The 72,089-nt window shown below is 50.7% G+C and overlaps 3 long non-coding RNA genes across 3 annotated transcripts; 1 reads left to right on the forward strand and 2 right to left on the reverse strand.

Annotated features, from left to right (window-relative positions):
- Positions 1-14,989: 14,989 nt before the first annotated feature.
- Positions 14,990-19,144, reverse strand: LOC142249456 (uncharacterized). The gene is made up of 4 exons (XR_012725055.1): positions 19,042-19,144; positions 16,581-16,656; positions 15,481-15,528; positions 14,990-15,071 (listed from the first exon to the last, which is right to left on the reverse strand). It is a non-coding gene; the product is annotated as an uncharacterized LOC142249456 (long non-coding RNA).
- A 977-nt stretch (positions 19,145-20,121) lies between these two features.
- On the reverse strand, positions 20,122-29,491 carry LOC142249457 (uncharacterized). The gene is made up of 4 exons (XR_012725056.1): positions 29,381-29,491; positions 26,921-26,996; positions 20,613-20,660; positions 20,122-20,203 (listed from the first exon to the last, which is right to left on the reverse strand). It is a non-coding gene; the product is annotated as an uncharacterized LOC142249457 (long non-coding RNA).
- Positions 29,492-33,966: 4,475 nt separating this feature from the next.
- Positions 33,967-44,376, forward strand: LOC142249458 (uncharacterized). The gene is made up of 4 exons (XR_012725057.1): positions 33,967-34,069; positions 36,454-36,529; positions 37,581-37,628; positions 44,337-44,376. It is a non-coding gene; the product is annotated as an uncharacterized LOC142249458 (long non-coding RNA).
- The last annotated feature ends 27,713 nt before the right edge of the window (positions 44,377-72,089 follow it).

The following is a 72,089-nucleotide window of genomic DNA, read 5'->3' on the forward strand; positions in this document are numbered from 1 at the left end:
GTCGTTAGTGACGTACATCCGGCGCCGTTACCGACATCGCAGCGTGTAGACTCTAGAAGCGACGATCACCGATAGCAAAAACGTCAAAAATCGTTGATCGGTGACATGTCGCTCCTTTCCATAATGTCGCTCCTGCTGCCGGTACGATGTTGTTTGTGGTTCCTGCAGCAGCATACATCGCTGTGTGTGACACCGCAGGAACGACAAACATCTCCTTACCTGCGTCCACTGGCAATGCGGAAGGAAGGAGGTGGGCGGGATGTTATGTCCCGCTCATCTCTGCCCCTCCGCTTCTATTGGCCGGCTGCTTAGGGACGTCGCGGTTACGCCGAACGCACCTCCCCCTTGAAGGAGTGATTGTTCGGCGGTCACAGCGACGTCGCTGCACAGGTATGTGCGTGTGAAGCTGCCGTAGCGATAATGTTCGCTACGGTGGCGATCACCAGATATCGCATGTACGACGGGGGCGGGTGCTATCGCGCTCGACATTGCTAGCAATTGCTAGCGATGTCGCAGCGTGTAAAACCCGCTTTAGACTTTTGGTACTTGTTGCCATTTTTTGGGAAAATTGTTTTTAAAAAAGTTGCATTTAATGAATCAAGCTAAAGGATCTGAAAAAGTCACATTAGCGTAAAAATCAGAACACTAACTAAACAGCAAAAAAAGTGAAATAAATGTGCAAATCTTTTGATAAAGTTGTTGCAAATTTAAAAGTCGTTGATAGGAATTTACACCCGGCAGATGTGCAACAATCCATGGGGCCGGAGTCTGCAGCGTCCCACGCTCTGTGCCAGAAGTTGGGGGACACTTTCTGTCCGTTCTTTGGTTCCCCGCTCTGTGCCAGGAGTTGGGGTACACTTTCTGTCAGTTCTTTGGTTCCCCGCTCTGTGCCAAGAGTTGGGGTACACTTTCTGTCCATTCTTTGGTTCTGTGCTCCATACCAGGAGTTGGGGGACACTCTATGTCCATTCTTTGGTTCCGTGCTCTGTGCCAGGAGTTGGGGGACACTATCTGGCCAGTCTTTGGTTCTGCGCTCTGTGCCAGGAGTTGGGGGACACTTTCTGTCCAGTCTTTGGTTCTGCGCTCCGTGCCAGGAGTTGGGGGACACTTTTTATCCATTCTTTGGTTCTGCGCTCCGTGCCAGGAGTTGGGGTACACTTTCTGTCCAGTCTTTGGTTCTGCGCTCCGTGCCAGGAGTTGGGGGACACTTTCTCTCCATTCTTTGGTTCCGCGCTCCGTGCCAGGAGTTGGGGGACACTTTCTGTCCAGTCTTTGGTTCTGCGCTCTGTGCCAGGAGTTGGGGGACACTTTCTGTCCAGTCTTTGGTTCTCGCACCGTGCCAGGAGTTGGGGGACACTTTCTGTCCAGTCTTTGGTTCCGCGCTCCGTGCCAGGAGTTGGGGGACACTTTTTATTCATTCTTTGGTTCTGCGCTCCGTGCCAGGAGTTGGGGGACACTTTCTCTCCATTCTTTGGTTCCGCGCTCCGTGCCAGGAGTTGGGGGACACTTTCTGGCCAGTCTTTGGTTCTGCGCTCTGTGCCAGGAGTTGGGGGACACTTTCTGTCCAGTCCTCGGTTCTGCGCACCGTGCCAGGAGTTGGGGGACACTTTCTGTCCAGTCTTTGGTTCCGCGCTCCGTGCCAGGAGTTGGGGGACACTTTTTAACCATTCTTTGGTTCTGCGCTCCGTGCCAGGAGTTGGGCGACACTTTCTCTCCATTCTTTGGTTCCGCGCTCCATGCCAGGAGTTGGGCGACACTTTCTCTCCATTCTTTGGTTCTGCACTCCGTGCCAGGAGTTGGGGGACACTTTCTGTCCATTGTTTGGTTCCGCGCTCCGTGCCAGGAGTTGGGCGACACTTTCTCTCCATTCTTTGGTTCTGCACTCCGTGCCAGGAGTTGGGGGACACTTTCTGTCCATTCTTTGGTTCTGCGCTCCTTGCCAGGAGTTGGGGAACACTTTCTGTCCATTCTTTGGTTCTGCGCCCAGTGCCATGAGTTGGAGGACACTTTCTGTCCAGTTTTTAATTCTGCGCTCCGTGCCAGGAGTTGGGGGACACTTTCTGTCCAGTCTTTGGTTCCGCGCTCCGTGCCAGGAGTTGGGGGACACTTTCTGTCCAGTGTTTGGTTCTGTGCCCAGTGCTATGAATTGGGGGACACTTTCTGTCCAGTCTTTGGTTCTGCGCCCAGTGCCATGAGTTGGGGGAGACTTTCTGTCCAGTGTTTGGTTCTGTGCCCAGTGCCATGAATTGGGGGACACTTTCTGTCCAGTCTTTGGTTCTGCGCCCAGTGCCATGAGTTGGGGGACACTTTCTGTCCAGTCTTTGGTTCTGCGCCCAGTGCCATGAGTTGGGGGACACTTTCTGTCCAGTCTTTAATTCTGCGCTCCGTGCCAGGAGTTGGGGGACACTTTCTGTCCAGTGTTTGGTTCTGTGCCCAGTGCCATGAATTGGGGGACACTTTCTGTCCAGTCTTTGGTTCCGCGCTCCGTGCCAGGAGTTGGGCGACACTTTCTCTCCATTCTTTGGTTCTGCACTCCGTGCCAGGAGTTGGGGGACACTTTCTGTCCATTCTTTGGTTCTGCGCCCAGTGCCATGAATTGGGGGACACTTTCTGTCCAGTCTTTGGTTCTGCGCCCAGTGCCATGAGTTGAGGGACACTTTTCCATCCATTCTTTGCATCTGAGTTCAGGATCTGACACAACAAAGATATAGTAAGAAATTAATCTTTGAAACTTTCTGCTTTTACTTTCTTTGCTGATTGATCGCTCCCTGGCGATGCGGCTATGGCTATTTTTAACATTCGTTCTTTACAACATCATCATTTTAAAGTGTCAGTCGGACATCTGGGAAAGACACTAAAGACGTGTCAGGTAATGAGATCCACACTCACAAGAGTCGGCGGCCGCGGCCAGATACCAGGCGACTTTGGCAATAGTTGAGTAAATGTCTACAACTATAGAAGGGATGATCCGATTAGTAAAACATGGCGCCTTTCTTCCCAAAAATTGCGCCTCTCCTGTCTGCAGGTTGTGCTTGGTGTGGACGGGTGCGGCGCTGATTCTGCAGGTAGCGCCCGGGTGTCATTACCCGTACAACCTATCTCCTGCCCCAAAAATGTCCCCAAGGATTAATTGCCAGAGCTTTGTGTGATGTTGGAGCATTGCAGCATCGCGTACAAAAAAGTGCAAGTGCTGGTTCCACCAGGTTTCCAAAAAATATTTGCCACCTTTTCTGGTCTCTTTTGGGTTTTATTTTTACATCATTTATTATACGGTAAAAATAACCCGTCTTCATGAGTCTCCCGGTCACAACGATTACACCGATACCAAACTTGTGGTGTGAGCGCTGGTTATGGCGGCTGCAGATGGAGGTGTGAGCGCTGGTTATGGCGGCTGCAGATGGAGGTGTGAGCGCTGGTTATGGCGGCTGGAGATGGAGGTGTGAGCGCTGGTTATGGCGGCTGGAGATGGAGGTGTGAGCGCTGGTTATGGCGGCTGCAGATGGAGGTGTGAGCGCTGGTTATGGCGGCTGGAGATGGAGGTGTGAGCGCTGGTTATGGCGGCTGCAGATGGAGGTGTGAGCGCTGGTTATGGCGGCTGGAGATGGAGGTGTGAGCGCTGGTTATGGCGGCTGCAGATGGAGGTGTGAGCGCTGGTTATGGCGGCTGCAGATGGAGGTGTGAGCGCTGGTTATGGCGGCTGGAGATGGAGGTGTGAGCGCTGGTTATGGCGGCTGCAGATGGAGGTGTGAGCGCTGGTTATGGCGGCTGCAGATGGAGGTGTGAGCGCTGGTTATGGCGGCTGCAGATGGAGGTGTGAGCGCTGGTTATGGCGGCTGGAGATGGAGGTGTGAGCGCTGGTTATGGCGGCTGGAGATGGAGGTGTGAGCGCTGGTTATGGCGGCTGGAGATGGAGGTGTGAGCGCTGGTTATGGCGGCTGGAGATGGAGGTGTGAGCGCTGGTTATGGAGGGTGGAGATGGAGGTGTGAGCGCTGGTTATGGCGGCTGGAGATGGAGGTGTGAGCGCTGGTTATGGAGGGTGGAGATGGAGGTGTGAGCGCTGGTTATGGCGGCTGCAGATGGAGGTGTGAGCGCTGGTTATGGAGGGTGGAAACGGAACTTTATGCCACTTTTTTGGCTTATGATGTTTTCAGCGCTTTTTATTGCATTTTTCAGGGAGATGAGGCGACTGAATAATTCTGCTGTTTACATGTTATTTCTGTTTCTCGTCTTCACCGTTCTTTTGTTAATTAATTTTAGATTTTCGTAAATAAATCTTTTATGGACCTGACTATGAGAAATATATGTATTTGAGGGGAAGGAGTATGATTAAAACTTTTTCTTTTTTTTTTGCATTTTTTTTACTTTTCTTTTTTTCTTTTTTTAGTTCTCCATAGGACAGGGGTTAAGTATCTTGCACTTTTTGTTACACTGGTCTCCTTATATACGGCAGAGAATTTTTTCGGCTCCTTGAAATGTTAGGGTTTGATTGCAACACAACCCCGAACTTTCTATAGTTCTATAGTGGTGTCCCTTATTGAAGCCTTTCACTGGTGCCCTTCATTACTGACTCGGATGCCGCTCATTGCTGCCACTCACTGGTTCCCCTCATTAGTGCCCCACAGTGGCGCTCCTCATTGCTGCCCCTCCATAACTCTGCGTCCATGCCTCTCCTCCTTCTGTAGTGACGCGCTGTCACTCACTGCCGCAGCCGACCCCCTCTATGCTGTATAGCGTCCCTGCTCGCTCTTTCGCATGGGCTTCCTCCTCCTCCTGCCTCCTGGAGTCTGTGCGCATGTCACAGAACCTATGGGAGCACTCTTAGGGAGTGCGCGCGCTGCTGCTCCATCCTAAAGGGCCAGCGCTCCACACCTAGGAAGTGCCTCTTAGCCTATTGCTGAGAGGCACTGGGTATTTAAGGCATACTCCCACTAGGGGAGTTGCCTGTTCAACGCCTTAGCTTAGCTAGACAGTGTCCATAACGCTAGCTAGTCGTCAGGTCCCCGTCTGTCCAGTATGTTCAGTCCTGTTGGTTCCCTGCCTGTCGGTCCTGTCTTGTCAGTGTCAGTGTCCCTGCCCCTGGCTGTTGGTACGTGGTTCCAGTCCTTTCTGTACCTGGCTACCAGCCCGTTCTGCCTGTTGTGGCACCTGGATCCAATCATGTCCTGCCTGTACTCACTACCAGTCCATCCGGCCTTGTCGGTACCAGAGACTATGCCTGTCTGCCCTGTCTGTACCTCCAGCTTCACCTATACCGGAAGCCTTCACTACACAAGAGTCTGTGCCCTTCCGCCGGCTGTACCTCCAGCTTCAGTTACCCCATTGGCTCTCACCACCACCAGAGATTGCACTCGTCCAGCCTGGTTGTGCCCGCCCTGACCGTGCCTTCTGACTCCGCTACCCTCGTGGTCCCTGTTTACACTTGAGACTCAGTCCTGTCTGCTAATGTGTCCACCCCTGCCCTAGGGGTCAGCTGCCATAGTCCTGGCCCTTACCCGACTAAAGGGAAGATCCAGGATTTTCCCTTTGGTCCAGAGAGTCCACTTCAGCTTGCTGCAGCACCATCTCTGGAGGCGAGCGTGACACCCTCATTGCTGTCCCTCAGTGGTGCCCATCATTGCTGCCCCTCATTGCTGCTTCTCATTGCTGCCCCTCAGTGATACCCCTCATTGCTGCTCCTTATTGCTGCCTCTCAGTGGTACCCCTCATTGATGTCCCTCATTGCTGCTCCCTCATTGCTGCTCCCTCATTGCTGTCCCATTCATTGCTGCCCCCTCATTGCTGCCCCTCATTGCTGTCCCATTCATTGCTGCCCCCTCATTGCTGCTCCCTCATTGCTGCCCCTCATTGCTGCCCCCTCATTGCTGCCCCTCATTGCTGCTCCCTCATTGCTGCCCCCTCATTGCTGCCCCTCATTGCTGCTCCCTCATTGCTGCCCACTCATTGCTGCCCACTCATTGCTGCCCCCTCATTGCTGCCCCCTGATTGCTGCTCCCTCATTGCTGCCCCCTCATTGCTGCCCCTCATTGATGTCCCTCATTGCTGCCCCCTTATTACTGCGCCTCATTGGTGTCCCTCATTGCTGCCCCCTCATTGCTGCTCCCTCATTGCTGCTCCCTCATTACTGCCCCCTCATTGCTGCCCCCTCATTGCTGCCCCTCATTGCTGCTCCCTCATTGCTGCCCACTCATTGCTGCCCACTCATTGCTGCCCCCTCATTGCTGCCCCCTCATTGCTGCCCCTCATTGATGTCCCTCATTGCTGCCCCCTTATTACTGCGCCTCATTGGTGTCCCTCATTGCTGCCCCCTCATTGCTGCTCCCTCATTGCTGCTCCCTCATTACTGCCCCCTCATTGCTGCCCCCTCATTGCTGCCCACTCATTGCTGCCCACTCATTGCTGCCCCCTCATTGATGTCCCTCATTGCTGCCCCCTTATTACTGCGCCTCATTGGTGTCCCTCATTGCTGCCCCCTCATTGCTGCTCCCTCATTGCTGCGCCCTCATTACTGCCCCCTCATTGCTGCCCCTGCATTGCTGCCCCTCATTGCTGTGCCTCATTGTTGCTCCCTCATTGTTGCTCCCTCATTGCTGCCCCTCATTGCTGCCCTCTCATTGCTGTTCCTCATTGGTGTCCCTCATTGCTGCCCCCTCATTGCTGCTCTCTCATTGCTGCTCTCTCATTGCTGCCCCCTCATTGCTGCCCCTCATTGCTGCCCCCTCATTGCTGCTCCCTCATTGCTGCCCCCTCATTGCTGCCCCCCATTGCTGCACCTCATTGGTGTCCCTCATTGCTGCCCCCTCATTGCTGCACCTCATTGGTGTCCCTCATTGCTGCCCCCTCATTGCTGCCCCCTTATTGTTGCCCCCTCATTGCTGCTCCCTCATTGCTGCCCCCTCATTGCTGCCCCTCATTGCTGCTCCCTCATTGCTGCCCCCTCATTGCTGCCCCCTCATTGCTGCACCTCATTGGTGTCCCTCATTGCTGCCCCCTCATTGCTGCCCCCTCATTGCTGCCCCCTCATTGCTGCGCCTCATTGCTGCCCCCTCATTGTTGCCCCCTCATTGCTGCCCCCTCATTGCTGCCCCTCATTGCTGCCCCCTCATTGCTGCCCCTCATTGCTGCTCCCTCATTGCTGCCCCCTCATTGCTGCCCCTCATTGCTGCTCCCTCATTGCTGCCCACTCATTGCTGCCCACTCATTGCTGCCCCCTCATTGCTGCCCCCTCATTGCTGCTCCCTCATTGCTGCCCCCTCATTGCTGCCCCTCATTGATGTCCCTCATTGCTGCCCCCTTATTACTGCGCCTCATTGGTATCCCTCATTGCTGCCCCCTCATTGCTGCTCCCTCATTGCTGCTCCCTCATTACTGCCCCCTCATTGCTGCCCCCTCATTGCTGCCCCTCATTGCTGCTCCCTCATTGCTGCCCACTCATTGCTGCCCACTCATTGCTGCCCCCTCATTGCTGCCCCCTCATTGCTGCTCCCTCATTGCTGCCCCCTCATTGCTGCCCCTCATTGATGTCCCTCATTGCTGCCCCCTTATTACTGCGCCTCATTGGTGTCCCTCATTGCTGCCCCCTCATTGCTGCTCCCTCATTGCTGCTCCCTCATTACTGCCCCCTCATTGCTGCCCCCTCATTGCTGCCCACTCATTGCTGCCCACTCATTGCTGCCCCCTCATTGATGTCCCTCATTGCTGCCCCCTTATTACTGCGCCTCATTGGTGTCCCTCATTGCTGCCCCCTCATTGCTGCTCCCTCATTGCTGCGCCCTCATTACTGCCCCCTCATTGCTGCCCCTGCATTGCTGCCCCTCATTGCTGTGCCTCATTGTTGCTCCCTCATTGTTGCTCCCTCATTGCTGCCCCTCATTGCTGCCCTCTCATTGCTGTTCCTCATTGGTGTCCCTCATTGCTGCCCCCTCATTGCTGCTCTCTCATTGCTGCTCTCTCATTGCTGCCCCCTCATTGCTGCCCCTCATTGCTGCCCCCTCATTGCTGCTCCCTCATTGCTGCCCCCTCATTGCTGCCCCCCATTGCTGCGCCTCATTGGTGTCCCTCATTGCTGCCCCCTCATTGCTGCACCTCATTGGTGTCCCTCATTGCTGCCCCCTCATTGCTGCCCCCTTATTGTTGCCCCCTCATTGCTGCTCCCTCATTGCTGCCCCCTCATTGCTGCCCCTCATTGCTGCTCCCTCATTGCTGCCCCCTCATTGCTGCCCCCTCATTGCTGCACCTCATTGGTGTCCCTCATTGCTGCCCCCTCATTGCTGCCCCCTCATTGCTGCCCCCTCATTGCTGCGCCTCATTGCTGCCCCCTCATTGTTGCCCCCTCATTGCTGCCCCCTCATTGCTGCCCCTCATTGCTGCCCCCTCATTGCTGCCCCTCATTGCTGCTCCCTCATTGCTGCCCCCTCATTGCTGCCCCTCATTGCTGCTCCCTCATTGCTGCCCACTCATTGCTGCCCACTCATTGCTGCCCCCTCATTGCTGCCCCCTCATTGCTGCTCCCTCATTGCTGCCCCCTCATTGCTGCCCCTCATTGATGTCCCTCATTGCTGCCCCCTTATTACTGCGCCTCATTGGTGTCCCTCATTGCTGCCCCCTCATTGCTGCTCCCTCATTGCTGCCCCCTCATTGCTGCCCCCTCATTGCTGCCCCCTCATTGCTGCCCCCTCATTGCTGCTCCCTCATTGCTGCCCACTCATTGCTGCCCACTCATTGCTGCCCCCTCATTGCTGCCCCCTCATTGCTGCTCCCTCATTGCTGCCCCCTCATTGCTGCCCCTCATTGATGTCCCTCATTGCTGCCCCCTTATTACTGCGCCTCATTGGTGTCCCTCATTGCTGCCCCCTCATTGCTGCTCCCTCATTGCTGCTCCCTCATTACTGCCCCCTCATTGCTGCCCCCTCATTGCTGCCCACTCATTGCTGCCCACTCATTGCTGCCCACTCATTGCTGCTCCCTCATTACTGCCCCCTCATTGCTGCCCCCTCATTGCTGCCCACTCATTGCTTCCCCCTCATTGCTGCCCCCTCATTGCTGCCCCCTCATTGCTGCCCCTCATTGATGTCCCTCATTGCTGCCCCCTTATTACTGCGCCTCATTGGTGTCCCTCATTGCTGCCCCCTCATTGCTGCTCCCTCATTGCTGCGCCCTCATTACTGCCCCCTCATTGCTGCCCCTGCATTGCTGCCCCTCATTGCTGTGCCTCATTGTTGCTCCCTCATTGTTGCTCCCTCATTGCTGCCCCTCATTGCTGCCCTCTCATTGCTGTTCCTCATTGGTGTCCCTAATTGCTGCCCCCTCATTGCTGCTCTCTCATTGCTGCTCTCTCATTGCTGCCCCCTCATTGCTGCCCCTCATTGCTGCCCCCTCATTGCTGCTCCCTCATTGCTGCCCCCCATTGCTGTGCCTCATTGGTGTCCCTCATTGCTGCCCCCTCATTGCTGCTCTCTCATTGCTGCTCTCTCATTGCTGCCCCCTCATTGCTGCCCCCTCATTGCTGCCCCCTCATTGCTGTCCCCTCATTGCTGCCCCCTCATTGCTGCTCCCTCATTGCTGCTCCCTCATTGCTGCTCCCTCATTGCTGCCCCCTCATTGCTGCACCTCATTGGTGTCCCTCATTGCTGCCCCCTCATTGCTGCCCCCTCATTGCTGCGCCTCATTGCTGCCCCCTCATTGTTGCCCCCTCATTGCTGCTCCCTCATTGCTGCCCCCTCATTGCTGCCCCTCATTGCTGCCCCTCATTGCTGCTCCCTCATTGCTGCCCCCTCATTGCTGCCCCCTCATTGCTGCACCTCATTGGTGTCCCTCATTGCTGCCCCCTCATTGGTGTCCCTCATTGCTGCCCCCTCATTGCTGCGCCTCATTGCTGCCCCCTCATTGCTGCCCCTCATTGCTGCTCCCTCATTGCTGCCCCCTCATTGCTGCCCCTCATTGCTGCTCCCTCATTGCTGCCCCCTCATTGCTGCTCCCTCATTGCTGCCCACTCATTGCTGCCCACTCATTGCTGCCCCCTCATTGCTGCCCCCTCATTGCTGCCCCCTCATTGCTGCCCCCTCATTGCTGACCCTCATTGATGTCCCTCATTGCTGCCCCCTTATTACTGCGCCTCATTGGTGTCCCTCATTGCTGCCCCCTCATTGCTGCTCCCTCATTGCTGCGCCCTCATTGCTGCCCCCTCATTGCTGCTCCCTCATTGCTGCGCCCTCATTACTGCCCCCTCATTGCTGCCCCTGCATTGCTGCCCCTCATTGCTGTGCCTCATTGTTGCTCCCTCATTGTTGCTCCCTCATTGCTGCCCCTCATTGCTGCCCTCTCATTGCTGTTCCTCATTGGTGTCCCTAATTGCTGCCCCCTCATTGCTGCTCTCTCATTGCTGCTCTCTCATTGCTGCCCCCTCATTGCTGCCCCTCATTGCTGCCCCCTCATTGCTGCTCCCTCATTGCTGCCCCCCATTGCTGTGCCTCATTGGTGTCCCTCATTGCTGCCCCCTCATTGCTGCTCTCTCATTGCTGCTCTCTCATTGCTGCCCCCTCATTGCTGCCCCCTCATTGCTGCCCCCTCATTGCTGCCCCCTCATTGCTGTCCCCTCATTGCTGCCCCCTCATTGCTGCTCCCTCATTGCTGCTCCCTCATTGCTGCTCCCTCATTGCTGCCCCCTCATTGCTGCACCTCATTGGTGTCCCTCATTGCTGCCCCCTCATTGCTGCCCCCTCATTGCTGCGCCTCATTGCTGCCCCCTCATTGTTGCCCCCTCATTGCTGCTCCCTCATTGCTGCCCCCTCATTGCTGCCCCTCATTGCTGCCCCTCATTGCTGCTCCCTCATTGCTGCCCCCTCATTGCTGCCCCCTCATTGCTGCACCTCATTGGTGTCCCTCATTGCTGCCCCCTCATTGCTGCGCCTCATTGCTGCCCCCTCATTGCTGCCCCTCATTGCTGCTCCCTCATTGCTGCCCCCTCATTGCTGCCCCTCATTGCTGCTCCCTCATTGCTGCCCCCTCATTGCTGCCCACTCATTGCTGCCCACTCATTGCTGCCCACTCATTGCTGCCCCCTCATTGCTGCCCCCTCATTGCTGCCCCCTCATTGCTGCCCCTCATTGATGTCCCTCATTGCTGCCCCCTTATTACTGCGCCTCATTGGTGTCCCTCATTGCTGCCCCCTCATTGCTGCTCCCTCATTGCTGCGCCCTCATTACTGCCCCCTCATTGCTGCCCCTGCATTGCTGCCCCTCATTGTTGTGCCTCATTGTTGCTCCCTCATTGTTGCTCCCTCATTGCTGCCCCTCATTGCTGCCCTCTCATTGCTGTTCCTCATTGGTGTCCCTAATTGCTGCCCCCTCATTGCTGCTCTCTCATTGCTGCTCTCTCATTGCTGCCCCCTCATTGCTGCCCCTCATTGCTGCCCCCTCATTGCTGCTCCCTCATTGCTGCCCCCCATTGCTGTGCCTCATTGGTGTCCCTCATTGCTGCCCCCTCATTGCTGCTCTCTCATTGCTGCTCTCTCATTGCTGCCCCCTCATTGCTGCCCCCTCATTGCTGCCCCCTCATTGCTGTCCCCTCATTGCTGTCCCCTCATTGCTGCCCCCTCATTGCTGCTCCCTCATTGCTGCTCCCTCATTGCTGCTCCCTCATTGCTGCCCCCTCATTGCTGCACCTCATTGGTGTCCCTCATTGCTGCCCCCTCATTGCTGCCCCCTCATTGCTGCGCCTCATTGCTGCCCCCTCATTGTTGCCCCCTCATTGCTGCTCCCTCATTGCTGCCCCCTCATTGCTGCCCCTCATTGCTGCCCCTCATTGCTGCTCCCTCATTGCTGCCCCCTCATTGCTGCCCCCTCATTGCTGCACCTCATTGGTGTCCCTCATTGCTGCCCCCTCATTGGTGTCCCTCATTGCTGCCCCCTCATTGCTGCGCCTCATTGCTGCCCCCTCATTGCTGCCCCCTCATTGCTGCCCCTAATTGCTGCCCCCTCATTGCTGCCCCTAATTGCTGCTCCCTCATTGCTGCCCCCTCATTGCTGCTCCCTCATTGCTGCCCACTCATTGCTGCCCACTCATTGCTGCCCCCTCATTGCTGCCCCCTCATTGCTGCTCCCTCATTGCTGCCCCCTCATTGCTGCCCCTCATTGATATCCCTCATTGCTGCCCCCTCATTGCTGCTCCTTCATTGCTGCCCCTCATTGCTGCTCCCTCATTGCTGCCCCCTCATTGCTGCCCCCTCATTGCTGCCCCCTCATTGCTGCCCCTCATTGATTGTGCAGATTTTTTTCATTTTACTTTTCGCAGCTTGATGTATCATTTTAGCATTTTAAGGTGAGCACTTCACATACCCAATGACTGTATCATGTTGTGCTAAATATTTTGCACATTAAGTCAACAAAACACTTAAAGTGAATGACAATCCGACTGGTAGAAAGTGACGGCGCTCGCAGGTTTGTGTGCATATAACACATGGAAACCATCTGTAGATTGCAACATTTTTTCCTGGAATTTTAGAAAATGGGGATTGTTTCCTATGTGGGATTCTGGAGAAATAGCTTTGAGATGAGAAAAAAAAAATTCCTGCTTGTCGGTGTCTAAAAGTATCTGTTACCGCCTGTCCGTGCCAGCGGCTGGCCCAGGGCTGAGCGGAGACCGCGTCCCGCGTCCGTATGTATTCCGCGTATTCGTGCATTCTGCGCTGTGGACTGGTCAGTACACGTGACGCGTTTCTCCATGGGATGTAGTTTGCACTATGGCGGTAGAATACACAGTTATTGGCGTGTGACGAGACATGAGCACTGCCATGTTATAAGATATAAGAGGGGCAACAAGGAAATGGAGAAGATTGAGCTCAACGGACATCGAGGAAATTTAGAGTTTAGACCACAAACACCTTCCCTCACTAGGAAACACACAGCCAACCATTAAACCCTAGTCACCCCCCCTTAGGGACAGACAGACACCCCAGTGGGCGTGAACAGGTAGTTGGGACACGCCCACCCAGGGGTCCAGACAGCCCGGGGGAGGGAAAGTAAGACAGTTGGCCTTAGAGTTCAGTTTGGAGAGGAGTGTGGGATAGGGGTAGCTCAAGCAATCAAGTCCAAGTTGAGCGGTGCCAGGGTAGGAGCCCTGGTGCCTTTTGCTAGGAGGCAGACGGTTGTCTCCGTCAGCAGGAGTCGGGAAGACGGCTCGGTGGAACCGAGGTGGATCGGGCCAGGGTTGTAGCCCGCTGGTACCGACACGGGGAACCGACCCGGAAACCGTAGCACAAACTAAGGTACTTGGACCCTGAAGCCAGGAACCAGAAACAAGTGGAACTGGTTAATTAACCATCTGAGGCCAGGACTAGAGGTCCTGTCCCACCCAAAGTCCCTCATAGAAGACAACAGCCCACCAATTAGGAATAAGAGGTCACCGCCAGGGCCCATAGATCCCACAGGCCAGCATCTGCGGGCACGGCTCCTTAGGCCACATCCAGCCGGGAGCGGACTCCTGAGTTTTATACTGGGAAAGTCCACCTTACACAACGGTGAAGGAAAAGGATAGAGACCACCAACCGGGTGGGGGATCCCGAACGCAACCGGCCGTGGCACTGGCCACCACCACCTTGGTTTACCAGAGACTTGTTTGTTTTACTAACAGTGAGTACACCAGCACCCTCTGCGGTCATCATTCCCCCTGCACCAGAGCCATCGGGTCCCGGGGCCACCATCCCTGCCCACGGAGGGGTTAACATCTTGCTGCACAACATCTTCCACTGGTGCCCTGTAACAGCAGCGGTGGTGTCCCAATTCACCATGCACGGTGGGTGGCGTCACAAATCTATTACGGCCTAGCCCGTACATCTACAGTACGTCCCCCATTTTATTCGGCGTGTCCGCGAGACCCCTGGGTCCGGAGACCCTTGAGCCACCACCCCTGAAGGTCCGGATCCGAGCAGCGGCGGCTGCTGGCACGGGGGCGGCACATATACAACCTCATATTTAATTGCTATACAGCAGGTCATCATTTGTTCTATATCTTGTAACTAGAGGTGAGCATACCGGAACTGTAAAGGTAGAAGTCTGTGTTTGGGCGCGGGACCTAAACAACCGATGTTCGGTACAAACCCCAAACTTTACAGTTTGAGTTCGCTCATCTAATTGTGACTTTCACTGTATAGCAGCATCCACACCACACAGGTTTCTCCACAATCAAACATCTCTGTGCTCAGCCACTCACTTTGAACTATTTTATCACTTGTATCCTGCATTTTCCTCCAGGTATTCCCACAGCAGGCTCTACTTCTAACTTTGACTTGTCTCTTAGCTGGTGGACATAGACTAAATGCAATATAGCGGTGAATCCAGACTAGAGTGAGACAAAACAATTACTAGAAAGTAGCAGCATAGATAATATTATATAGCACTAAGGAGCAGTGCAGCTGTGAATCCAGACTAGAGTGAGACAAAACACTTACTAGAAAGCTGCAGCATAGATTATAATATATAGCACTAAGGAGCAGTGTAGCTGTGAATCCAGACTAGAGTTAGACAAAACACTTACTAAAAAGCAGCAGCATAGATAATATTATATAGCACTAAGGAGCAGTGTATCTCTGAATCCAGACTATAGTGAGACAAAACACTTACTAAAAAGCAGCAGCATAGATGGTATTATATAGCACTAAGGAGCAGTTTAGCTGTGAATCCAGAGTAGAGCTGGGCTCAACTGCGGGTATGAGGGAGGTGCTTAAAGGGAAAATAGTTACAATAGTTAAATTAATCCCAAGCACACAATCAATTGCAACAGGGTAATGCAAAAAGTGATTTTTATTATAAGCAGAAAGAGAATGCCACTACCGAAAAAAGCAAAGACAGAGTCAAGGCAACGTTTCGGCCTTCACAAGGCCTTTATCAAGGACTTGCCTGTAAAGAAATAATAAAGATTATATACACACCAATGAGTGAACATAATGTACATATTTACATATTTACAAAGAGTATATATACAGACATACGTGTATCAAGAAGTGACGGGTATAGACGGATTAGACGTCAAATGGGTAAACCACAGGTAGGGCGTTCTGCTCTCAAAGCACAACTTGCTGGATGGAGAGAGGGATACAACAACAATAAGCACCATGAGAAGAATGGCAAGCAGAACGTACAGTAACGGCAAGTACGCGCTGGTACATAGCTCGATCAAATGGTGATGCCAGCAGGCAGTGAAATCATAAGATGAATACAATCCGTTCAGAACCATCGGAGATGGGTGACATAGTAGACAATGCAGGACATACTGTATTAGCAATACAGATATACGTGTAGCACTTATTACTGGACGGGCAGAACCAGGAGGAGGCTGTGGATTAAACAGTACACTTGCTATGTTAGTGGTCAGGCGCCTAAGAGTAACGCTAAATGTAGCATGTATAAACAATGCTAGCCATTGTCTGTAGATAAGCAGTATACAGTATAACAGCGCAGTAGACAGTATGAGGTTAAAAAACCTACCCAGAGTCAAGGAGGCATGAAAGGTGAGTGGGTGGATGGAGGAAGTGCCTATGGAAAGACAGGATACATTAGTATACATAGCCATACATGTGGAAACCAGGCAGGTAGAGGTGCGCATTATAGATAGTGTATTTACCTTACAGGGCACAAGGGCAGGGGGACAGGGTCCCAGGGGTGCAAGCAGCAGGCGTGTGGCAGTGGGGGTCTGTGCAACGGCAGCTATTTGTAGCCAGGGCATTACTTCCTGGTGTGAGTCATGGGGGCAGGAGCGCAGGTGCCCGGGACGTCAGTGATGACGTGGGCTTACTACTGCGCATGCGTCCGGCGTCAGTGGGGAGCAGGAGAGGTGCTGTTTGCAAGCACCTTAGTGCGCATGCGTGCAGGACGTCACGGAGGGGGCGGCAACCAGGGACAGGATCCCTGTCAGTGTGGGTCACTAGACTCGGCGCGCTTGTGTGCGTCGCGTCACAGGGGGGGGCGGGGTAAGGGGAGTAACAGGCTGTGAACGGGGGTATGGGTGTTTATGATGTCACATAGGGGGCCGGATGTGATAGAGAGGTTAAAGTACCTGTATGTGGTTATTGTGCTGGTATGTACCGGCTCATAAGAATCATGGAACCAGGATATGTGTAGTGGGGAAGCACATTATGAATGACTGTGTATATAATGTATGTGTGGTCTATGGGTGTGGAGTCAGTATATAGGATGTAAAAGGGAAGGTTATATATGACTATAAAGGGGGACTGGAAACATAAATGGGACGAGTATACAGCTATATATTGCTAATATGAGGCTGTTAGTGTATAGCTGATATAGATTGGCGAATACCGCTGGTATATAGCTGGAATGAACAATAAGCTGGGATGTGGCTGATATGTGGTGCTGATATATGAATGGAATAGGCAAAAAGTACTGTGGTAGAAGTGTATATATGTGGGATAATACAGAGAGGGTTGAAAGGAATGTAATGGTTTACTTGGGTGTAAAGGAGAGAAGTAGTATATGTATGATAATGTTGTGTGTTGGAGGGGAGGGGGAAGGGGGGGGGGGGGAAGAAATTATTGGAAAGGGAGGGAATGGTGATAGGGTAAGGATGCTACCTGGTGAAGAGGAGGTGCCAGTTGTGGAGAGGGTGCATGGGTGGGATCCGATCGGTGGAGCAGGTGATCAGTATCTCTAAAAGAAAAAAGAGAGAAAGGTTAAGAAAACGGTTATGTAAGCATCAAGTAAATACATAAAACATAATGCATGGCAATGGTCTACTCAGGTACACAGGCAGGGTTAATAATTCGTTTCATACTCTCTATTCATACCCCACGGCTCAAGGGTTTGTAAGGTATGTATCCAGTATGCCTCACGGTCCCGGAGAATTTGTACCCTATTGCCACCCCTTCTGGGTAGTGGGACATGTTCTAATATCTGAAACCTTAATTGGGAGACTGAGTGACCTCTGGCCGCAAAGTGAGCCGGAATGGGGAGTACAGTCAGGCCACACCTTATAGTCGATTTATGTTTACTAATGCGGTCTCGGATATGTTGGGTAGTTTCTCCAACATATCCGAGACCGCAGGGACATTTGATTAGGTAAACGACAAAATTCGTGTCACATGTATAGAAACCTCGGATGGGATATCGTTTACCGGTTCTGGGGTGTGTAACAAACTCCCCTCTGGTGACGTTAGAGCACTGTACACAATGGAGGCACGGGAATGTGCCCTTACGTGGCGTGGCCAAAAAGCTCTGTCTGTCCCGGTTTAGGGATGAACCTATGTCAGCCCGGACCAAAGTGTCTCTGATGTTGCGAGGACGTTTATGACAGATCAAAGGTGGAGATTGAAATTCCTCAATGTCCGGGTATGCGCTGCCGAGAATAGGCCAATGTTTTTTAATAACCTGGCTGAATGAAGGGGAGAAAGGGTGATACGTATTCACAAATGGTATGCGTTGTTTTTTGTTGGGTTCTGGGCTGTGTCTGGGGGAGGTATTGGATGCAATATGGTGTGGATAGTCCCTGGCTTGAAATTTACTGCTCATTTCTTGATGTCTAAGTGTGCGCGTTGTGGGATTGGAGACGATCCTTTCAACTCTACAATGTTGGGAGATGGGCAGAGAATTCTTGGTATGTTTCGGGTGACAACTACTGTAGAGAAGAAGACTGTTTTTATCTGTGGGTTTTGAGTATATGTCGGTGGCTAGTTTACTGTTGGGGTCCCGGATGACAAGGGTGTCAAGGAAGTTGATGGAATCGTGATCGTAGTGGAGGGTAAAAGAGATATTGGGAGAGATGGTATTGATGTCATTGAAGAAACTAGTGAGTGTTTCTTCACCACCGGTCCAGATGAAGAATATGTCATCTATATAGCGTTTCCAAATGGGGATGTTGATGGGAAAGGAGGGATGTGGATAAACAAAATCTTCCTCAAATTTAGCCATATATATGTTTGCATATGGAGGTGCTACGTTCGAACCCATTGCGGTCCCTTTCCGCTGCATGTAGAACGTATCTTCAAATAGGAAGAAGTTATTTTCCAAGACCACCCTGAGGGTGTCCAGGCAAAATCGCTTTTTCAGATGGTCGAAGTCGGTATGTGTATTGAGAAACCACTCAATCGCCAGGAGACCTCCTTGATGGTCGATGCTGGTGTACAAGCTGGTCACATCCATGGTGACCAGGAGATCGTTATTGGTGATTCGGTTGATACTGGATATGGTTTCCAGAAAGTGAGTGGTGTCCTTGAGGTAAGAGGGGATTTTCGGGATAAGCGGTGTGAGTATTTTTTCCAGGGTACGGGCAAGTGGAGACAAAATGGAATCAGTGGAGGCGACGATTGGACGGCCGGGGGGGGGAGGTGATATTTTTATGTATTTTGGGGAGAGTGTAAAATACGGGTGTGATGGGATGGTTGTTGATGAGGAAACTGGAGAGTTTGCTATCAATCGTGGCATTGCTGGTGTAGAGGTCGACCAAATTTTTGATGGTAGAGCGGATGGTTGCAGTGGGGTCCCGTGGAATAGGGGTATAGGTTGTGAGGTCACTGAGTTGGCTCTTAATTTCAGATACGTAATAAGATTTATCAAGGACCACGATGGCACCCCCTTTGTCGGCAGGTTTTATAACCAGCTGAGGATTGTTTTTAAGTGCGAGGAGGGCCTTAGATTCCTCATTTGTCATGTTATGACGGAGGTGTAGCTGTCCATGTCCTATGTTGGTTTTAATCTTATCAATGTCACGTGTGACTAGTGATATGTACGTCTCTACTGGATGGTAGCGCCTGGGTGGTTGAAAGGTGCTTGGATTGGAGAGGCCTAATTCACGTAATGACAGAGAGGTTGTCGGACAAGAGTCCGATATGGGAACTGCGGGGTTGGAGCCTGGAGCATCATGAGGGGTGGCAAAATGGGCCTTTAGCCGAAGATTCCTGAAGAATCTATTCAGTTCTTGCTCCAGGGTGAAGGTGTTGAGTGGGGGCGTGGGGCAAAAGCTGAGCCCCTTTTGTAGGACCCGGGTTTCTGTGGGTGTAAGGGTGAGCGAGGAGATATTATACACGATATTCTCCCTACCTGGGACCGTGTGTTGATCCTGTGCGGGGGAGCCCTGTTTCTTGCCCCTCCTGGTTTGCCTCTTGTCTGGGGACCGGTACCTAAAAAAGAAGAAGGGTTGGGACCGGAGAAACTCTGGTCGCTGTCCGAGCTGTATGTGCTTGCGTAATTCCCTCGATAGGAGGGCCTTCGTTCCGATGGAAATAAGGAGGTGCGCCACTTGTAAACTCGATTTCTCAAGTAGTCGTCTTGATCTCGAATAAATTTCGAACGTTTTCGGGTTTGTAGAGTCTGTTGGAACTCCGTGATGGACTCTTGGTTCTTAGTTTTCAGGGAGGAGAAGTCGGCAGCAGGGAGAGTCTGGGACAGCTGTTCCTCGATGGTCTTAATGCTAGCATCAACAGTGGCAATCTCTTTCTGCAGGTAATCAAGTGTCAATATGATAATATCGAGAGAACACTTATTGAGGATACCCTCGAATTGATCGCAGTATGCGGGATTATCAGCAAAGAGAGTTGGCCTTAGAGGGACTCTAAGTCCTCTGGGGATGCGTTGAGCCCGGTGATACTCCGCGAGGGTCACTGCGTGGAGTTCAAGCGACGTGTGTCGCTTCAACTCTTTGAGATAATCCCTGGTGCGGAGCTCCTCCGTGGGTACAGTGAGAAAACGATTAGTTGCGGATATCCCAGCCAGGACAGTCGCCGCTTGATCGTTACTGTACGAAAGTGTTGGGAGAGACATTAAGGGTGCTGTGCAGGAGCACCAGCATAAAATAGTAGGCTGAGTTCAGAGTAGAGCTGGGCTCAACTGCGGGTATGAGGGAGGTGCTTAAAGGGAAAATAGTTACAATAGTTAAATTAATCCCAAGCACACAATCAATTGCAACAGGGTAATGCAAAAAGTGATTTTTATTATAAGCAGAAAGAGAATGCCACTACCGAAAAAAGCAAAGACAGAGTCAAGCCAACGTTTCGGCCTTCACAAGGCCTTTATCAAGGACTTGCCTGTAAAGAAATAATAAAGATTATATACACACCAATGAGTGAACATAATGTACATATTTACATATTTACAAAGAGTATATATACAGACATACGTGTATCAAGAAGTGACGGGTATAGACGGATTAGACGTCAAATGGGTAAACCACAGGTAGGGCGTTCTGCTCTCAAAGCACAACTTGCTGGATGGAGAGAGGGATACAACAACAATAAGCACCATGAGAAGAATGGCAAGCAGAACGTACAGTAACGGCAAGTACGCGCTGGTACATAGCTCGATCAAATGGTGATGCCAGCAGGCAGTGAAATCATAAGATGAATACAATCCGTTCAGAACCATCGGAGATGGGTGACATAGTAGACAATGCAGGACATACTGTATTAGCAATACAGATATACGTGTAGCACTTATTACTGGACGGGCAGAACCAGGAGGAGGCAGTGGATTAAACAGTACACTTGCTATGTTAGTGGTCAGGCGCCTAAGAGTAACGCTAAATGTAGCATGTATAAACAATGCTAGCCATTGTCTGTAGATAAGCAGTATACAGTATAACAACGCAGTAGACAGTATGAGGTTAAAAAACCTACCCAGAGTCAAGGAGGCATGAAAGGTGAGTGGGTGGATGGAGGAAGTGCCTATGGAAAGACAGGAGATGTGAAGCCCCTCCAGTGTTGTGTCGGTGCATTACCTTCAGGGACTCCACTCAGCTGGATCTTGTCACAGGTAGGAAATCTTCTATCTAGGATTGTCGTGACGCCACTCTCAGAATTGCGGTCAGTGGGGACCGCCACTGCAGATTAAGGGATGCCTGGGGCTGATGGTGGGTGCAGTCAGTTGTAATAGCCTCCTGAGAGTGAGGCAAGCCCCAGGGCCCTGTATGGGTGTGTAGAACCACAAGGCGCAGAATAACTCCACACAAGCAGGATGTCTTTCAGGGGTTTTACTCACAGTTGATGGCAGGGTGAGTAACCCGGGCGTAGCTGGGATGAACCAGGCTGGAACCAGGTGTCCTTCGGGCTGACTGATGAGGGTGACTACCGACTCGCCTTCCTTAGCCCTTTGCGTTTTGGGGTAACCCCGACTTTTAGTCCCTATGGGGGTCACCCAGGGAAGTTGCTGAAGCCTCTCTCCCCTTCGGTTTGTCCGTTTGCTTGTAGCCTGGGCCAGGACACTCCAGCTGCTTGCCTCCTGTGAACTATGGGCCCTAACTGTGGCGACGTGGCTGCGGACTTTGTAGTGTGATCTTGGGGGTGTAAAGTACCCCCTCAAGCAGGTTTGGCAAGGAAAGTTGGATCTATCCCTGCACTGGGACCTACTACCCGTTTGGGCCTGGTACTCCCTAGCAGTCTCCTTACTTCCCACTCCGTGCTCTCTCTTTAGCTGAAGATGGATTTCGGGTAGCACTCCTAGGTGACCGTTCTCCCCCGTCGGTAGCCACTGCGCGGGCGCTGTTAGACTGCAACAGCCCCAGGGGTCTGCTCCTCTCTGAGCTCCCTGGACTCTGCACTAAACCGGCTCACTGCTCCTCCTCTCCTGTTCTTGCCTACGCCACCTAGCAACCAGGCTCTCTTACCACACCCCTTGAGTGGAGATGGAGGCTTTTGGCCCCCTCCACTATTCCAGTGGAGGTGAAGGATTTTCCCCCTCCTGGGATCCCCAGGGGTCCTCTCAAAGGTACATGTGTGAGACCTGATCACTATGCGCCTGTGTAGTCACACCTCGGTCAGCCTTCTGGATTACCTGTATTGTACTGTCCCCAGCATGGGTGCAGTACTCAGTGGTGCCTGACCAGGTCAGGGGCGCCACATTCCCCCTTAGTTATCACCAGCACGTCCTCGGGCTGCAAGACAACATTTTAAAATGCATAAAACATTAAAACATGGTAAAACATTTTTAAAACCACCAGGTACCATACATCACCACCCTCCACCCACAAGTCCGTTAACCCACCCTAAACCCTTTCAGGAGGCAGGTCACCGGTCCTGTTGGTAACCAGGTCTGGGCCATCCGTTTCCCCAGACCTTTCCTCCAATCTGCCTCTCCCGTTGGCCGCGCCTTCAGCCACTTCTGGCAGGATGTAGAGGTGGCTTTCATGGTCTGGTGGTTTCAGGGTATACCTGGCCTGGTGGAGCCGCGCCTTCAGCCTCTTCTGGCAGGATGTAGAGGCGGCCTCCACAGTTGGTGCTGACCAGATACCCTCTTTGTGGTGGAGAGCCAGGCCCCATAAACAGGCATGCTCTCTGGTTGCAGGTGAGCCAAGGCCCCATAATGGACGTGCTCCCTGGTTGCAGACGAGCCAAGCCCCTAAACAGGCTGGCTCTGGTGGTGGTGCCTCTGGTGTAACTATTTACACTGCGAGAGTTTGTGGCTATAGCCAGTTCATAGCCTTAAGGTTCATTTCTCACATTAGTTTATGTGGGCACATCTCTTAAACAGTAACGTTGCAAAACTTTTCAAAACTTGTCAAACTGGTAACTTCTGTACTTTACTTTTCTTGCTTTACATGGATTCCTCCTCACCAGGGCTTGGGCCTGTAGGGCTGCGGCACCTGTTGCTTCCTTGACCTCTTTCATCGTCCGTGGTGGTCTCATCAGTAGGTTCCTTATCTGTTCTTTCTCTATCTCTGTCTTTCCTTTCTTCTTCTGTGTCTGTTTCTTTTTCTTTAGGACATGGTGTAACATCGAGTGCATACCAGCCTCTTTCTCCTTGATGCATTGTAAATTGCACTGTGTCTCCCATCCTTAGGTTTCTTCCAGGATGTCCTCTGGGCAAATGGGCTCTAACGTCTCTTCTGTTGACAAAAATGCCTTCTTTCATACCAGGTGCTACTATGAAGCCGTATCCTGATTTTAGGCTGAAATCTTCCACTACTCCTCGACAAAGGGGTCCTCTGACCTGGGCTTTGGCTCTTCTCAGGAACCGTTTCTCCTCCAAGTCTCTGGTCGTTATTTCATCTTTCTGCTCTGGGGACTGCGGTGCAGGGAAAGACTGGGTTCTGCTACGGCGCCGTGTCTTGCGGACTGGATTCTGCGGGGTACAGCTTACAAGCTCCCAGGTGAGGCTTTTGGGCAGATCTTCTTCAGCGGAAGGTATCGGGTCTTCTTCGTCCCAGCGGGAGTATGGCAACATCTCTGGCTCGGGGTACGAATCCACTGCTGATGGCTCCGGAGTCAGCTCCTCAGCCTTCTGTCCTCCTCTCCCCCTTAGTTCTTCTGAACACTCCTGTCGTGGCAGTGCTGGGGATGGACTTTCATCAGCAGGCCCGGGCGGCGGACTCTTTGGCATGTTTGCTGCAGGAGTCGCCTTGGGGGTGTGCGGAGGGAGCAGATACCGGTCCACCATCTCCTGTGGGAACTTGGCCTCCAGGTCAGCCTTCAGTCTCCAGTATTCGGGGTCCTCCCCCAGCGTAGACTTCCTAGCAGGGACCTCCTTGGACTGGGGAGCGGTGTCTGCTCTGGCCTTGCGGGCCGGGGTAAACAGAGGTACATACTTGTCTTGGCGGGCCGCGCCCTGCATGGCGGCGGCCTGGTCTTGGCGGGCCGCGCCTGGCATGGCGGCGGCCTGGTCTTGGCGGGCCGCGCCTGGCATGGCGGCGGCCTGGATCAGCGTCGCTGTTGCAGCTGGCGTCTTAGCGGGCATCGCTACTGTGGCCGGTTCTTGGCGGGCCGGGCAGGGCATCGCTGTGGCGGCCTGGATCGGCGTCGCTGTCGCGGCCTGGATTGGCGTCGCAGCTGCGATGGGATCTTTGCAGGCTGGGCTGGGCGTTGCTGCAGCGATCTGGGCTTGGCGGGCCGCACCTGGCGTGGCTGCGGCCTGGTTCAGCACCTCACTTGCGGCGCGGACGAGCGTTGCTGCTGCGGTGGGGTCTCGGCGGGCCGGGCCTAGCATGGCGGCGGCCTGGGTCAGCGTCACACCTGCGGCGCGGATGAGGGTCGCGGTGGCAGCCGGTTCTTTACGGGCCGAGCAGGGCATCGCTGCGGCGGCCTGGGCTTGGCGGGCCGCACCTGGAGTGGCTGCGGCCTGGCTCAGCGTCGCCGCGCCGGGCGCCTCTTCAGGGACCGCGGGCGTGGCAGCAGGGGTCGGGGCATCCGGGCTGGCAGGGGCAACACTGGACTCACCCATCGGTAGCATCATCGGGGTCTGAGTCGTCACCGCCCGGTCTGGCACTCGGCGCGCGGCTCTCCCCTCATAGGCCTGAACCGCCGCAGCCATCTCCAGCAGCTCCATGCGTTCCTCTCTGATCTGCTCCACGACCCGGGTCTCCAGTCGGTCGCAGAACTGGGCAAGCTCCCGATACCACCAGGCAGCGGAGCCTGGCTCTGGGTCTCTGCGTTCAGACGCCATTTCCTCTTCGCCTTCTTCTGCACGATTTCCCAGCAGCGGACTCGTCGCTGCCTCCAGTAGCAGGCTCTTCAGTTTCTGCTCTGCCTCTTCCAGCAGCAGGCTTCTGGCTCCCTTTCTGTCCCGACGTCTCTGAACGCCTCCGCTCTCATCACTTGCGAGGTCAGGACTCTGCAGGGGATCTCTGGGTAGCCACACCTCTTCGTGGGCGGTAACTTCTCCCAGCGCGGGCTGCTGTTGTTTTTCAGCGCGCTTTTCATGGTGGCAATATGGCGGCGCTTCCAATTTTCCAAGCGGACCGCCCAGGCACATGGTCACCTGTCTGGACAGGTCTAGTCCTTATCCTGTTCGTGACGCCAGATGTGAAGCCCCACAAGTGCAGTGTCGGTGCATTACCTTCAGGGACTCCACGCAGCTGGATCCTGTCACCGGTAGGAAATCTTCTATTTGTCGTGACGCCACTCTCAGAATTGCGGTCAGTGGGGACCGCCACTGCAAGTTAGGGGTGCCTGGGGCTGATGGTAGGTGCAGTCAGGTGTCGTAGCCTCCTGAGAGTGAGGCGAGCCCCAGGGTCCTGTGTAGATGTGTAGAACCACAAGGCGCAGAATAACTCCACACAAGCAGGATGTCTTTCAGGGGTTTTACTCACAGTTGATGGCAGGGTGAGTAACCCGGGCGTAGCTGGGATGAACCAGGCTGGAACCAGGTGTCCTTCGGGCTGACTGATGAGGGTGACTACCGACTCGCCTTCCTTAGCCCTTTGCGTTTTGGGGTAACCCCGACTTTTAGTCCTTATGGGGGTCACCCAGGGAAGTTGCTGAAGCCTCTCTCCCCTTCGGTTTGTCCGTTTGCTTGTAGCCTGGGCCAGGACACTCCAGCTGCTTGCCTCCTGTGAACTATGGGCCCTAACTGTGGCGACGTGGCTGCGGACTTTGTAGTGTGATCTTGGGGGTGTAAAGTACCCCCTCAAGCAGGTTTGGCAAGGAAAGTTGGATCTATCCCTGCACTGGGACCTACTACCCGGTTGGGCCTGGTACTCCCTAGCAGTCTCCTTACTTCCCACTCCGTGCTCTCTCTTTAGCTGAAGATGGATTTCGGGTAGCACTCCTAGGTGACCGTTCTCCCCCGTCGGTAGCCACTGCGCGGGCGCTGTTAGACTGCAACAGCCCCAGGGGTCTGCTCCTCTCTGAGCTCCCTGGACTCTGCACTAAACCGGCTCACTGCTCCTCCTCTCCTGTTCTTGCCTACGCCACCTAGCAACCAGGCTCTCTTACCACACCCCTTGAGTGGAGATGGAGGCTTTTGGCCCCCTCCACTATTCCAGTGGAGGTGAAGGCTTTTCCCCCTCCTGGGATCCCCAAGGGTCCTCTCAAAGGTACATGTGTGAGACCTGATCACTATGCGCCTGTGTAGTCACACCTCGGTCAGCCTTCTGGATTACCTGTATTGTACTGTCCCCAGCATGGGTGCAGTACTCAGTGGTGCCTGACCAGGTCAGGGGCGCCACAGATACATTAGTATACATAGCCATACATGTGGAAACCAGGCAGGTAGAGGTGCGCATTATAGATAGTGTATTTACCTTACAGGGCACAAGGGCAGGGGGACAGGGTCCCAGGGGTGCAAGCAGCAGGCGTGTGGCAGTGGGGGTCTGTGCAACGGCAGCTATTTGTAGCCAGGGCATTACTTCCTGGTGTGAGTCATGGGGGCAGGAGCGCAGGTGTCCGTGACGTCAGTGATGACGTGGGCTTACTACTGCGCATGCGTCCGGCGTCAGTGGGGAGCAGGAGAGGTGCTGTTTGCAAGCACCTTAGTGCGCATGCGTGCAGGACGTCACGGAGGGGGCGGCAACCAGGGACAGGATCCCTGTCAGTGTGGGTCACTAGACTCGGCGCGCTTGTGTGCGTCGCGTCACAGGGGGGGCGGGGTAAGGGGAGTAACAGGCTGTGAACGGGGGTATGGGTGTTTATGATGTCACATAGGGGGCCGGATGTGATAGAGAGGTTAAAGTACCTGTATGTGGTTATTGTGCTGGTATGTACCGGCTCATAAGAATCATGGAACCAGGATATGTGTAGTGGGGAAGCACATTATGAATGACTGTGTATATAATGTATGTGTGGTCTATGGGTGTGGAGTCAGTATATAGGATGTAAAAGGGAAGGTTATATATGACTATAAAGGGGGACTGGAAACATAAATGGGACGAGTATACAGCTATATATTGCTAATATGAGGCTGTTAGTGTATAGCTGATATAGATTGGCGAATACCGCTGGTATATAGCTGGAATGAACAATAAGCTGGGATGTGGCTGATATGTGGTGCTGATATATGAATGGAATAGGCAAAAAGTACTGTGGTAGAAGTGTATATATGTGGGATAATACAGAGAGGGTTGAAAGGAATGTAATGGTTTACTTGGGTGTAAAGGAGAGAAGTAGTATATGTATGATAATGTTGTGTGTTGGAGGGGAGGGGGAAGGGGGGGGGGGGGGGGGGAGGGAAGAAATTATTGGAAAGGGAGGGAATGGTGATAGGGTAAGGATGCTACCTGGTGAAGAGGAGGTGCCAGTTGTGGAGAGGGTGCATGGGTGGGATCCGATCGGTGGAGCAGGTGATCAGTATCTCTAAAAGAAAAAAGAGAGAAAGGTTAAGAAAACGGTTATGTAAGCATCAAATAAATACATAAAACATAATGCATGGCAATGGTCTACTCAGGTACACAGGCAGGGTTAATAATTCGTTTCATACTCTCTATTCATACCCCACGGCTCAAGGGTTTGTAAGGTATGTATCCAGTATGCCTCACGGTCCCGGAGAATTTGTACCCTATTGCCACCCCTTCTGGGTAGTGGGACATGTTCTAATATCTGAAACCTTAATTGGGAGACTGAGTGACCTCTGGCCGCAAAGTGAGCCGGAATGGGGAGTACAGTCAGGCCACACCTTATAGTCGATTTATGTTTACTAATGCGGTCTCGGATATGTTGGGTAGTTTCTCCAACATATCCGAGACCGCAGGGACATTTGATTAGGTAAACGACAAAATTCGTGTCACATGTATAGAAACCTCGGATGGGATATCGTTTACCGGTTCTGGGGTGTGTAACAAACTCCCCTCTGGTGACGTTAGAGCACTGTACACAATGGAGGCACGGGAATGTGCCCTTACGTGGCGTGGCCAAAAAGCTCTGTCTGTCCCGGTTTAGGGATGAACCTATGTCAGCCCGGACCAAAGTGTCTCTGATGTTGCGAGGACGTTTATGACAGATCAAAGGTGGAGATTGAAATTCCTCAATGTCCGGGTATGCGCTGCCGAGAATAGGCCAATGTTTTTTAATAACCTGGCTGAATGAAGGGGAGAAAGGGTGATACGTATTCACAAATGGTATGCGTTGTTTTTTGTTGGGTTCTGGGCTGTGTCTGGGGGAGGTATTGGATGCAATATGGTGTGGATAGTCCCTGGCTTGAAATTTACTGCTCATTTCTTGATGTCTAAGTGTGCGCGTTGTGGGATTGGAGACGATCCTTTCAACTCTACAATGTTGGGAGATGGGCAGAGAATTCTTGGTATGTTTCGGGTGACAACTACTGTAGAGAAGAAGACTGTTTTTATCTGTGGGTTTTGAGTATATGTCGGTGGCTAGTTTACTGTTGGGGTCCCGGATGACAAGGGTGTCAAGGAAGTTGATGGAATCGTGATCGTAGTGGAGGGTAAAAGAGATATTGGGAGAGATGGTATTGATGTCATTGAAGAAACTAGTGAGTGTTTCTTCACCACCGGTCCAGATGAAGAATATGTCATCTATATAGCGTTTCCAAATGGGGATGTTGATGGGAAAGGAGGGATGTGGATAAACAAAATCTTCCTCAAATTTAGCCATATATATGTTTGCATATGGAGGTGCTACGTTCGAACCCATTGCGGTCCCTTTCCGCTGCATGTAGAACGTATCTTCAAATAGGAAGAAGTTATTTTCCAAGACCACCCTGAGGGTGTCCAGGCAAAATCGCTTTTTCAGATGGTCGAAGTCGGTATGTGTATTGAGAAACCACTCAATCGCCAGGAGACCTCCTTGATGGTCGATGCTGGTGTACAAGCTGGTCACATCCATGGTGACCAGGAGATCGTTATTGGTGATTCGGTTGATACTGGATATGGTTTCCAGAAAGTGAGTGGTGTCCTTGAGGTAAGAGGGGATTTTCGGGATAAGCGGTGTGAGTATTTTTTCCAGGGTACGGGCAAGTGGAGACAAAATGGAATCAGTGGAGGCGACGATTGGACGGCCGGGGGGGGAGGTGATATTTTTATGTATTTTGGGGAGAGTGTAAAATACGGGTGTGATGGGATGGTTGTTGATGAGGAAACTGGAGAGTTTGCTATCAATCGTGGCGTTGCTGGTGTAGAGGTCGACCAAATTTTTGATGGTAGAGCGGATGGTTGCAGTGGGGTCCCGTGGAATAGGGGTATAGGTTGTGAGGTCACTGAGTTGGCTCTTAATTTCAGATACGTAATAAGATTTATCAAGGACCACGATGGCACCCCCTTTGTCGGCAGGTTTTATAACCAGCTGAGGATTGTTTTTAAGTGCGAGGAGGGCCTTAGATTCCTCATTTGTCATGTTATGACGGAGGTGTAGCTGTCCATGTCCTATGTTGGTTTTAATCTTATCAATGTCACGTGTGACTAGTGATATGTACGTCTCTACTGGATGGTAGCGCCTGGGTGGTTGAAAGGTGCTTGGATTGGAGAGGCCTAATTCACGTAATGACAGAGAGGTTGTCGGACAAGAGTCCGATATGGGAACTGCGGGGTTGGAGCCTGGAGCATCATGAGGGGTGGCAAAATGGGCCTTTAGCCGAAGATTCCTGAAGAATCTATTCAGTTCTTGCTCCAGGGTGAAGGTGTTGAGTGGGGGCGTGGGGCAAAAGCTGAGCCCCTTTTGTAGGACCCGGGTTTCTGTGGGTGTAAGGGTGAGCGAGGAGATATTATACACGATATTCTCCCTACCTGGGACCGTGTGTTGATCCTGTGCGGGGGAGCCCTGTTTCTTGCCCCTCCTGGTTTGCCTCTTGTCTGGGGACCGGTACCTAAAAAAGAAGAAGGGTTGGGACCGGAGAAACTCTGGTCGCTGTCCGAGCTGTACGTGCTTGCGTAATTCCCTCGATAGGAGGGCCTTCGTTCCGATGGAAATAAGGAGGTGCGCCATTTGTAAACTCGATTTCTCAAGTAGTCGTCTTGATCTCGAATAAATTTCGAACGTTTTCGGGTTTGTAGAGTCTGTTGGAACTCCGTGATGGACTCTTGGTTCTTAGTTTTCAGGGAGGAGAAGTCGGCAGCAGGGAGAGTCTGGGACAGCTGTTCCTCGATGGTCTTAATGCTAGCATCAACAGTGGCAATCTCTTTCTGCAGGTAATCAAGTGTCAATATGATAATATCGAGAGAACACTTATTGAGGATACCCTCGAATTGATCGCAGTATGCGGGATTATCAGCAAAGAGAGTTGGCCTTAGAGGGACTCTAAGTCCTCTGGGGATGCGTTGAGCCCGGTGATACTCCGCGAGGGTCACTGCGTGGAGTTCAAGCGACGTGTGTCGCTTCAACTCTTTGAGATAATCCCTGGTGCGGAGCTCCTCCGTGGGTACAGTGAGAAAACGATTAGTTGCGGATATCCCAGCCAGGACAGTCGCCGCTTGATCGTTACTGTACGAAAGTGTTGGGAGAGACATTAAGGGTGCTGTGCAGGAGCACCAGCATAAAATAGTAGGCTGAGTTCAGAGTAGAGCTGGGCTCAACTGCGGGTATGAGGGAGGTGCTTAAAGGGAAAATAGTTACAATAGTTAAATTAATCCCAAGCACACAATCAATTGCAACAGGGTAATGCAAAAAGTGATTTTTATTATAAGCAGAAAGAGAATGCCACTACCGAAAAAAGCAAAGACAGAGTCAAGCCAACGTTTCGGCCTTCACAAGGCCTTTATCAAGGACTTGCCTGTAAAGAAATAATAAAGATTATATACACACCAATGAGTGAACATAATGTACATATTTACATATTTACAAAGAGTATATATACAGACATACGTGTATCAAGAAGTGACGGGTATAGACGGATTAGACGTCAAATGGGTAAACCACAGGTAGGGCGTTCTGCTCTCAAAGCACAACTTGCTGGATGGAGAGAGGGATACAACAACAATAAGCACCATGAGAAGAATGGCAAGCAGAACGTACAGTAACGGCAAGTACGCGCTGGTACATAGCTCGATCAAATGGTGATGCCAGCAGGCAGTGAAATCATAAGATGAATACAATCCGTTCAGAACCATCGGAGATGGGTGACATAGTAGACAATGCAGGACATACTGTATTAGCAATACAGATATACGTGTAGCACTTATTACTGGACGGGCAGAACCAGGAGGAGGCTGTGGATTAAACAGTACACTTGCTATGTTAGTGGTCAGGCGCCTAAGAGTAACGCTAAATGTAGCATGTATAAACAATGCTAGCCATTGTCTGTAGATAAGCAGTATACAGTATAACAGCGCAGTAGACAGTATGAGGTTAAAAAACCTACCCAGAGTCAAGGAGGCATGAAAGGTGAGTGGGTGGATGGAGGAAGTGCCTATGGAAAGACAGGATACATTAGTATACATAGCCATACATGTGGAAACCATGATTCTTATGAGCCGGTACATACCAGCATGATAACCACATACAGGTACTTTAACCTCTCTATCACATCCGGCCCCCTATGTGACATCATAAACACCCATACCCCCGTTCACAGCCTGTTACTCCCCTTACCCCGCCCCCCCTGTGACGCGACGCACACAAGCGCGCCGAGTCTAGTGACCCACACTGACAGGGATCCTGTCCCTGGTTGCCGCCCCCTCCGTGACGTCCTGCACGCATGCGCACTAAGGTGCTTGCAAACAGCACCTCTCCTGCTCCCCACTGACGCCGGACGCATGCGCAGTAGTAAGCCCACGTCATCACTGACGTCACGGGCACCTGCGCTCCTGCCCCCATGACTCACACCAGGAAGTAATGCCCTGGCTACAAATAGCTGCCGTTGCACAGACCCCCACTGCCACACGCCTGCTGCTTGCACCCCTGGGACCCTGTCCCCCTGCCCTTGTGCCCTGTAAGGTAAATACACTATCTATAATGCGCACCTCTACCTGCCTGGTTTCCACATGTATGGCTATGTATACTAATGTATCCTGTCTTTCCATAGGCACTTCCTCCATCCACCCACTCACCTTTCATGCCTCCTTGACTCTGGGTAGGTTTTTTAACCTCATACTGTCTACTGCGCTGTTATACTGTATACTGCTTATCTTCAGACAATGGCTAGCATTGTTTATACATGCTACATTTAGCGTTACTCTTAAGGCCCCGTCACACTAAGCAACATCGCTAGCAACATCGCTGGTAACGAACAACTTTTGTGACGTTGCTAGCGATGTTGCTGTGTGTGACATCCAGCAACAACCTGGCCCCTGCTGTGAGGTCGTTGGTTGTTGCTGAATGTCCTGGGCCATTTTTTAGTTGTTGCTGTCCTGCTGTGAAGCACAGATCGCTGTGTGTGACAGCGAGACAGCAACAACTAATGTGCAGTGAGCAGGGAGCCAGCTTCTGCTGAGGCTGGTAACCAATGTAAACATCGGGTAACCAAGAAGCCCTGTCCTTGGTTACCCGATATTTACCTTTGATACCAGCCTCCACCGCTCTCACTGCCAGTGCCGGCTCCTGCTCTGTGCACATGTAGCTGCAGCACACATCAGGTAATTAACCCGATGTGTGCTGTAACTAGGAGAGCAAGGAGCCAGCACTAAGCAGTGTGCGCTGCTCCCTGCTCTGTGCACATTTAGCTGCAGCACACATCAGGCAATTAACCCGATGTGTGCTGTAACTAGGAGAGCAGGGAGCCAGCGCTAAGCATTGTGCGCTGCTCCCTGCTCTGTGCACATTTAGCTGCAGCACACATCGGGTTAATTAACCTGATGTGTGCTGTAACTAGGAGACTGGGGGCTGGTCACTGGTTGCTGGTGAGCTCACCAGCAACTCGTGTAGCCATGCTCCAGCGATCCCTGCCAGGTCAGGTTGCTGGTGGGATCGCTGGAGCGTCGCAGTGTGACAGCTCACCAGCAACCTCCTAGCAACTTACCAGCGATCCCTATCGTTGTTGGGATCGCTGGTAAGTTGCTTAGTGTGACTGGACCTTTAGGCGCCTGACCACTAACATAGCAAGTGTACTGTTTAATCCACTGCCTCCTCCTGGTTCTGCCCGTCCAGTAATAAGTGCTACACGTATATCTGTATTGCTAATACAGTATGTCCTGCATTGTCTACTATGTCACCCATCTCCGATGGTTCTGAACGGATTGTATTCATCTTATGATTTCACTGCCTGCTGGCATCACCATTTGATCGAGCTATGTACCAGCGCGTACTTGCCGTTACTGTACGTTCTGCTTGCCATTCTTCTCATGGTGCTTATTGTTGTTGTATCCCTCTCTCCATCCAGCAAGTTGTGCTTTGAGAGCAGAACGCCCTACCTGTGGTTTACCCATTTGACGTCTAATCCGTCTATACCCGTCACTTCTTGATACACGTATGTCTGTATATATACTCTTTGTAAATATGTAAATATGTACATTATGTTCACTCATTGGTGTGTATATAATCTTTATTATTTCTTTACAGGCAAGTCCTTGATAAAGGCCTTGTGAAGGCCGAAACGTTGGCTTGACTCTGTCTTTGCTTTTTTCGGTAGTGGCATTCTCTTTCTGCTTATAATAAAAATCACTTTTTGCATTACCCTGTTGCAATTGATTGTGTGCTTGGGATTAATTTAACTATTGTAACTATTTTCCCTTTAAGCACCTCCCTCATACCCGCAGTTGAGCCCAGCTCTACTCTGAACTCAGCCTACTATTTTATGCTGGTGCTCCTGCACAGCACCCTTAATGTCTCTCCCAACACTTTCGTACAGTAACGATCAAGCGGCGACTGTCCTGGCTGGGATATCCGCAACTAATCGTTTTCTCACTGTACCCACGGAGGAGCTCCGCACCAGGGATTATCTCAAAGAGTTGAAGCGACACACGTCGCTTGAACTCCACGCAGTGACCCTCGCGGAGTATCACCGGGCTCAACGCATCCCCAGAGGACTTAGAGTCCCTCTAAGGCCAACTCTCTTTGCTGATAATCCCGCATACTGCGATCAATTCGAGGGTATCCTCAATAAGTGTTCTCTCGATATTATCATATTGACACTTGATTACCTGCAGAAAGAGATTGCCACTGTTGATGCTAGCATTAAGACCATCGAGGAACAGCTGTCCCAGACTCTCCCTGCTGCCGACTTCTCCTCCCTGAAAACTAAGAACCAAGAGTCCATCACGGAGTTCCAACAGACTCTACAAACCCGAAAACGTTCGAAATTTATTCGAGATCAAGACGACTACTTGAGAAATCGAGTTTACAAATGGCGCACCTCCTTATTTCCATCGGAACGAAGGCCCTCCTATCGAGGGAATTACGCAAGCACGTACAGCTCAGACAGCGACCAGAGTTTCTCCGGTCCCAACCCTTCTTCTTTTTTAGGTACCGGTCCCCAGACAAGAGGCAAACCAGGAGGGGCAAGAAACAGGGCTCCCCCGCACAGGATCAACACACGGTCCCAGGTAGGGAGAATATCGTGTATAATATCTCCTCGCTCACCCTTACACCCACAGAAACCCGGGTCCTACAAAAGGGGCTCAGCTTTTGCCCCACGCCCCCACTCAACACCTTCACCCTGGAGCAAGAACTGAATAGATTCTTCAGGAATCTTCGGCTAAAGGCCCATTTTGCCACCCCTCATGATGCTCCAGGCTCCAACCCCGCAGTTCCCATATCGGACTCTTGTCCGACAACCTCTCTGTCATTACGTGAATTAGGCCTCTCCAATCCAAGCACCTTTCAACCACCCAGGCACTACCATCCAGTAGAGACGTACATATCACTAGTCACACGTGACATTGATAAGATTAAAACCAACATAGGACATGGACAGCTACACCTCCGTCATAACATGACAAATGAGGAATCTAAGGCCCTCCTCGCACTTAAAAACAATCCTCAGCTGGTTATAAAACCTGCCGACAAAGGGGGTGCCATCGTGGTCCTTGATAAATCTTATTACGTATCTGAAATTAAGAGCCAACTCAGTGACCTCACAACCTATACCCCTATTCCACGGGACCCCACTGCAACCATCCGCTCTACCATCAAAAATTTGGTCGACCTCTACACCAGCAACGCCACGATTGATAGCAAACTCTACAGTTTCCTCATCAACAACCATCCCATCACACCCGTATTTTACACTCTCCCCAAAATACATAAAAATATCACCTCCCCCCCCGGCCGTCCAATCGTCGCCTCCACTGATTCCATTTTGTCTCCACTTGCCCGTACCCTGGAAAAAATACTCACACCGCTTATCCCGAAAATCCCCTCTTACCTCAAGGACACCACTCACTTTCTGGAAACCATATCCAGTATCAACCGAATCACCAATAACGATCTCCTGGTCACCATGGATGTGACCAGCTTGTACACCAGCATCGACCATCAAGGAGGTCTCCTGGCGATTGAGTGGTTTCTCAATACACATACCGACTTCGACCATCTGAAAAAGCGATTTTGCCTGGACACCCTCAGGGTGGTCTTGGAAAATAACTTCTTCCTATTTGAAGATACGTTCTACATGCAGCGGAAAGGGACCGCAATGGGTTCGAACGTAGCACCTCCATATGCAAACATATATATGGCTAAATTTGAGGAAGATTTTGTTTATCCACATCCCTCCTTTCCCATCAACATCCCCATTTGGAAACGCTATATAGATGACATATTCTTCATCTGGACCGGTGGTGAAGAAACACTCACTAGTTTCTTCAATGACATCAATACCATCTCTCCCAATATCTCTTTTACCCTCCACTACGATCACGATTCCATCAACTTCCTTGACACCCTTGTCATCCGGGACCCCAACAGTAAACTAGCCACCGACATATACTCAAAACCCACAGATAAAAACAGTCTTCTTCTCTACAGTAGTTGTCACCCGAAACATACCAAGAATTCTCTGCCCATCTCCCAACATTGTAGAGTTGAAAGGATCGTCTCCAATCCCACAACGCGCACACTTAGACATCAAGAAATGAGCAGTAAATTTCAAGCCAGGGACTATCCACACCATATTGCATCCAATACCTCCCCCAGACACAGCCCAGAACCCAACAAAAAACAACGCATACCATTTGTGAATACGTATCACCCTTTCTCCCCTTCATTCAGCCAGGTTATTAAAAAACATTGGCCTATTCTCGGCAGCGCATACCCGGACATTGAGGAATTTCAATCTCCACCTTTGATCTGTCATAAACGTCCTCGCAACATCAGAGACACTTTGGTCCGGGCTGACATAGGTTCATCCCTAAACCGGGACAGACAGAGCTTTTTGGCCACGCCACGTAAGGGCACATTCCCGTGCCTCCATTGTGTACAGTGCTCTAACGTCACCAGAGGAGAGTTCGTTACACACCCCAGAACCGGTAAACGATATCGCATCCGAGGTTTCTATACATGTGACACGAATTTTGTCGTTTACCTAATCAAATGTCCCTGCGGTCTCGGATATGTTGGAGAAACTACCCAACATATCCGAGACCGCATTAGTAAACATAAATCGACTATAAGGTGTGGCCTGACTGTACTCCCCATTCCGGCTCACTTTGCGGCCAGAGGTCACTCAGTCTCCCAATTAAGGTTTCAGATATTAGAACATGTCCCACTACCCAGAAGGGGTGGCAATAGGGTACAAATTCTCCGGGACCGTGAGGCATACTGGATACATACCTTACAAACCCTTGAGCCGTGGGGTATGAATAGAGAGTATGAAACGAATTATTAACCCTGCCTGTGTACCTGAGTAGACCATTGCCATGCATTATGTTTTATGTATTTACTTGATGCTTACATAACCGTTTTCTTAACCTTTCTCTCTTTTTTCTTTTAGAGATACTGATCACCTGCTCCACCGATCGGATCCCACCCATGCACCCTCTCCACAACTGGCACCTCCTCTTCACCAGGTAGCATCCTTACCCTATCACCATTCCCTCCCTTTCCAATAATTTCTTCCCCCCCCCCCCCTTCCCCCTCCCCTCCAACACACAACATTATCATACATATACTACTTCTCTCCTTTACACCCAAGTAAACCATTACATTCCTTTCAACCCTCTCTGTATTATCCCACATATATACACTTCTACCACAGTACTTTTTGCCTATTCCATTCATATATCAGCACCACATATCAGCCACATCCCAGCTTATTGTTCATTCCAGCTATATACCAGCGGTATTCGCCAATCTATATCAGCTATACACTAACAGCCTCATATTAGCAATATATAGCTGTATACTCGTCCCATTTATGTTTCCAGTCCCCCTTTATAGTCATATATAACCTTCCCTTTTACATCCTATATACTGACTCCACACCCATAGACCACACATACATTATATACACAGTCATTCATAATGTGCTTCCCCACTACACATATCCTGGTTCCATGATTCTTATGAGCCGGTACATACCAGCACAATAACCACATACAGGTACTTTAACCTCTCTATCACATCCGGCCCCCTATGTGACATCATAAACACCCATACCCCCGTTCACAGCCTGTTACTCCCCTTACCCCGCCCCCCCTGTGACGCGACGCACACAAGCGCGCCGAGTCTAGTGACCCACACTGACAGGGATCCTGTCCCTGGTTGCCGCCCCCTCCGTGACGTCCTGCACGCATGCGCACTAAGGTGCTTGCAAACAGCACCTCTCCTGCTCCCCACTGACGCCGGACGCATGCGCAGTAGTAAGCCCACGTCATCACTGACGTCCCGGGCACCTGCGCTCTTGCCCCCATGACTCACACCAGGAAGTAATGCCCTGGCTACAAATAGCTGCCGTTGCACAGACCCCCACTGCCACACGCCTGCTGCTTGCACCCCTGGGACCCTGTCCCCCTGCCCTTGTGCCCTGTAAGGTAAATACACTATCTATAATGCGCACCTCTACCTGCCTGGTTTCCACATGTATGGCTATGTATACTAATGTATCCTGTCTTTCCATAGGCACTTCCTCCATCCACCCACTCACCTTTCATGCCTCCTTGACTCTGGGTAGGTTTTTTAACCTCATACTGTCTACTGCGCTGTTATACTGTATACAGGAAGAGCCCGGACTGCTGACCCGAAGGGGCTTAAGGGAGGGCTACATGACTAGGAGGGATGCCAGGCCATAGGGTTAACAAGGGGTTAATGGAGAAAGTCAGTTTGGGCGCGAAATTTGGGGGTGGTGCTAAGGGGCAGTTAGGATCAGGGGTCAGTTTGATTGGTCAGGGGGTGGTGACTATAGGGGGTAGTATATAGGGCAGGTCAGAGGGGGGGTGGGTCATTCCTACCTGGACGGTGACTGGAATCGTTGTGGCTGGATCCCGAAGATGGAGGACTTCATGGCACAGATGAAGAGGATGGCGGAGCAGCGTGGACAGCGTTGGATGGACGAGCAGCTCCTGCGATGGTCCGGCGTCGGCGAGGAAGATGGGACCCCCCTGCCTCCGAAGCGGCAGCGAAGAACTCGGCCCCCGGAGCGCCTCAGCCCGGAGATGACGCCGAGGAGCCGGCAGCGGAGACGGAGCCCGAGTGGAGGTGCGGCGGTGGATCCGGGAGCCGGGACGTCGCGAGGCCCCGGCCGGAAGTCGGGCCGCGGGCGCCAAGGCAACGGGGCGGTGAGCGACACGGCCGGCCTCCCCTCCTCTTCCGGGTCGCGGCGCACGGCAGTGACGCGCGCATCGCGGCCGCGTGACCCGGCGCGGTCACCTGACCCGGCGCGGTCACCTGACCCGGCGCGGTCACCTGACTCGGCGCGGTCACGTGGCCCGCTGCGCTCGCGTGGCCCGGCGTCCCCTTGTGCTCCGGCGGCCTCACCTGACCGAGCGCGCTCACCTGACCCGCCGCGGTCACGTGGGGCGGCGCGGTCACGTGGGGCGGCGCGGTCACGTGGGGCGGCGCGATCACGTGGGGCAGCGCGGTCACGTGGGGCGGCGATGTCACCTGACCGGGCGCTGTCACCTGACCGGGCGCGGTCATGTGACCCCGCGTACTCACCCGTCCCGGCGCGTCCCCGCGATCCGGCAGGCTCGCCTGACCCGGTGCGGTCACCTGACCCGCCGCGGTCACGTGGGCCGGCGCGGTCGCGTGGGTCGGCGGGGTCGCGTGGGTCGGCGGGGTCGTGTGAGCCAGCGGGGTCGCGGGGGCCAGCTGGGTTGCGTGGGCCAGCGGGATCGCGGGACGCAGATGAGGCCACAGTGGCGGCGGCGGCAAGGTCTAGGAGCAGAGCGGGGCCCATGCAGGAGCATGGGGTCCCAGTGTCGGCGGGGGAGTCCGTACGGAGACGGCCCGGATCAGCGGGGCCCGGCCTGGGATCGCAGCGGAGGGACACCGATGGGACGGCGTCGGGATCAGCCGGAGCACGCGGGGATGCCGGACGGCATGCCCCAGGCGGTGTTTATGTGGCGGAGCCAGCGTCTGGATCGTCGCGGAGGATGGATGGTGCTGCGGGCGGACGGGGCCTAAGGTCGAGTCTGCCGGACGGCGGGCTCCCTGGGCCTGGGTCCAGTGAGGACGATGAGGCCACCCTGGAGGAGGACGTCGCGGAGGACGGCAACGGGGACCAGATCGTGGAGGTCGGCGAGGCGGCTGGAGTGCGACGCGGAGGACATGTGACGGCTGTTTCGGGATCTTCTCGGAGTCAGCCTGGTAAGACCACGGTTTCTTCTATTTCTCGTGCACCTGGTTTGGCTATGGATGGGGTGTCTGGTGATATGGATGGCGTGCAGGGCGTGAATGTGGTTGGTGGTCCGGGTGGTTTATCTGGTGGCCCGAGTGGCGGGCGGGTCGTGAATGTGGTGACGGGTGACGGCAGTGTGGCATCCGAGTTGTTGAGGTTGGTTAGGGGTTTGTTTGCCCCTGTGGGGGGCCCTAGCTTGGTGTGGCAGGGAGCGACGGGGCAGGAGGTTGCGACTCCTGCGGTTGGAGGGGTTGCTAGTGGCAATGCGGTGGGTGAGCCGGTGGTGGCGGCTCCCGCGGCCCCAGCTGCGGCTCCCGCTGCCGCAGCTGCGGCTGCAGTGGACATTGTTCGATTGGATGACAAGGCGAGAGGGGAAGTGTATGTTTGCTTTGATGGCCCGTTGGGGGCGCATCTGAAGCAGGAGACCAGGGAAAAAATATGGAAGGATGAATATGTTGAAATATTCTCATTGCTTCCGTTGGAAAAGTTTAATCTGGATCGGGTTAAACCGGATGAGAGCAAAAAGGACGAGGAAGAACGGCGGCGTTATCGCCTTATTCCCCGCACTTTTCAGAACTGGTTGCAGGCCTTTGTGATACTGGCCGGTGTGGTGGGGGAAAAGGCTCCGGACAACTGTACGGCGCTTTTTTGTTATCTGGATTCTATCTGTGAGGCGTATAGGACCTACGGGGGGACTGCTTGGCTAAGATATGACGAGCAGTTTCGCCAGAGGAAGGCGGTCAGACCCAGTTTACGGTGGGACCACAAAGAAATTAGTCTATGGATGCGGCTGATGGCTGCGCCGAAGTCGGCATCACAGTCCTTTCCAGGGGGCACCGGCGGGGGATCATTTGGCACCTCGTCGGGGCCCAAAAAGGGCGTTTGCTGGCAGTTTAATGAGAAGGAATGCCGGTTTGGGTCTTCCTGCCGATTCAAGCACGAGTGTTCGGGCTGTGGTGGCGCCCACAGTCACCTTAAGTGCTTCCGGAAGGGAAAAGGAAAGGCCGCTGAGTCTTCGTCGAAAAGGGAGGACCCCGGTGAGGGTAGATCGGATGGCGCCGTTTCTAAGTAGATACCCGGATCGGGGGTCGGCGGAATTGTTGAGTGATGGTTTTAGTTTTGGTTTCAAGATACCGTCAGTGGTTAAGACGGGAGAGATTCGTTTAAAAAATTTACAGTCGACTCGCCTACATGGTGAGATTGTTGCGGATAAGTTACGGAAGGAGGTGGAGCTAGGACGGATGGCGGGGCCTTTTGATGCCCCTCCATTGCCGGACTTGGTTGTGTCCCCGTTGGGGTTGGTCCCGAAAAAGGAACCTAACAAGTTCCGGCTCATCCACCATTTGTCCTATCCTACTGGCCGGTCGGTGAACGATGGTATTGATCCTGAGCTGGTTTCGGTTTCGTATGTCCGTTTTGATAAGGCTGTGGAATGGTTAAGGAAGTTGGGCCGTGGTTCGCTTTTGGCGAAAACGGATATAGAAGCGGCCTTCCGCCTGTTGCCGGTGCACCCGGACAGTTTTCACCTGTTGGGGTGTTGGTGGGAGGGCAAGTTTTATGTAGATTGTTGTTTGCCTATGGGCTGTTCAATTTCATGTTCTTATTTTGAGAAGTTTAGTTGTTTCTTGGAATGGGTAATTAAGGAGGAGGCGGGTCTAGATTCAGTGTTGCATTACTTGGACGACTTTTTGTGCATGGGGCCTGCGGGATCCTCGCAGTGTTCCCTTTTGCTTCGGACAGTGGAGCAGGTTGCTCGCCGGTTTGGCGTTCCATTGGCGCCGGAGAAGACGGAGGGTCCGGTTACGGTTTTGAAATTCCTGGGTATCGAGCTGGATACGGTTGCCATGGAGTGCCGCTTGCCGGAGGACAAGCTGGTGGATTTGAGGCGTTGTGTTCAAGGGGCCCTTGAGGCCAAGAAGATTCGTTTACGGGACTTGCAGTCCCTGTTGGGGAAGTTGAATTTTGCGTGTAGAATATTGCCGATGGGGAGAGTTTTTTCCCGTCGCTTGGCTCAAGCCACCACCGGTGTGTTGCACCCTTTGCATTTTGTGCGTTTGAAGGTGGAGCATAAGGCGGACCTGAGAGTGTGGTCCCGTTTCTTGCAGCTGTACAATGGACGGTCATTGTGGCTTCGTGAGGTGGTGTCAAATGAGGAGTTGGTGCTGTACACGGACGCGGCGGGATCCAGTGGTTTTGGCGCATATTTTGGGGGGAGATGGTGTGCCGGCAGGTGGCCTGATTCGTGGCGGGTTTGCGGTCTGACTAGGAATTTGGCCCTGTTGGAACTTTTCCCTATTGTCGTGGCCTTAGAGGTTTGGGGACAGGATTTGAAAGATAGGAAGGTGCGTTTCATGTGTGACAACCTGGGGGTTGTTCAGTGTGTTAACAAGTTGACAGCTGATTCCCCTCCGGTGGTGGACCTCTTGCGTCATTTGGTGCTGAAATGTCTGGAGTTGAACTTGTGGGTCTGCGCTGTACATGTGCCGGGGGTGCTGAATTCTGTGGCTGATGCTTTATCTCGCTTCCAGTGGGACCGCTTTCGAATGCTGGCGCCGGACGCGGAGCAGCAGGAGACCGTATGGCCCGTCTGGTTGTGGGACCTGGTTTGCAGCCGGCCTGGGAATTGATCCGACATTCGGTGGCACCCAGTACGTGGCGCAGCTATAATTCAGCGTGGGACCGTTGGCTCGAGTTGGTTGATGAGGTGGGAGGTCATGTATCTGAAGGTGACAGAGTTTATTTAGTTTTGTTCATGTTGGGCAGGGCTAAGGAAGAAGGCCTTTCGTGGTCGGCCGTGGCGGGCAGGTTAGCGGGCATTTCCTTCTTTTTCAAGTTATTGGGCTGGAAGGACGTTACGAAGGATTTCTGGGTGCGCCAGGTGATGAAGGGTTACCGGAGGGCGGGGGCGCGCCGAGACCTTCGGCGCCCGGTATCTTTTGAGCTGCTGGGCAAGCTGTTGTCGGTGTTGCCTCGGGTGTGCTGTTCGGAGTATGAATGCCAGTTGTTCGGGACCGCTTTTGTTTTGGCCTTCTTTGGGGCGTTTAGAATTAGTGAACTGGTGAGCAGAAACACGAGGAGTCACGGAGGTTTGTTGCTGGAGGACGTGGAATGCGGCATGGATGTGGTGCGGTGTTGCTTGAGACGGTCAAAGACGGACCAGCTGGGTAGAGGTCGGATGGTGGAACTATGGGGTGTACCTGGTTTAGCGGAGTGCCCTGTCAGATGGCTGTCGGCGTTTTTAGAAGTGAGGGGAGCTCGCCCGGGGTCCCTTTTGTCCCACCAGGACGGGTCAGCCTTGTCGAGTTACCAATTTGTCTGCATCTTTCGGAGGTGCCTGCAGTGTTGCGGTCTCAACGAGGCTGAGTTCGCGTCGCATTCCTTTCGGATTGGGGCTGCGACTCAGGCGGCTCGTTGGGGTCTGGGCGCGCAGGCTCTCCGTAAGATCGGCCGATGGGACTCGGCCAGGTTTAGATCTTACGTCCGGCCGAACTTGTTGTGAGCTATTGGTGGGGAGGGGGGGGGGGGGTCGGGGGCGGTATTTGTTTGGTAATCATTACCCATTTTCTTCCTTGTGCCCCACCCCCCCCCCCACCCCCTCTGTGTTGTCACCTTTTGTTTTGTAGGTTTACCATTGTTGGTGTGGGTGCTCGGCCACTCATACGTGTATTGGGGGGCGTTTCGTGCGGGAATACGACCGGACGGCCGCCAGTTGGGGGTTCCCAGAGAGAAGGCTACTGTGCGATGGATCGGGGTCAGGGGCATGCTGTGGAGTGAGGTGTTGCCTACCTGGCGCCACCATTCGCAGCTGGACAGAGCACCGGACGTGGTAGTACTACACGCGGGTGGGAATGACCTGGGTCTCCGGGCTTCCAGGGACCTGATACAAGACATAAAATGTGACTGCCTGCGGCTCCTGTCTTCCCACCCGGGTCTAGTAATTGTCTGGTCGGATATGGTTGCGCGGCTGACATGGCGGCACGCCAGGTCGGTGGAGGCAGTAAACAGGGCGCGAAGTAAAGTGAATCGGGAGATTGGGCGGTTCATTTCCCGGGTTGGGGGTGTCTCTGTTCGGCACCCGGAGTTGGAAGCGGCGTCCGCCGACTTGTTGCGCCGGGACGGGGTCCATTTAAATTCGGTGGGAAATGATATTTGGGCCTTAGGGCTGATGGAGGGGCTTGAGAAGGCTTTGTTGGTGTGGGAGGACTCGCGCGCACAAGGGGTCATGCGAGCTCGCGGTGGCGGAAAGGAGGGGGGTGTCTGAAGGTGGGGGTTTGCACAGAGGAGAGGACGGAACCCAGTGCCGGAGCGGGTTACCTCTAGCGGTGCAATTGTTTGGTAAACGGGTCCTTGCTGGGTTGAGTCTCAGCGGGACATAGTGGGGGCAACATCTGGCTTGGGCTCTCGAGTCGGTGTGTTGCGGCTGAGGGTCAGGAGACAGGCTGATGTTGCAAAGAACATTTTGGTTAACCTTCAGGTACCCCCCCCTTCCTTTTCGGGTTCTTCAATGAAGAGTTGTATTGTTACATGGCTGATGTTTATGTTATGAATAAATGGGGCTGCTGTGGCCTTTATATTCCAACGTCACACAGTGTTTGTGTTTATTTTAGATAAGAACCCCAGGGGGGTAGGGGGGTTGTTGGGGAAGGTCAAAGGCCTTCAGTCAGACATTCCGGAGTCATGCTTATCTACAGACAATGGCTAGCATTGTTTATACATGCTACATTTAGCGTTACTCTTAGGCGCCTGACCACTAACATAGCAAGTGTACTGTTTAATCCACAGCCTCCTCCTGGTTCTGCCCGTCCAGTAATAAGTGCTACACGTATATCTGTATTGCTAATACAGTATGTCCTGCATTGTCTACTATGTCACCCATCTCCGATGGTTCTGAACGGATTGTATTCATCTTATGATTTCACTGCCTGCTGGCATCACCATTTGATCGAGCTATGTACCAGCGCGTACTTGCCGTTACTGTACGTTCTGCTTGCCATTCTTCTCATGGTGCTTATTGTTGTTGTATCCCTCTCTCCATCCAGCAAGTTGTGCTTTGAGAGCAGAACGCCCTACCTGTGGTTTACCCATTTGACGTCTAATCCGTCTATACCCGTCACTTCTTGATACACGTATGTCTGTATATATACTCTTTGTAAATATGTAAATATGTACATTATGTTCACTCATTGGTGTGTATATAATCTTTATTATTTCTTTACAGGCAAGTCCTTGATAAAGGCCTTGTGAAGGCCGAAACGTTGCCTTGACTCTGTCTTTGCTTTTTTCGGTAGTGGCATTCTCTTTCTGCTTATAATAAAAATCACTTTTTGCATTACCCTGTTGCAATTGATTGTGTGCTTGGGATTAATTTAACTAGCTGTGAATCCAGACTAGAGTGAGACAAAACACTTACTAGAAAGTAGCAGCAGAGATAATATTATATAGCACTAAGAAGCTGTGCAGCTGTGAATCCACACTAGAGTGAGACAAAACACTTACTAGAAAGTAGCAGCAGAGATAATATTATATAGCACTAAGAAGCTGTGCAGCTGTGAATCCACACTAGAGTGAGACAAAACACTTACTAGAAAGTAGCAGCAGAGATAATATTATATAGCACTAAGAAGCTGTGTAGCTGTGAATCCAGACTAGAGTTAGACAAAACATTTACTAGAAAGCAGCAGCAGAGATAATATTATATAGCACTAAGGAGCAGTGTAGCTGTGAATCCAGACTAGAGTGAGACAAAACACTTACTAGAAAGTAGCAGCATGGATGGTATTATATAGCACTAAGGAGCAGTGTATCTCTGAATCCAGACTATAGTGAGACAAAACACTTACTAGAAAGCTGCAGCATGATTATAATATATAGCACTAAGGAGCAGTGCAGCTGTGAATCCAGAGTAGAGTGAGACAAAACACTTGCTAGAAAGCAGCAGCATAGATGATATTATATAGCACTAAGGAGCAGTGTAACTGAATCCAGACTAGAGAGAGACAAAACACTTACTAGAAAGCTGCAGCATAGATGATTTTATATAGAACTAATTTGCAATGTAGCTGTGAATCCAGACAATAGTGAACAAAACACTTACTAGAAAGCAGCAGCATAGATGGTATTATATAGCACTAAGGAACAGTATAGCTGTGAATCCAGACTAGAGTGAGACAAAACACTTACAAGAAAGTAGCAGCATAAATGATATTATATAGAACTAAGGAGCAGTATAGCTGTGAATCCAGACTAGAGTGAGGCAAAACGCATACTAGAAAGCAGCAGCATAGATTATAATATATAGCACTAAGAAGCAGTGTAGCTGTGAATCCAGACTAGAGTGAGGCAAAATGTTTACTAGAAAGCAGCAGCATAGATGGTATTACATAGCACTAAGGAACAGTATAGCTGTGAATCCAGACTAGAGTGAGACAAAACACTTACAAGAAAGTAGCAGCATTAATGATATTATATAGAACTAAGAAGCAGTGTAGCTGTGAATCCAGACTAGAGTGAGACAAAACTAGAAAGCTGCAGCATAGATGGTATTATATAGCACTAAGGAACAGTGTAATTGTGAATCCATACTAGAGTGAGACAAAACACTTACTAGAAAGTAGCAGCATAGATGATATTATATAACACTAAAGAACAGTATAGCTGTGAATCCAGCTACTGATTGACATAAAACACTTGTGAAAAAGGTGCTACTGGTACTCTGCATTTATATGTTTCGCTCTGCTCCCTCTTCCTCACCCTTCTCCCCTCTCCATATACTTTATTTAGCTTTAATCAGGTGTTTTATCTTGTTCTGATCAATAAGGATTATATCAGTTTCACAGGGTGACGCATGAGTTTAGAAGTCATATTGAGGGGAAGAAGTGGCTCCTAGGTGGAGAAAGAAGCAGATTTATATAAGATTACTACAAAGAGTCTTATATTCACTTGATTTATGAAACTTTTTTTAAAACAATAGAAACCGTTTCATATATTTGGTGCATTGTACCCCAATGCACCCCAATGCAAAGGTTAAGACTGGTAAATGGAAAGCTCCCCAAAAGTTTCCGAGGCTTTTCATTGATAAGATCCAGTGATTTTCAAGCTACAATGATTTAATTGTAGAAAGTGATTGGGGTTTATTAGACCCATCTCGGGGTTTATTATGCTATTACTCTCTGGAATCTGCTCCGCCAGCGCAGGACAGAAGACCCAGGAGGAGTAATGGCTGGCGCACATTGTGCATTCCTAATCCGGGATTTCCAGACAGCGCTGCTTCATCTTAGTAATGTCAATAATTAAAACAACACTCAGCCCTGGCAGCTGCTGCATCGCCTCGTTACTCAGGCTGCGGTTATAACAGCTCAATGTAAACACTAAAAAGTCATCATAGACTTATATCATCACAATGTATCAGCTCTAATGGAAGCAAAATGAATTCTCTTTTGTTTATCTCATTGTTAAAGGTCAGAAGATCAGAGGAGCGATTACGCTGTATATCAATACAAATTATCCTTATGCAAAAGACATAAAAATATTCATATGTCATAAACAAAGCAAACAAGATCTATTGTATGAAACATTGACTGCATAAAGAGAATCTTTACCCTTCACAATATGTATTTTGTTGGGGGCTATTACTGCTGATTTATTTTAAATATATTAGTAAAATGCACTGATAGAGACCTCAAATCCCATGTACAGACATAAATTATATGATTATGTCTGCAGCCACCACCAGGGGGAGCTCCCTGTATACAGAGATACATGATAAGATCCTGTCTGCAGTCACCACTAGGGGGAGCTCCCTGTATACAGAGATACATGATAAGATCCTGTCTGCAGCCACCACTAGGGGGAGCTCCCTGTATACAGAGATACATGATAAGATTCTGTCATCAGCCACCACTAGGGGAAGCTCCCTGTATACAGAGATACATGATAAGATCTTGTCTGCAACCACCACTAGAGGGAGCTCCCTGTATACAGAAATACATGATAAGATCTTGTCTGCAACCACCACTAGGGGGAGCTCCCTGTATACAGAGATACATGATAAGATTCTGTCATCAGCCACCACTAGGGGGAGCTCCCTGTATACAGAGATATATGATAAGATTCTGTCTGCAGCCACCACTAGAGAGAGCTCCCTGTATACAGAGATACATGATAAGATTCTGTCTGCAGTCACCACTAGGGGGAGATCCCTGTATACAGAGATACATGATACGATTCTGTCTGCAGATACCACTAGAGGGAGCTCCCAGTATACAGAGATACATGATAAGATCTTGTCTGCAACCACCACTAGGGGGAGCTCCCTGTATACAGAAATACATGATAAGATCTTGTCTGCAACCACCACTAGGGGGAGCTCCCTGTATACAGAGATACATGATAAGATTCTGTCATCAGCCACCACTAGGGGGAGCTCCCTGTATACAGAGATATATGATAAGATTCTGTCTGCAGCCACCACTAGGGGGAGCTCCCTGTATACAGAGATACATGATAAGATCTTGTCTGCAACCACCACTAGGGGGAGCTCCCTGTATACAGAGATACATGATAAGATTCTGTCTGCAGCCTCCAATATGGGGAGCTCCCTGTATACAGAGATACATGATAAGATCCTGTCTGCAGTCACCACTACGGGGAGCTCCCTGCACACAGAGATACATGATAAGATTCTGTCTGCAGCCACCACTAGGGGGAGCTCCCTGTATACAGAGATACATGATAAGATACTGTCTGCAGCCACCACTGGGGGAGCTCCCTGTACACAGAGATACATGATAAGATTCTGTCTGCAGCCACCACTAGGGGGAGCTCCCTGTATACAGAGATACATGATAAGATCCTGTCTGCAGCCACCACTAGAGGTAGCTCCCTGTATACAGAGATACATGATAAGATTCTGTCTGCAGCCACCACTAGGGGGAGCTCCCTGTATACAGAGATACATGATAAGATCCTGTCTGCAGCCACCACTAGAGGGAGGTCCCTGTATACAGAGATACATGATAAGATTCTGTCTGCAGTGAACACTAGGGGGAGCTCCCTGTATATAGAGATACATGATAAGATTCTGTCTGCAGCCACCACTAGGGGGAGCTCCCTGTATACAGAGATACATGATAAGATCCTGTCTGCAGCCACCAATAGGGGGGAACTCCCTGTATACAGAGATACATGATAAGAGCCTGTCTTCAGCCACCACTGGGGGAGCTCCTTGTATACAGAGATACATGATAAGATCCTGTCTGCAGCCACCACTAGGGGGAGCTCCCTGTATACAGAGATACATGATAAGATCCTGTGTGCAGCCACCACTGGGGAGCTTCCTGTATACAGAGATACATGATAAGATTCTGTCTGCAGCCACCACTAGGGGGAGCTCCTTGTATACAGAGATACATGTTAAGATCCTGTCTGCAGCCACCACTAGAGGGAGCTCCCTGTATACAGAGATACATGATAAGATTCTGTCTGCAGCCACCACTAGGGGGAGCTCCCTGTATACAGAGATACATGATAAGATTCTGTCTGCAGCCACCACTAGGCGGAGCTCCCTGTATACAGAGATACAGGATAAGATTCTGTCTGCAGCCACCACTAGGGGGAGCTCCCTGTATACAGAGATACATGATAAGATCCTGTCTGCAGCCACCACTAGGCGGAGCTCCCTGTATACAGAGATACATGATAAGATTCTGTCTGCAGCAAACACTAGGGGGAGCTCCCTGTATACAGAGATACATGATAAGATTCTGTCTGCAGCCACCACTAGGGGGAGCTCCCTGTATACAGAGATACATGATAAGATCCTGTCTGCAGCCACCACTAGAGGGAGGTCCCTGTATACAGAGATACATGATAAGATTCTGTCTGCAGCAAACACTAGGGGGAGCTCCCTGTATACAGAGATACATGATAAGATCCTGTCTGCAGCCACCACTAGAGGGAGGTCCCTGTATACAGAGATACATGATAAGATTCTGTCTGCAGCCACCACTAGGGGGAGCACCCTGTATACAGAGATACATGATAAGATTCTGTCTGCAGTGAACACTAGGGGGAGCTCCCTGTATACAGAGATACATGATAAGATTCTATCTGCAGCCCCCTCTAGGGGGAGCTCCCTGTATACAGAGATACATGATAAGAGCCTGTCTTCAGCCACCACTGGGGGAGCTCCTTGTATACAGAGATACATGATAAGATCCTGTCTGCAGCCACCACTAGGGGGAGCTCCCTGTATACAGAGATACATGATAAGATCCTGTGTGCAGCCACCACTGGGGAGCTTCCTGTATACAGAGATACATGATAAGATTCTGTCTGCAGCCACCACTAGGGGGAGCTCCTTGTATACAGAGATACATGTTAAGATCCTGTCTGCAGCCACCACTAGAGGGAGCTCCCTGTATACAGAGATACATGATAAGATTCTGTCTGCAGCCACCACTAGGGGGAGCTCCCTGTATACAGAGATACATGATAAGATTCTGTCTGCAGCCACCACTAGGCGGAGCTCCCTGTATACAGAGATACATGATAAGATTCTGTCTGCAGCCACCACTAGGGGGAGCTCCCTGTATACAGAGATACATGATAAGATCCTGTCTGCAGCCACCACTAGGCGGAGCTCCCTGTATACAGAGATACATGATAAGATTCTGTCTGCAGCAAACACTAGGGGGAGCTCCCTGTATACAGAGATACATGATAAGATTCTGTCTGCAGCCACCACTAGGAGGAGTTCCCTGTATACAGAGATACATGATAAGATTCTGTCTGCAGCCACCACTAGGCGGAGCTCCCTGTATACAGAGATACATGATAAGATTCTGTCTGCAGCCACCACTAGGGGGAGCTCCCTGTATACAGAGATACATGATAAGATCCTGTCTGCAGCCACCACTAGGCGGAGCTCCCTGTATACAGAGATACATGATAAGATTCTGTCTGCAGCAAACACTAGGGGGAGCTCCCTGTATACAGAGATACATGATAAGATTCTGTCTGCAGCCACCACTAGGAGGAGCTCCCTGTATACAGAGATACATGATAAGATTCTGTCTGCAGCAAACACTAGGGGGAGCTCCCTGTATACAGAGATACATGATAAGATTCTGTCTGCAGCCACCACTAGGCGGAGCTCCCTGTATACAGAGATACATGATAAGATTCTGTCTGCAGCCACCACTAGGGGGAGCTCCCTGTATACAGAGATACATGATAAGATCCTGTCTGCAGCCACCACTAGGGGGAGCTCCCTGTATACAGAGATACATGATAAGATCCTGTCTGCAGCAAACACTAGGGGGAGCTCTCTGTATACAGAGATACATGATAAGATCCTGTCTGCAGCAAACACTAGGGGGAGCTCCCTGTATACAAGATTGCTAATTTACCTTTTTCTATGCAGATCATGATATAGAAAAGCATTGCCAAGGTCAAAAGTCTAAAAAAAAAAAATATGTAATGCAAAAACCTAATTTAAACAAGATCACTTTCTGGCTGTCTTTGATGCGCCCTTAACATTTTTCTGCTTTATTATTTTCCCTTATTGTTAGTGAAATGCTGTTAAACATTTGGGGCTGAAAGGTGGAGAATCTTCTGTCATCTGCGCGGCACACGGCGCAGTGATCGGATCCAGACTCGTGCGTTCGTGGTTTGGATGGAGCGTGACATCAGTTTTGTCTTTTGTGCTTGTAATCAGCCAAAGTACATCCAAGCAGAGGTCAGAGTCCGATTCCCCCCATGTGTTCTCTCCAATCAGTGACTATTACCTGCCTCACGGTGATGGAGGCCATGTGCGGCCGTGCCTGCGCGTTTTCAGCCATTCCTCATTACTGTGAACGCTGGGAATTATTATTAGTGCTGGGAATGGGTGAATAGTGATGAGAAGAATAATGAGGGATCGCGGCACAAACACCAGAATCGGGGGGGGGGGGTAATTTTCAATAAATCTGTCATTAAAAATTAACATTTCAAAAATCAATTGAATTTTAATGTGGAATATGGTAACACAGCATCTCTTAAAAGGAACCTGTCACTATTCTTAAAATATTCATTATGGGATCATTGTTACCTCTACTGATAGTCTGTAAGGGGTGCCAAGATATATGCAACATACCTGTTATAGTCTTTCCCACTTGTTGCACTCAGAGTCCTGCGGAGGGACCAAGAAGAAGTAACGTTTTCTTAGACTCCATAACTAATCAAAGCAAAAAACCTCTGTACACGGTGCCAAGATATATGCAAACATAGAATATGAAATGTAAACTGCATAAATGCTACATGGAATTTACTTTAGAAAAATGAAGGTAATTAGAGCACAAATTGACCAATTCATGTGAGCCCATCAACCACGGGAAGGCGACCTTTCTTTGATGCGCTAAGTATCTTTATTTTTCTAAAGTAAATTCCATGTAGTATTTATGCAGTTTAAATTTCATATTCTATGTTTGCATATATCTTGGCACCGAGTACTGACGCTGCTGTATTCTTTTGCTTGTGTTTTGTGTTATTATAGTAGCTGGCACCAGTGCACACTTTCTATAGGGCCATTTACACGCTGCAACATCGCTAACGTTATATTGTCGGGGTCACGGTGTTTGTGACGCACATCCGGCGCCGTTAGCGTCATCGCAGCGTGTGACAGGCTGGAGCTGCCTTAAACGACCGCAAAAGAGGCAAAAATCGTTTGTCTGTGAGAGGTCGTTTAATTACCAAAAATCGTTTTCTGGTAAGTAGCAATGTTGTTCCTCGTTCCTGCGGCAGCAGACATCGCTATGTGTGACACCGCAGGAGCGAGGAACATCTCCTTACCTGCGTCCACCAGCAATGAGGAAGGAAGGAGGTGGACGACATGTTCCAGCCGCTCATCTCCGCCCCTCCTCTGCTATTGGACGGCTGCCATGTGACGTCGCTGTGACGCTGCACGACCCGCCCCCTTAGAAAGGAGGTGGGTCGCCGGCCAGAGCGACGTCGCAGGGCAGGTAAGTCCGTGTGACGGGGGTAAGCGAGGTTGTGCGCAAGTACAAGTACACGGGCAGCGATTTACCCGTGACACACAACCGACGGGGGCGGGTATGCTCTCTAGCGATATATCGGTGCCGATATCACAGCATGTAAAGTTCTCTTAGCCTAAGACCGCACTTTGCGTTTCCACCTGTGTTTTAGGTGCTTTTTAGGTCCGTTTTGAGAAGCACCTTTTTCATGCCAAAAGCCATGCGTTTTGATTTCACAGCAAAGTCAATGGTAAATGTTGATTTTCAGACCCCACTTTGCGTTTCTAAACGCTGCGTTTAATTTGCATATTTTGTGGCAAAAACCATGCGTTCAAAGAAGCATCATGTCAATTGTTTTTGCCATTTTGGGTGCGTTTTGCTAACATTGAAGTCAATGAGAAATGGCAATAACCAAGATTCTTGCAAATTCCAGCGTTTTACCTGCTTTTTCAGTGCAGAAAACATGCGTTTTGGACTACCAAATTTACAAAAAAATACATAGGCTATGTGCACACGTTGCAGGTTTAGTTGCAAACAATCTGCATGTACTGGCAGGAAAAATTCTGGGGCAAAAGCATGCATTTTTGCCGCAATTTGACTTTTTTTTTTTTTTTTTGCCACACTTTGCTATGGTTTTTTATGCTTTTTTTCATTGCTTTCAATGGTGAAAACACAGAAAAAATGCAGAAGAATTGACATGCTGATTTTTTTCTGCTACAAATCTGCAAGGAAATAATCCTGAATGTGTGCACAGCTCTGCTACTACAGGACTCTCATAGACTTTGCTGGCATCAGGAAATCCGCAAGAACAAAAATGAGGCAATATGTCCATACAACCTTAGGCCTCTGCCACACTCACGTGCCGAGGGACACGTATTTCCCCTGCGTGTTGCGTGCAGGTAAGTACGTGTCTCTGGTACGTGCGGGCCACGTGTGTTCTACGTGTGCTATCGGCGATAGCACACGTAGAACCGGTAATTTACATACTCACGTGGTCCTTCCTGCTGTCCGCACTGCTGTCCGTGGTGCTGATCTTTGGTCTCTAGCCCTGCCGTCTCCCGCTGCTGCCAGGCAGTGAAGTGAATATTAAATGAGCATAATGAGCGGCGGTCGGCAGCAAGAGGCAGCAGCGGCAGAGACAGGAGGGCTGGAGAAGGTGAGTAAATGTTTTTTTTTCACTGACACGTGTGTTTTCTCCGGCGCGTGGCACACGGAACCGCATCCACACTACACCCGTGTGGTACGGGTGCGGGCCGTGTGACACCCGTGCTGCGGGAGAAAACACTGACATGTCAGCGCTTTGAAAAACGCACACACGTACAAACGCACACGGACACACGTTCCGTGTGGTTTTACGTGTGTGTGCCTGCTACAATAGGGTAGCATTGCTGAACGTGTCTCCGTGCCGCCGGTACGTGCAAAAAATGGCAAACACGTACCGGCGGCACGGATGTGTGTCGCAGGCCTTAAGCTGTGTCTGCACTTTGCGTCGAGGTAGTTGCAGTTCAAAAAGCATCCTCTAGCAGAAAGGACAATGCTTTTGGCTTTAACAAAGCATGTAAAACGCAAAGAAAGCAGCCTATGCGCACCTTGCAGTTTTCATGAGATTTTAGTGCTTTTCCGGTGCTTTTAGAAACGCTGCAGTCTTGTATTAAATTGAATGGATGGGAAATGCAGCCAAAATGGCAATAACAATTACATGCTGCTTCTTTGAACGCTGAGTTTTTGCCCAAATTTATGCAAATTAAACGTAGCGTTTTGAACAGCATAGTGCGCACAAGAAAGCTCAATGTCCCATTGACTTTGCTTGAAAAGCATACCGCAAGCATTTTGGCATGAAAACGCTGCAGTTGAAAAAGCAGGTAAAAACGCAAAGTGCGGACTCAGCCTTAGGCTACGTGCACATGCTGCATCTTTGTGGCGACCTCAAAGATAAACTTTTTGGCCCCCAAAAAATGCACCTGCAGCAAAAACGCTACATCTTAAGCTCACAGCGAGCGCCATAGAACATGACTGCCTGCTGTGAGTTCCACGCAGCGACTGAAGTGTGCCACGGGGGAAGCAGTGAATATGTATGAGCCTAATGAGCGGCCTGAGAAGAAAAACGAGAGGCCGCGGGAGCAGTGTGACAGCCGCCCCAGTGATCGGTGAATATGTAGAGCTTGCTCCTACCCTTTTGCGCTGGATTCTGGTCCCCATAGACTTATATGGGGATCGGCATCTGGCCAGTGACCAGGGATCAATACCCTGCTGACCCCGAGTCAGCGGGGGATTCATCTGCCAGTCCTCCGAAACGCAGGGACTAAACACAAAAAGAATTGACATGCTGCAGCTTTGTGGTCACCAGAAAGACGCAGCCAAAAAAACCTGCAACGTGCGCAGACAGCAAAAATATACTCTCATAGACTGAGCTGGGGAAGGGAATGCATACCGTTTTGGGACCATAACTGCACCCAAAAATCGCGTAAAAAAATACAGCGTGTGCACAAGGCCTTACAGTTCTTAACAGAGGTTCTCATTGGACTAATCAGCGGAAAGTCTCTACTCAGTAGACAATATACTTGTCAGTTCCCACAGAGAGGTACAGTCTCTTTTGACCTCCGCTTCTCCGCACCCTGCGATTATTCTCCGGCTCACCATGGGAAGGGTCTCCACTGCATCTTCCGCAGCCTCGTGAGCAAACTCCTCCGCACCAGAAACCAGCAAATCTGGAGAAGTTCACATTTATCAGATTCAGTCAAGTTCAGCCCGGAAAAAATATATTTATATTGCTCTGAATTCTCTCCAGGCCCCAGAACATAACAGACTGAAGGATTAACAAGATATACGGTATATCACAAAAGTGAGTACACCCCTAATGGAAACTGCCACATTGTGCCCTTGGCGTGAATATTTTGCACCATTATTTTCCAGCAGGACCTCACCTCAAAAATTCCTATTCAAATCTGAATTTGAAAATTTCGGTGAATTTAATTAAAGAATCAGATCCCTCATATTTACTTCCAACCTTTCATGTCTTGATTTACGGCCATGCACCAGACATCTGTGGGATGAGGCTTTACAGCTGTTGATTTGGCCCTAATTATTACATCCTTTGGAGTTTTATTTTTGAGCCAATTCCCTCTTCTTCTAATCTGGTAATGACTCTGCGGGGGAGGGGCAAATACAAATTAACCCCACCCACGAGGAAGGTATTGTGAGGCCGTGCTGCGTTGCCTATCCCTCATAGACAGATTTCTCGTGTATCTGGTCCCAGGGGCTACATGTGTTTCTTTGTAACAGTTTTAATTTCTAAGCTTCTCTTGGCGGCAGATATTCACGACGTTGATACTTATACTCGTTAATGTGTTGACCGTGCAGGGGTCTCTTCTTAACGAATGGCTGTAAAGTGCTGCTCTGGTATAAATATGATCTTCAGATCTGCTATAATCAGATATCTGATAGTCAATGAGCCGTTACTGGCATCATTCCCACTCCAAACAGTCATTTCTTGCAGAAATAGACCACAGGCGAATCAATGCCGCTCGCGGAGATGATAATAATACCTTGGAAGGGGCAGCAGGGGGGTCTGTAATGTGTTTCTTGGCCGAGATTCTTGAAGACAAGGTTGTTCAATGAAATGCATCAAAACTTAAAAACTGCCAAAGTGACACTGTCAGAGAAATATGATCGCAGACTCGGTGCTCCCGTAGAGATTGGGCACGGTGCCCACAGTCAGACCGGCCGCAAGGCCAACAAAGAGAGGCCATCATGTAAACTGCTCTGCCAACTCAGTAGTCACTCAGTAATGGAGACTAAATCTGACATTGGAGGCGGCCTGACAAATACAGTCTGCATAAATCACTATTGTCAGGAGATAAGCGTGCAAGCCATCCATGGGTCACACTATATGGGGTATCGGAGACAGGGACACCTCGTCTGAATGGAGTAACGGTCGAGCAGCAGAAACACTGCTCCATGTATAGGCTGTAGGACAGAAAGAAAAAGGTGAGTGCTGTGCTCCAGTCTCTGCAGCACTCCAGTAGGAAATATATGGTGAGGCTCATGCTCGACCTCTGCTCCATCCATACTCTATAGGAGTCTCTACGTGATGTGATGTGAGGGCAGGTATTCATCTCTTTACAGGAAGTGGGGGCAGGTATTTATCACTGTACAGGAAGTGGGGGCGGGTCTTTATCACTGTACAGGATGTGGGGTGGGTCTTTATCAATGTACAGGAAGTGGGGGTGGGTCTTCATCTCTTTACAGGAAGTGGGGGCAGGTATTTATCACTGTACAGAAAGTGGGGGTGGGTCCTTATCAATGTACAGGAAGTGGGGGTGGGTCTTTATCACTGTAAAGGAAGTGGAGGTGGGTCTTTATCACTGTACAGGAAGTGGGGGTGGGTCTTTATCACTGTACAGGAAGTGGGGGCGGGTCTCTTTTACTGCACAGGAAGTGAGGCTGGTCTTTCTCTTTACAGGAAGTGAGGCTGGTCTTTCTCTTTACAGGAAGTGAGGCTGGTCTTTCTCTTTACAAGAAGTGAGGCTGGTCTTTCTCTTTACAGGAAGTGAGGCTGGTCTTTCTCTTTACAGGAAGTGAGGCTGGTCTTTCTTTTTACCTGAAGTGAGGCTGGTCTTTCTCTTTACAGGAAATGAGGCTGGTCTTTCTCTTTATGGGAAGTGAAGCTGGCCTTTATCTTTACAGGAAGTGAGGCTGGTCTTTCTCTTTACAGGAAGTGAGGCTGGTCTTTCTCTTTACAGGAAGTGAGGCTGGTCTTTCTCTTTACAGGAAGTGAGGCTGGTCTTTCTCTTTACAGGAAGGGAGGCTGGTCTTTCTCTTTACAGGAAGTGGGGATGGTCTTTCTTTTTACATGAAGTGAGGCTGTTTTTTCTCTTTACGGGAAGTGAGGCTGGTCTTTATCTTTACAGGAAGTGGGGCAGGTCATGCTTTGTGTGTTGTGGTGACTACATCTGCTACTCAATTCTGCAAACATGGAAGTTTGGACTTTTCTATAGAGACCTTTCCAACTGGTGAATAGAATGTTCCGTAAGCGTTGAGCTATGATACATTGGTATTTTATGAGCATTATAATAGCGGTGCAATGGGGTATAGTGACTGTTACACACTGACCTCATGTTGCGTCCGAGGACGGGAACGAATATTCTTTCCCCGTTCCTTTATAATTTCAGCATTTCCAGACCCGTCCATTGATTTTCTCACATTCTAAATATCTGAGTCCAAATAATACAATGAAGCTTTCATCAAAACCAGTTACAGACAGAAGCCGGAGAGTCCTGACAATTTACCTCTTTTTTCTGCTTTCTCTCCACTTTATGCATTTGTTCCGCTGTTCAATTTATTTTTCCAAACCTCAAAGTTTCAAACAAATTCAAATACGAAGGATCAAATCACGGAAGAAAACGGCGTCTGGGGCCAATAGTCACAGCCGTGTCACATAATACATGTGCCCGCTAGAGACGCGAGGTACGGAATACCGGAAACGTGACCGTCCCATCACTGGGGCTGCGGAAGAAAGAGGGAATTGTCGGAGAAAGAGACATTAAAAGAAAAGCTTCTTCCAGTTTCCCTTTTATTGTATTATGAGCTGTGACCTGATACAATGTTACTGTTTGGATCCGTGCAGTATTGTATTGGGGTACAGTATTGAAGTCTATGTCCCCCTTGTGTGCCCCATTGGTGGAATACCAGCGGCAGCCCAAAATCCGGTAATAACGTAGAATAGAAAGTTCTCATCCATTGTTTTTGATGTTCATTATTATTCTGCAGCCGTGCACTATAGGTGCTGGAATGAACTTTCCCTTATTTTGAGCGTACCTTGCTCCTGTTATTGACCAGTGAGTTTCCTGCCCTTTCCTGGTACTGTGACTCTTTATTATGGTTTTATGTAGTTTGACAGACATGAGAGTAGGAGCAATGAGATAAAGTAAAGCCCCAACTTCCAATGGAACCCGAGACCCCCACCCATTCCCTGAACCCCATTCTGGGCAAAAGATAAAGGACAGCAAATTAGATTTGCACCTATCAGAAGCCTCACCGGTGTGCAATTAGAAAATTAAGATTTTTGCTCCTTATGGATATCAGGAGGGTGAGTGGATCTTACTAGGTTGAATGGATGCCAGGTGGGTGAGTGGATGTCAGGAGGGTGAGTGGACGTCAGGAGGGTGAGTGGATGTCAGGAAGGTGAGTGGACATCAGTAGAGTGGGTGAGTGGATGTCAGGAGGGTGAGTAAACATCATGAGGGTGAGTGGACATCATGAGGGTGAGTGGCTGTCAGGAGGGTGAGTAGATGTCAGGAGGGTGAGTGGACATCATGAGGGTAAGTGGATCTCAGGAGGGTGAGTGAACATCTGGAGGTTGTGTGAATGTTAGAAGGTTGAAAGGATGACAGGACGGTGAGTGGATTTCCAGAGGGTGAGTGGATTTCCGGAGGGTGAGTGGATTTCCGAAAAGTGAGTAGATTTCTGAAAAGTGAGTGGATTTCCGGAGGGTGAGAGGACGTCTGGAGGGTGAGTGGATGTCAGGAGGATGATTGGATGTCAGGAGGGTGAGTGGATGCCAGGAGGGTGAGTGGATGTCAGGAGGGTGAGTGGATGCCAGGAGGGTGAGTGGATGCCAGGAGGGTGAGTGGATGTCAGGAGGATGATTGGATGTCAGGAGGGTGAGTGGATGTCAGGAGGGTGAGTGGATATTAGGAGGATGAGTGGATATCAGTAGGATGAGTGGATGTCAGGAGGGGGAGTGGATGTTAGGAGGTTGAGTGGATTTTAGGAATTTGATTGGATGCCACGAGGGTGAGTGGATGTCTGGAGGGTGAGTGGACATCTGGAGGTTCTGTGGATGTTAGGAGGTTGAGAGGATGCCAGGATGGTGAGTGGATGTCAGGAGAGTGAGTGGACATCCAGAGGGTGAGTGAATGTCAGGAGAGTGAGTTGATGTCAGGAGGGTGAGTGGACCTCTGGAGGGTGAGTGGATGTTAGGAGGGTGAGTGGATGTTAGAAGGGTGAGTGGATTTGCGGAGGGTGAGTGGATGTCAAGAGGGTGAGTTGATGTCAGGAGGTTGAGTGGATGTCAGGAGGGTGAGTGGATGTCAGGAGGGTGAGTGGATGTCAGGAGGGTGAGTGGACGCTCATCATTGTTTGGCACCTGTGAGACCTGTGTAACATTGGAGTACGTCCCACTGTCATTTAGTCTTTTTGCCACTCTTGTGCCAGTAAATAAATCTCCTGTGTTCTTTATGAAGGGAGTATAATAAATGAAGGATTTTGTAAGGTTCCATTCGTTGTCAGGAAACGTCTCTCCTGGAAACCCTGACCGGTGTTTTTGCTCTTGGAATGTTCCGGATTGTGTCTCCGCTAATAAGAATTTAATACATTTTTGGAATCATAAAACCCAAACCCCAGAGAGGATTTCCATGACCGCACCGCTGCAAAACACTAATTAACAGTAATTAAAAATGTCATTGACTAACAAGAGTCAGACGATGAAATGTAACAGTGGATCCCAGTCACTGATTTACAATATGGAGATGATTATTAATACCGTATAACATATGCACAGGACTGTATAATTTACTGGTATGGGCAAAAGGTATGATCATATTATCAATACATTACTCAATAGTACAAGCAAATATGTAAACTGTGCAATACATCTAACCAGAGAAATCTGCTTCTTTCCCTAGTGCTGGACTCATGGCTACACTGCTCAGTACTGCTGTATACTGTCCTCTATGCTGCTGGTTTCTAGTAGGTGTTTATCTCACCCCAGTGCTGGGCTCATCGCTACTCTGCTCCATACTTCTGTATAATGTCCTCCATGCTGCTGTCTTCTAGTAGGTGTTTATCTCACCGCAATGCTGGATTCATGTCTACACTGCTCAGTACTGCTGTATAATGTCCTCCATGCTGCTGCTTTCTAGTAGGTGTTTATCTCTCCCTAGTGCTGGATTCATGTCTACACTGCTCAGTACTGCTGTATAATGTCCTCTATGCTGCTGCCTTCTAGTAGGAGTTTATCTCACCCCAGTGCTTGACTCATGTATAATGTCCTCTATGCTACTGCTTTCTAGTAGATGTTCATCTCATCCCAGTGCTGGACTCATGGCTACCATGCTCAGTACTGCTGCATAATGTCCTCCATGCTGCTGCTTTCTAGTAGAGTTTATCTCTCCCCAGTGCTGGACTCATGGCTTATCTCTCCCCAGTGCTGGACTCATGGCTACTCTGCTCAGTACTGCCGTATAATGTCCTCTATGCTACTGCTTTCTAGTAGATGTTTATCTCTCCCTAGTGCTGGACTCATGGCTACACTGCTCAGTACTGCTGTATAATGTCCTCCATGCTGTTGTCTTCTAGTAGGTGTTTATCTCACTGCAATGCTGGATTCATGGCTACCCTGCTCCATACTGCTGTATAATGTCCACCATGCTGCTGCTTTATAGTAGTTTATCTCACCCCAGTGCTGGACTCATGGCTACCCTGCTCAGTACTGCTGTATAATATCCTCCAGGCTGCTGCTTTATAGTAGTTTATCTCACCCCATTGCTGGGCTCATGGCTGCACTGTTCAGTGCTGCTGTATAACATCCTCCGTGCTGCTGCTTTCTAGTAGGTGTTTGTCTCACCACAGTGCTGGATTCATAGCTATACGCTCGTACAGTAGCAATAATTCCTCATGTCTATCTATTGTTTGTATGAAAGGTATCATTGCAGCTAGATGAGCAATAGATGAAAATTAGAGGCAGAGCCTAAAAAGTGACCGCAGACTTGTGCCCCAACTGGACAACCTCTTCATTGGCATGTGCACACAGCTTTTATGAGGTGGTCAAAAATATGATTATTTTTTTTTTAGTGGAAACAGCTGTTCCTCATTGTTTGGAGGCGTTTTTCATTTACTAAAGCATTTTTTAGACTTTTGGACGAGTGTTTTGGATCCTCCTCATTGGACAGTGCCGAGATAGGAGCTGATTTCTCCAGGATCTGCATAAGAAAACTGACATACACTTATTTTTTCCAACCTGGAATTTTTCAAAACTTGAAGCAGAAATAAACACCCAAAACTCTGAACAAACGAACAGCGAAGTGTTTTTACAAAAGCAATAAATGAGAAGAGTTTTTCCAGGCGTTTTTTAAGCGATTTTTAGACATTTTATGCAGCACTGTAGAAAAGCCCAGTGTGTACATAGCCTTAATATAGCACATACACGAACAACCAGAAAGAGGGTGCACCGCCGAAATAGTATAAAGTACCAAAAACAAGTGCTCACCCGTGCGGCGGGAGAACTATGCGGACACGAGAAGAAAAGTACCGCACATAATGGGGAGCACAACAACAATAATTGATAAAGACAACCTTTATTTGTAGTAAAAGTTAAAAACCATTAAAATACAAAACACACACCTAATAACACGGCATGCGCCCACCGTCCAGCTCCAAAACAATGTTATGCATATTACAAATCGTAGGATACAAGCATTAATGATGCATTACAATATTTGTAGTAGCAATAAACAGCCTATATACAGCCGTAACAACCTAAGGGAAGTGCATAGCATGAGCATATACCCTCGTAAAGCCACAGGGCAAAAATGGCCCAATAATACCAGAATGTAGTTAGACTTATATGGTTTGCAACCTGCTAACCAGGGTCAAATAGCTCAATGTGGCACTTGTGGCGCCCCTGACCTGGTCAGGCACCACTGAGTACTGCACCCATCCTGGGGACAGTACAATACAGGTAATCCCGAAGGCTGACCGGGGTGTGGTACACAGGCGCATAGTGATCAGGTCTCACACATGTACCTTTGAGAGGACCCCTGGGGATCCCAGGAGGGGGAAAAGCCTTCACCTCCACTGGAATAGTGGAGGGGGCCAAAAGCCTCCATCTCCTCTCAAGGGGTGTGGTAAGAGAGTCTGGTTGCTAGGTGGCGTAGGCAAGAACAGGAGAGGAGGGGCAGTGAGCCAGTTCAGTGTAGAGTTCAGGGAGCTCGAGTGAGGAGCAGACCCCTGGGGCTGTGCAGTCTGACAGCGCCCGCGCAGTGGCTACCGACGGGGGAGAACGGTCACCTAGGGGTGCTACCCGAAACCCATCTCAGCTAGAGAGAGAGCACGGAGTGGGAAGTAAGGAGACTGCTAGGGAGAACCAGGCCCAAACGGGCGGCAGATCCCGATGCGGGGATAGATCCAACTTTCCTTGCTAAACCTGCCGGTGTGGGGCTCTCAAAGCCCACGCCACAACACCACAAAAGCCGCAGCCACGTAGCCACAGTTAGGGCCCATAGTTCACAGGAGGCAAGCAGCTGGAGTGATCTGGTCCAGGCGACAAGCAAACGGCAACTGAAGGGGAGTGAGGCTTCAGCAACTTCCCTGGGTGACCCCCATAGGGACTCAAAGTCGGGGTTGCCCCAAACCAAAAAGGGCTAAGGAAGGCGAGTTGGTAGTCACCCTCACAAGTCAGCCTGAAGGACACCTGGTTCCCACTTGGTTCATCCCAGCTACGCCCGGGTCACTCACCCTGCCATCAACTGTGAGTAAAAACCCTGAAAGACATCCTGCTTGTGTGGAGTCATTCTGCGCCTTGTGGTTCTACACACCTACACAGGGCCCTGGGGCTTGCCTCACTCTCAGGAGGCTATTACAACGGACTGCACCCACCATCAGCCCCAGGCATCCCTTAATCTGCAGTGGCGGTCCCCACTGACCGCAATTCTGAGAGTGGCGTCACGACAAATAGAAGATTTCCTACCGGTGACAGGATCAAGCCGAGTGGAGTCCCTGAAGGTAATGCACCGACACAGCGTTTGCGGGGCTTCACACACTATACCTAGCTCATGTACAAACCATAGGTCCCTCTAGGGGAGAGGAGGGTAAGGAGCGTGGAAGCAAGGATGGAGGGTAGGCATGGAATACCGTGAGCAAGGCCCACGCGTATCGCCGCAGAAAGACGGCTTCCTCAGGGTAGGCGTGCCCAAAACTACAAAACCGGAAGGTTATAAAGGATATGTCATTGCGAAAAATATATATAAATCACCTGTTGGGTGTGTTAGCTATTGGTCCGGACCGGTCCGTCATGGAGGGATGTGTGCAGTGCATCGCTGTGTGGTATATGCGATGCGCGCCGCCATTTTGGAAAGTCCGCGCATGCGCGGGAAGTCCAGGATGGCAGCGCGAGAGGATCAAAAAGCAGCGCACGCACAGGGCTGCCGTGATGTAATAGGAGGTACCTGCTATGCGCTTGTATCTATAACGCAGCCCTCCTGTATGAGGGCACATAGTAAGAAGGGGACATCACCTAAAGGGAGGGAAACGAGCATAGGTTTGGGGTGAGGAACGTAATCGGCTTAGAGTCTCGATGAAGGAGTAGGAACAGGAGAAGGAAGGAGAGGGGGGGGAAAGGAGAAAGGAGAAGGGGAAAAGAAAAAGAGAGGGGAAGGGGGGGGGAGGGAAAGAAAAGAGAACAACCCAAGGGTTTTTGACCCTGGTTAGCAGGTTGCAAACCTCATAAGTCTAACTACATTCTGGTATTATTGGGCCATTTTTGCCCTGTGGCTTTACGAGGGTATATGCTCATGCTATGCACTTCCCTTGGGTTGTTACGGCTGTATATAGGCTGTTTATTGCTACTACAAATATTGTAATGCATCATTAATGCTTGTATCCTACGATTTGTAATATGCATAACATTGTTTTGGAGCTGGACGGTGGGCGCATGCCGTGTTATTAGGTGTGTGTTTTGTATTTTAATGGTTTTTAACTTTTACTACAAATAAAGGTTGTCTTTATCAATTATTGTTGTTGTGCTCCCCATTATGTGCGGTACTTTTCTCCTCGTGTCCGCTTAATATAGCACATAGACACATTGTGGGGTGCGAGATGCAGAGGATAAGTAAATGATGCGCGTAAGGCTACTTTCACACTTGCGTTGTTTGGCACCCGTCGCAATCTGGCGCTTTGGGAAACAGCGCAATCTGTTAACGGATGTGCGCTGTTTCCCATTGACTTGTATTGATGACGCATTGCGACAGATGGTCTTGCGTTATATCCGCCGGCTGACACTGCGTTGCATCCGTCGGGCGGAAAGAACGCAGCATGTAGCATTTTTCTGTGCTTCCCAGAGCGTAAAAAAACCGCAATGTGAAGGATTCTGTCGGCGTCCGTCATTTTTATAATGGAAGCCTATGGTGGTGGAATCCGTCATTTGACGGATTCCTGGGCTGGATCCGTCTTTACACAACTGCACATGCTCAGTTGAGTAAATCGCTGAAAAAAAAGCTAGAACGGATTCCGTTGTTTTGCAGTATCCGTCGCATCAGTTGTGCCGCTATATGCAACGCATCCGTTACATCCGTCACACAACGCAATGCGACGGATGCCGCAAAACACAAGTGTGAAACTAGCCTTATGTTGCCATCATTCCTATCAGCGCCTGCGCCATGTTCTGGGGCTGATCCAGGTCCCCACATTCGGTAAGGGGCGGTTGATGGATCAGATGTATAAAGAGCAATAAATACTGGCGCGCTGCAGACACAGAACATCGCACAATGAGTCACTAGTGCCGTCCAGCCTCGGAGCAGCTTTTTATAGGACGCACATTATTGCATTTTTGGATAAAGATGAGTTTACACGAAGCCAAATACAAAATTTCTTTGCCCTTGAAGTGTCCACAATAAGAGCTGGTACAGTCCTCCGTGTCTGTGTTATCCCGGGGGATTCCGTCTTATGCGGACATTCTTTGTTTCCAGCCTCAGCGCAGCATGGACTGGATCCAGCCACGAACTCCCGTCTCCGGCTGCAGGTGTTTGGCTCAGGAGGAGTTTCTTGTATCCAGATTATGATGCAAGATGTCATCGAGCTGTCCGTGTAAACAAGACGCCGAAAACACGAGGGCGGGAGGCAAATTCCAAACTCAAATCATCTCTGATGGGTCGCAGAGACAGATCAGGAGGTATTATTTGGAAGAGGTCTATGAGCTCGGACCTCCAGAGGCGGGGGTGCAAATATGAATTACGGTGCACTAGCAGACATTTAGGCTGCTCTGTAGCTGACACTCATGGGGCACTGTGGCTGACACTGATGGGGCTCTGTGGCTGACACTCATGGGGCACTGTGGCTGACACTCATGGGGCACTGTGGCTGACACTCATGGGGCACTGTGGCTGACACTCATGGGGCACTGTGGCTGACACTCATGGGGCACTGTGGCTGACACTCATGGGGCACTGTGGCTAATACTCATGGGGCACTTTGACTGACACTCATGGGGCACTGTGGCTGACACTCATGGGGCACTGTGGCTGACACTCATGGGGCACTGTGGCTGACACTCATGGGGCACTGTGGCTGACACTCATGGGGCACTGTGGCTAATACTTATGGGGCACTTTGACTGACACTCATGGGGCACTGTGGCTAATACTCATGGGGCACTTTGACTGACACTCATGGGGCACTGTGGCTAATACTCATGGGGCACTTTGACTGACACTCATGGGGCACTGTGGCTGACACTCATGGGGCTCTGTGGCTGACATTCATGGGGCACTGTGGCTGACACTCATGGGGCACTGTGGCTAATACTCATGGGGCACTTTGACTGACACTCATGGGGCACTGTGGCTAATACTCATGGGGCACTTTGACTGACACTCATGGGGCACTGTGGCTAATACTCATGGGGCACTTTGACTGACACTCATGGGGCACTGTGGCTGACACTCATGGGGCACTGTGGCTGACACTCATGGGGCACTGTGGCTGACACTCATGGGGCACTGTGGCTGACACTCATGGGGCACTGTGGCTAATACTCATGGGGCACTTTGACTGACACTCATGGGGCACTGTGGCTAATACTCATGGGGCACTTTGACTGACACTCATGGGGCACTGTGGCTGACACTCATGGGGCACTGTGGCTGACACTCATGGGGCACTGTGGCTGACACTCATGGGGCACTGTGGCTGACACTCATGGGGCACTGTGGCTAATACTCATGGGGCACTTTGACTGACACTCATGGGGCACTGTGGCTAATACTCATGGGGCACTTTGACTGACACTCATGGGGCACTGTGGCTAATACTCATGGGGCACTTTGACTGACACTCATGGGGCACTGTGGCTGACACTCATGGGGCTCTGTGGCTGACATTCATGGGGCACTGTGGCTGACACTCATGGGGCACTGTGGCTAATACTCATGGGGCACTTTGACTGACACTCATGGGGCACTGTGGCTAATACTCATGGGGCACTTTGACTGACACTCATGGGGCACTGTGGCTAATACTCATGGGGCACTTTGACTGACACTCATGGGGCACTGTGGCTGACACTCATGGGGCACTGTGGCTGACACTCATGGGGCACTGTGGCTGACACTCATGGGGCACTGTGGCTGACACTCATGGGGCACTGTGGCTGACACTCATGGGGCACTGTGGCTAATACTCATGGGGCACTTTGACTGACACTCATGGGGCACTGTGGCTAATACTCATGGGGCACTTTGACTGACACTCATGGGGCACTGTGGCTAATACTCATGGGGCACTTTGACTGACACTCATGGGGCACTGTGGCTGACACTCATGGGGCTCTGTGGCTGACACTCATGGGGCACTGTGGCTGACACTCATGGGGCACTGTGGCTAATACTCATGGGGCACTTTGACTGACACTCATGGGGCACTGTGGCTAATACTCATGGGGCACTTTGACTGACACTCATGGGGCACTGTGGCTAATACTCATGGGGCACTTTGACTGACACTCATGGGGCACTGTGGCTGACACTCATGGGGCTCTGTGGCTGACACTCATGGGGCACTGTGGCTAACACTCATGGGGCTGTGTAGCTGACACTCATGGAGCACTGTGGCTGGCACTCATGGGGCTGTGGAGCTGACACTCATGGAGCACTGTGTGGCTGGCACTCATGGAGCACTGTGGCTGACACTCATGGAACACTGTGGCTGACACTCATGGGGCTCTGTGACTAACACTCATGGGGCTCTGTGGCTGACACTCATGGGGCACTGTGGCTGACACTCATGGGGCTCTGTGACTAACACTCATGGGGCACTGTCGCTGACATTCATAGGGCACTGTGACTGATATTCATAGGGCACTGTGGCTGACACTTATGGTGCTCTGTGGCTGACACTTATGGTGCTCTGTGGCTGACACTTATGGGGCTCTGTGGCTGACACTGATGGGGCTCTGTGGCTGACACTTATGGTGCTCTGTGGCTGACACTTATGGTGCTCTGTGGCTGACACTTATGGTGCTCTGTGGCTGACACTTATGGTGCTCTGTGGCTGACACTTATGGTGCTCTGTGGCTGACACTTATGGTGCTCTGCGGCTGACACTGATGGGGCTCTGTGACTGACACTCATAGTGCTCTGTAGCTGACACTCATGGGGCACTGTGGTTAGCACTAATGGAGCACTGTGGCTGACACTCATGGTGCTCTGTAGTTGACACACTTATGGTTTTCTGTAGTTGAAACTTATGGGGCACTGTAGCTGACAGTCATGGGGCTCTGTAGTTGACACTCATGGGGGGCACTGTGGCTGACACTCATGATTTTCTGTCGCTGACACTGATGGGTTTCTTTAGTTGACACTCATGGGGCACTGTGGGTGACACTCATGCTCTTGCTTGGAATGTACCATATGCTGTTGGCTGTTGGTGACCCAATAAAGTCTATCCGGAGTGTGGTACTTTCACCCTTTGTTGTCTGAGTAGTGTTTTAATCATGTAGAAGGAGTGTGGGCATTCCGTGGGATGAGTCCTGGTCAAACTCTGATACATCTATATGAAATATGAACATCTGAATGAGAAGCTCAATGTCACGGTTGTATCATGGGTGACAGATAGTCTTGTGGTGTCTGGCTATAGAAAGTCACAACATTTGGCTGCGCAAACTGCTCCATGACCTTCTATTATTTCTGCTTGCTTTTCATCCCTTTTTCCTTTAGGACCCTGTGGAGTTCCTCAGTCTTTCAGCTGCTTTTCACCAGGACTTTAATTGGTGTCTTTATATACCTTCACTTCCTATTACTCTGTGCTGGTGATAGTTCTTATACCCTTAACAAGTCTTCAGTGCAAGCAGTCAGATTGTATACATCTGAAGAAACTTTGTTGTTGTTGCAGTTCCTTTCCCTGAGTGTTCTGGAGGTAAGTTAATCATTCACTTTCCCCTGTTTGTTATCCCTGTGTCTTCTTTAGAGCTTTGTGGGGTTAACTAAGTACTCATCCCATCTGTTCCTTACCTAGGGCCAACTTTAGGGTCAGCCAGGGCCAGGTTTCCTGCTTGGCGCATAGGTGTGGAATGTATCTAGGGTGGTGAGGGAAGCCAGGGCCCAGAGGTGGGTTTGGACAGGGGTGACATCTCCCCCTTCCCTAGACACAGGGTTTCCCTTTCCTTTCGCCGTTCGCTTGGTACGTCCCCGTTTTTTGTTTCACATGACTTTCAATCCGAGAAAGTCATGTGAAACAAAAAACAATTGAATCGATCCTGTTTAGAGTTGAGCGGAACGGTCATAATCCGGGTCCGGCTGATCCGGATCAGGTTGCCGCTGAAGTCCGGATCCGATCCGGAATCCGCGGTCATGTAAATGAATGGGGAGCCGGGACGAGAGAGAGAGAGAGAGAGACCTGAGTCCCGGGTACTGGTCGGACTCGGATCGGGTGCTCAAACCGTGCGGATCCGGATTTTGCGGATCCGGGTCCGCTCAACACTAATCCTGTTCCTTGTCCTGAGACTGGAAGTTTCTTGGTTGAAGCTACACTCGTATGTTTACAGTAGGACCTGCGTTTCCAGATCAGACCCTTGTATTGCTGCGCTTCCTCTGCTGCCATCCCGCTAATCTTGCATGAAGAACATTTGTCATAGAATGACAACCCTCAAATACAGTCGCTGCCAGCTCTTCAGCTTTCGGAAGTGATGCCAAGTGACCCTTGTACGACAGCCAGCGTCAAATCCAGCGCTTCCCATGGCACAATCTGGAGGTCATAAGGTCGATTAACAATAAGCTCTTTACATGAAGCAATTACCAATAAGTGACTGCCGAGTAGTAACATCAGCCTGTGCCTCACTGGGAATGAGTCTGCGGAAAACTGAGCAACTATTGTTACCGCTCCGCTGCATCTGCAATTAAATCAATAGACAATGTTGCAAATTCCGTTGAATAAAAACCTCTGGATGATACAATGATTGCACATCGTACGGAGTGATGTTATGTGTTTACTGTATGCAGCGAGAACACAGAGGGAGCCAATCACATTACAGCAGCCGGAGACAAGTGATCTGACCTTCCAGGAGGCAGTGACCGGAGGGCAGTGTTTAACAAGGGCAGTATAATGGTCCTTGCAGGAGGCAGTGACCGGAGGGCAGTGTGTAACAAGGGCAGTATAATGGTCCTTGCAGGAGGCAGTGATCGGAGGGCAATGTATGACAAGGGCAGTATCATGGTCCTTGCAGGAGGCAGTGACCGGAGGGCAGTGTGTGACAAGGGCATTATCATGGTCCTTGCAGGAGGCAGTGACCAGAGGGCAGTGTATGACAAGGGCAGTATCATGGTCCTTGCAGGAGGCAGTGACCGGAGGGCAGTGTGTGACAAGGGCAGTATCATGGTCCTTGCAGGAGGCAGTGATCGGAGGGCAGTGTATGACAAGGGCAGTATCATGGTCCTTGCAGGAGGCAGTGACCAAAGGGCAATGTTTAACAAGGGTAGTATCATGGTCCTTGCAGGAGGCATTGACCGGAGGGCAGTGTATGACAAGGGCAGTATCATGGTCCTTGCAGGAGGCAGTGACCGGAGGGCAGTGTATGACAAGGGCAGTATCATGGTCCTTGCAGGAGGCAGTGACCAAAGGGCAATGTTTAACAAGGGTAGTATCATTGTCCTTGCAGGAGGCAGTGACTGGAGGGCAATGTATAACAAGGGCAGTATCATGGTCCTTGCAGGAGGCAGTGACCGGAGGGCAGTGTATGACAAGGGCAGTATCATGGTCCTTGCAGGAGGCAGTGACCGGAGGGCAATGTATGACAAGGGCAATATCATGGTCCTTGCAGGAGGCAGTGACTGGAGGTCAGTGTGTGACAAGGGCAGTATCATGGTCCTTGCAGGAGGCAGTGACCGGAGGGCAGTGTGTGACAAGGGCAGTATCATGGTCCTTGCAGGAGGCAGTGACCGGAGGGCAATGTATGACAAGGGCAGTATCATGGTCCTTGCAAGAGGCAGTGACCGGAGGGCAGTGTGTGACAAGGGCAGTATCATGGTCCTTGCAGGAGGCAGTGACTGGAGGGCAATGTATGACAAGGGCAGTATCATGGTCCATGCAGGAGGCAGTGACCGGAGGGCAGTGTGTGACAAGGGCAGTATCATGGTCCTTGCAGGAGGCAGTGACCGGAGGGCAGTGTGTGACAAGGGCAGTATCATGGTCCTTGCAGGAGGCAGTGACCGGAGGGCAATGTATGACAAGGGCAGTATCATGGTCCATGCAGGAGGCAGTGACCGGAGGGCAGTGTGTGACAAGGGCAGTATCATGGTCCTTGCAGGAGGCAGTGACCGGAGGGCAGTGTGTGACAAGGGCAGTATCATGGTGTAAGACAGAAAAAATAAGATTTGTACCCCTAAGACGGAATCAGCAATTAAGATTATTATCTGGAAATATCGTCTTGTGCATCCATCAGGTCTCGACTATTTTGTCTCTTATCCAATATAAAGTAATTACTAAAATACATAATTTATCATGATAAAAATTAACCCTAATTAACTCAAACCCCCGGGAACCAGTCATTGCTGTAATTAAGAAATACAATACAAACCAAAGAGGGGAAAAAAGGTAGAAAAGACAAATACTTTTCATGGAATATTTTCGATGCACATTGCAAGTGTAGCGCCCCTGAGACCCTCAGGGCACTACAGGGAACTGCATCCTCTTGGGGATGCAGGACCTACCCCCTGGGACCTGGAGTATTAGTGCCGATACCACCAAAGCACAACCAAAATCCCAGTTCTCCACTCCACACCGGACATAGAGGGTTAACCATGTAAGGGGATGGGCGCCATGGAAAGGAACGAGTCCTGGGATTAGCCAGCCTGGTGGGAGGGGTCAGCAGTCAGTAGAGAGTCTAGAGTGTGGCACACAGGAGAGGTGTGCGGACGTGCCTGAGCTGGGTTCGTGCAGCGGTGACCCCGGGGGCAATGGAGAGAGGTCAACAAGACGGGTACAGGAGATACCGCTGGGACCGGAGCACGCACGGGGTACAGGGCCCTAGATCAGGCGCCAGTTCTACACGGCTTGATAAATACCTGCCCGGTGAGGACACCAAACCAAATAATTCGGGAGCATCAGCAGTAAACTAGGATCGTGGTTCGGACACTTACCTCCCCTAAAGGGTCCGCACTGCACGCCGTACGGAGAAGGAGACTGTACCCCCAAAGGGGACAGTCAGGCCCCAAACGCTCCACGCTCCGGGGACCCAACCAACAGAGAGTGCCGGGGACAGAGCAACCTGCACTACATTGTCACTACATTGGCACTGATACTTCAAGGGACCTGAACCAGCAACTCCTGGGTCCAAGTGAGTAGAGACTGTTAAAGACAACCTGGTGTGGTCTCCTTATTATCCCTCATCATCTCCCAGGCACGTTCCTACCTGAGGAGGGCCTAACACCATTGCTGCAATCACCACCAGCTCTGGGAGTACCCACAGTTAGTAGCGGCGGTTCTCTATCCTTAACCGCAACCCGCAGGTGGTGTCAC

Source organism: Anomaloglossus baeobatrachus, chromosome 8 (genome assembly GCF_048569485.1).
Source record: "Anomaloglossus baeobatrachus isolate aAnoBae1 chromosome 8, aAnoBae1.hap1, whole genome shotgun sequence".
NCBI lineage: Eukaryota > Metazoa > Chordata > Amphibia > Anura > Aromobatidae > Anomaloglossus > Anomaloglossus baeobatrachus.